Source organism: Conger conger, chromosome 12, assembly GCF_963514075.1.
Source record: "Conger conger chromosome 12, fConCon1.1, whole genome shotgun sequence".
NCBI lineage: Eukaryota > Metazoa > Chordata > Actinopteri > Anguilliformes > Congridae > Conger > Conger conger.
In genome coordinates, this window is record NC_083771.1 from 28,243,088 (window position 1) to 28,315,176 (window position 72,089).

Consider the following 72,089-nt stretch of genomic DNA (forward strand, 5'->3'; position numbering starts at 1 on the left):
GCCATTCCTGTCACCTCCACTGTCAGTTTTGGAGAGCACAGACATGCCCATCCCAACAGCATCATCTCATCACACTGCAGTCTTCCAGTCCGGGTCACACAGAGACGACTCAGAGGAACATTCTCATATGAATGATCTCTGCTAGGGCTTGACTTAATTATTCTCATGTATTTATAATTACCGGCTACAATACATTTAAAAAATCTATTTTTTTAAATCAACATGGTTCATTGGCTCTGAAACAATACAACAACAAAAAAATCCCACTGATGTCCAATGAATCACATTTCCTCTCCTGTCAGGCCCCCTGCTCTTCTTGCACTCTCCTGTCAGTCTTCTTCAATATTGCAACACTAGATGATGCGTTCAGGAGAGATTTTCAATTTATTTCCAATCAAGCTTTATCCAACATTCACTCGACAGTCCCGGCAATTAAAGAGCAAGAGCGCTGCAAATGGCCCCAGCTCACGTTCCACTCTCCCCCGCCCTGCGTTTACAGACATGATTTCATTTAAAGGAAGAGCGCGCTGATGAGTTTAGGGTCATTCGAAATCACATTTCATTAGCGGTTTCTGCATCCCATTAGCTGCGCGGAGACGATATGAAACTCCCCGCTTTTTCTAAACCTCGATTTACTATTTATAACGCGTAAAAGCGCTCAGACCGCGGCTCTGAGAATGTTAATTTGAGGCTAAGGCAAAGGTTCTGCCAAATTACGGCTGTTACGTGTGCTAGCGATGAGTTGCTATTTGCAGGTCTATGCACTCCACTGATAAACATTCAGAGGAATACTAGCCCTAAATTGTGTGTGTTTATGGATTACACGTACAATAGGAAAACTACTTTGGCAACGTACTGTGACCAACTGTGAGATTAAGTGAATGTAACCTGTATTTAATGAATCTGTGCTGCAAACAGACCATGGTTATGTTAATGTTTCTAAATTAAGTCAGAGGAAATTTCTCTGTGCAATTCCTGTAACACCGTGTGTCTGCACAACTATCGATTTATATGGGTATCTATTGAAGTAATTCAGGGCAGGTACCTTGCAAAAGGACTCAACAGCATTATTCTGCTCAGGGATTAAACCAGTAATTTACAGAACCACAAGAGCAGGACTCTAAACATTACAACACACTGCAGATAGTGTAGCGTAGCCGTTAGTGACCAACAGCATGTGATGGTTCCATGGTTCCACCCAGTATAGGGGAAGATGGGTTATGAAGCCTCACTCCCACCAATCACACATGGATAGTGTTGTAAAACAACTGTGCTATGTTACTAACGACCCTCTGGTTCTGTCGTCAATGGGAATCAAACCTGCAGCCCCAGAGAGACCATGCATGTAGCATATGATTTCACACTGCCCATAATAAATATATTTAGTGTTTCCTGTTTGTGTGTTGGCACTGCCACCTCACAGCAAGGAGGTCCTGGGTTCGAATCCCCGTCGGCCGGGGCCTCTCTCTGCGGAGTTTGCATGTTCTCCCCGTGTCTGCGTGGGTTTCCTCCGGGTACTCCGGTTTCCTCCCACAGTCCAAAGACATGCAGGTTAGGCTGATTTGAGAGTCTAAATTGCCCGTAGGTATGAGTGTGTGACTGAATGGTGTGTGTGCCCTGCGATGGACTGGCGACCTGTCCAGGGTGTATTCCTGCTACGGTTTATTGAGTTGGGAGATGAACTAGAAAACAGGCATGCACTCACCAACACCATCCCTTGGATAACACTGAATTAGATCACTAATCACAATCACTTCGCAAACTTGCCCAGTGTAACTTACGAAAAGTGGAGAATACCAAACTCTTGAGAGATTTCACCATTAATAAGGCATTCATGCATTAATGTATTCATGCATTCATATTATCTATTTTAAAAGTAGCTTTAAAAAAATAATAGAGGTGTGAATTTATCAAAGTCCGTCCTAAATAATTTATATGGAGATGACAATTCCAATTTCATATTTCTTTTGTTTTTGGGAACTAGTTTAATCTTGATCTCTACCGGGGACTGGAAAACAAAGAAAAATCAGATTTAGCTAATTTTCTGCATCATTGCTAGTTCTCTCTGACCTTTAAAACTGTTGGACTGAACAGGTAACATTTAATCAGGTTCTTGTTAAGGAGGTACGGAGTATGCTTGTGTATCTGCTAGTATCTTGCAGACTGTGATACTGATCAATTAATTATTTTTTATGCTCTCCCAACTCAGCAAGAAAACATCAAAAGGTAAGCACTCTTACTGGGCAAAAGATACATTTCAAAGCAGAAAATATACCCTGTGCACAGTTAAATGTTCCCAAAGTGAGTTTATTAACTGCACCGTAAAGACAGTCTTTCAACCAGGCAGTGCCAACTCATGAGATTTAACCGTAATCTTTATTTTTATGAAATAAAGGACACCCTTGTGTCTCTCCGATTGCTTGTATTGTTCTGTGGATGCGCAGTAGTGATGGGTGAAAGGATAGCGTCATGGCGCTGCGTCCCCACGCATGCTCGCGGGTTATGGCTGCGTTGCGTGTCAGCGTGAGCTGGGAGAGCATCCAGCCAGTCCTGCGGGGGGCTGATCTGCGGTCAAACTTCGCAGCTTGTGAGGAATAGTCTGTGAATTCTTTAAGCTGTGTGCCCACTTCATTTGTCTGACTTCAAAGCGCGAGATTTTAACGGTCCGCTCTGGGCCAATGAGGCCGGAAATGATAGGAAATAAACCTTTCTTTTTTTCCCTTTTACGTACAATTAATTTATACGCGATTGGGGACCCGTGAACCGATTCGCCACGGGCACGTAAAAACTGTAGAATTCAAACGTCTCACAAATAAAAAAAGAAAAATTGAAACTTTTATGTTGTGGCCCAGGGATGGTTGCACGACTGCATAGAGTATGTTCTGCCGGCAGCCGGCTGTGACTCTGAGTCTGATCTCAGTAACTATTTTACAGTCACTGTTTTATCATTACCATAATTAATGCCCGAGATCCAAGGGAACACTGGTATTGTTTTGTCTTGAAAGCAGTAATAATGTCGAAGGCAGAAAGCTGTCTGACCTGCAGGCTATACTGCAGCAGACATACGGAAATACGGACTGCTCGGTCTGGTGTGAGAGCTGTTTCAAATCACAGTGTCCTGTTGCGTTTTATTAATATTCATTAAGGTACATTTCATGAAATACACTACTGTTTCATAAAGCTCTTTGGAGCAGCGCTGTGTGATTTGTGTATTGTCTGTGAACCGCAGCACACCTGCTGTGGGCACGGCGAATGTAGCGCTAAACGGGGGAGCCTGGGAGAGAAAGGACATGTGCGACAGCAGGCGTAGCGTGACAGCAGCACCTGCCGAGCCATGAAAAACAACACGCCCGCAATACGGGCGTCTATTTATACTGCCTGACTGGAGGAACAATCAGTGCACAATGTTCAGCATTAAACAGACAGAGTTTATCTGAGTCCAATAGGGGGGACTTCGTCCTCACTAAAAAATATTACCCTGCTGTAACATTGAGCTGGTCAAACTGATCATAAGCTGGTCTAGCTGAGTATGAGCTGGTCAAACAGCTAGTGCTGGCAGCTTGTTTGAGTTGGTAGCTGGTCAACCAGTATAGATTGAGCTGGTCAAACCATGTCAAGCTGTAAACTGGATTGAAGTGGTCAACCAGCTAAGCTGAGCCAGGTCAAGCTGAGAGCTGGTCTGAACTGGCCAACTGGCTACCAGCTGTTTCAAAACCTGGGGCAGCCTGTAGCCTAGAGGCTAAGGTATAGGAATGTGAGCTGGAAGGTTGGTGGTTCAAGCCCTTGAGCAAGGGCCCACATTGCAGAAGGGGGGCTCATACCCTGCTTAGTCTAATCAAAAGTATGACCCTTGACTAAAAGCATCAACTAAATAATACATTATTATAGCCTGAGCTATTTTTGCCAGCAGGGTATGTCAGATTTGATTTGTACACTGTACATTTGTTAATGGAGGAGTGCAGACAGGCTAGGATTAAGCTGGTTTGGCACTGTTACAGTTGCAGGCCCTGCCTTTCAGTGCTGTTCACTCTTGCCTTTGGAGAGCTACAGGTTTTGTTGGTATTTGTTGTTGTTCATCAAATTTAATTGATCCATTAAAACTGGAGGTTCTACAGTTAACTCACCTCACATGGTTGTTGGGGTCTTAATTGACTGGTTTAAAATGCAAACAGAACCCAAAATACCCTACAGCTTTCTAAGGGCAGAAGCCAACATTTTACTCTCTTAAGCTCTTTTCTGTTAAACAAGTCCCTCGAAGGCTTATGTTTGTTTCAAAAAGTAATTGACCAGTTGGGTGAACCGTGCATTTAAATAATTTTATATTTAACTGGCAGTAGAACTGGTACTACTGCACATTGATTTCTCAGACCGGTACATACTTCTGTCTACTCAGATTTCAGCTCAGTTCAAACACCTGTTGACCATTCATCTCAATGTGCAGCTGTTATTGCTAAGGGCAACATGCAGTAGCACTGACATAGTAGCTAACCAGCTATCAAGCAAAGTTAATTTGTCACTTTGTGTTTGTGACATTTATGACAGTCCTAAACAAGTAACATAAAATGGCAGTCCAACCAGGCAAACGGGCAGAAAAAAGGCTAAACTACTCAGTTTTGTATGCTGAGGCTATAATGTTGAGTCCTGCTGTATGTAGCAAATATGCAATAAATATAGCCCATAAGTTTGAAAGTTTGGGACATGTCGAGAGAATGGAAACATGAATAATGAATCGCTAACATGAGCATTGGCACCTTCTCTGTAGGTTTTCGATGCCTATGGCCCAGGGCTATAGAAAAGAAGAAGAAGAAGAAAAAGATGATGATGATGATGAGGAGGAAGATGAAGATGAAGAGGATATAAGATGTATATACTGGACATATTTTACTGTTATTATATTAATCAGTTGAGCTTTTATCCGATACCAACAGGACAGAAAATGGATGTTAATGGAGGTTGATGAGAGAGAGCTAACGCCTTCGGCCATTCGTAGGGGCCCTGGAGAGGAATGGAGGAATGCTTTTAAGGGAAGAGGGGTCAAACGGATGGGTAAAGTGTGCTGGGGGGCTCTCTCCTTAATGCCCTGAGGCACGTTGGCCATTAGCGTCTCCCCACTGGAGGCTTCCTGTCACAAGGCTAACAGGGCCATTTCCTGGGGAGATTTTTAATTCAGTAGACGGTGTTTCATGGAAGAGACATGCACCCTCAACCCCAACAGTACTCCTAAAGAGAGATTGCCAACAGACCCAAAGTGCCTACAAAAGCCCTGCTAATGTTTGACAGATAGCGTTAAGTTAGCCTGTGGCTGCTTTCAGCCACCTTTGGGAGAGTCACATGTTATATTAATGGTGGTGAATGCCCACACACATACTCACACAGAGACATATACATGAAAATGCAAACACTAAAAAAGGCAAAACAGCTGTCAAGTTGTGTTCTTCCAGCCACAGCAGAAAATAACACGTCTAAGCTTTAATGGAACTGTTTAATGAGTGGATCATGGTTTCTTTTAACTGTAGCTTTTTTAAACAGAAGCAGTTGCCTCAGAGAGATTATGAGGGTGTTTCCCAAGAGTAGGGCAACCCTAGCATTAAGTGCGAAGGAAGGAGAGAAAATGAGCCATTATACTGCATATTTACATGAAAACAACTGTCAAGACTTGCTCACCAGCACAGAAGAAAACCACGGCTATATTAGGACCTGTGCTTAATTTCCAGGGCAGTACTAAATCTCTATCTATCTGCACAATTACCAGTTATGGGCCTCGTACATATTTGGAACAGTTTTGAAAGAGTAGTTTTGTTATGAATATTGGTGAAAATGGATGCTTCTTTCAGTAATTGTCAGTCATCTGTAGGGATTTGATTGGTGTCTAAAGGGTCAATTTTTAAAAATAATTAATTGACCCTCATCTGACAGTTACATGCTGTCGTGCAGGGCTAGCAGTTGTAGTCAGTACATGTACAACCAGTCTGATAACCTGGATGAGACTGCTGAGACCGACTAATTAATGCAGTTTAAAGTCTTACATTTTGTAACTCAAGAGCTTAAGGGTTAAGGAGTAAGATATTAGATGAATAATCAGAGTGCTATTAGACTCTAGTAGGGTGCAAGCACAAAGGTCCATTATGTCTTTTTGACATATGAGAGATTAAACTGACAAAAAATAAAAAATACTTTAACATGTGACAACGCAGTGCTACTACATTGGACGTGGTCGTTCTAAGCCTACGACAATACCTGCAGTCAGAACCCTACAGATTGAACCCAGGAACAGTTCTGTGTAAGAGTGTGTAACATAAAACTGTGTTTGGCATCTGAACTATCCAGAAGTCCAGACTAACAAGAATGCTCACAAACAGTATGCTCACTCCCTAATTATTTTTAACTGAGAGGAATTTGTCAGTGATTATTTTGGAAAAGGTAACATAGTGATGAATCCTTTCAGCAGAAAAAAAAGGACATTTTTTTAAAATAGAAAAACCCATTACTTCCTCTTCATTTATCCTGACATAAATGATCACTTCCCTGCAAATCCATTAACTCTCATTAATGGCCTATGGGTCAAGAACCCAGACATGAGACCGAGAAACCCAGTGTGGGGGTTCACTGTAAAAGCCCTTTATATAATGGTGTTCAGGCTTAAAGGCAGCCATTTTAGGGCAGGAGCAATACAGAAGCTGCCGTGAAGCTAGAAGCAGTAGAACGAACCGGCATTGAGGGAAATGTATTTACTGACTTTCACTGATGTATTCCCTTTACTTTTCAATTAACTCACTGTGTTTCAGATGCTGAGAAAATGGAGTCAGATACAAGTTGTGGAGCACAGAGACACAGTTCAGCACTCAGGATGCCAGCCCCCGGGCCCAACTGTGACAAAGAGGAACCTCCTCAAGAATTCAAAATTCAGTGGCCTGGTCCAAATGATTAAGAGACAAATGCAACAAAGTGTTTTAGGGGGTGCATCTTTTTAAATGAGTGATGCACATGACATGGGCAGTGCAAGTTCAGTCAGGAAACTCTTGCTGCAGCCAACCAGTGTCCATCCATACTCAACCAATCACATATACAGTACTGGGGAAAAGTCCTACATTTTTTTTTCTGCATTGCTGCATCAGTAAAAAAAAAGCTAATTTGTGATTTCCAAGTATTAATTCCCCCCCCCCCCCCTAATTGTTTATGTTACTATGTATTTAATTAAATAAAGATATTGAGCAATAGACCACTTTTCTGACAAAAACTTGATTGTTGCTGTTATTAAAATTCTGTAACATTTAGTCTTTTGAGAGAAAATGAATGCATGCATTTCAAATTGGTTCTTTTCTATTAACACATTATTTGAATGTTCTTGAACTGAGCTTATCACAGACGCACATCACTACTGACTTTTTTAAACCCATTCAGGTGCTGCTCATTACCCACGCTGCACTCTGCATGGTCACGTGCTGCAGCTCACAGAACTGCACTCACCCTCCACCACCATAGCTACCACCTGCAGTTTGGATCTGCTTGTAGGTACTGGAGGGTTGTGGTATTTCTCTCATATAGTAGGAAATATGCGTTGTAGTCCCTGTTTGATAGGTGGTACCTAAAGCATCCATCCACCGCCAAGCCACAGATAATTACTTTGTATATTCATTAATATGGCGGCATGGCCGCCTCACAGCAAGGAGGTCCTGGGTTCGAATCCCGGTCGGCCGGGGCCTCTCTGTGTGGAGTTTGTATGTTCTCCCCGTGTTCGTGTGGGTTTCCTCTGTGTACTCCGGTTTCCTCCCACAGTCCAAAGACATGCAGGTTAGGCTGATTGGAGAGTCTGAATTGCCCGTGGGTATGAGTGTGTGAGTGAATGGTGTGTGTGTGCCCTGCGATGGACTGGTGACCTGTCCAGGGTGTATTCCTGCCTTTCACCCAATGTATGCTGGGATAGGCTCCAGCGACCCTGTTTAAGATAAGCAGGTTCAGATAATGGATGGATGGATGGCATATTCGTTGACATATTTAATATAAATCCATGAGTTGTCCTGACTGAAATTGTTTAAATGTTCTGCTTTTTTAATAACATGGCTACTAAAAATGTAATTTTTTCCATCTTTTCTTCCATCTTCCCTGTAATGGACTTTTAATAATTGATTCATTACATTTTTATATGTAATATGTTCATCCTTACTACATTTGTGTGAAATACTGCATACTTAACTGTAGTACACTTTTCTTTTCAGATGATTAATAAGCATAACCTGAGCACCCCCCATGAAAATCTGCACATCGCACCCGCCCCTATCTAATTATTTATGCCTAATGTTTTTCGTACCTGGATAAGCCAACAGACAAGAGTTAAAACAGATATAAAGGTCCCTCTGTCTCTTTAATTAAGATAGCTCAGCAGTGGCTAATTACCGTATTAATTACAGCATTAATTAAATGCCATAATTGCCTCTCAAAGTAATGACTCCTGTGATCTCGCAGAGGCAAAGGGTTAACTTACTATGGAACCAGGCATCCATTATTTACACTCAGTAATGAATAATACATTTTTGGAGTAGGCTAATAAATTTGTCGATGCAAATCAGGCACTGATTTAAATATGCACCTCTGATGAATATTGAGTGTGCCATGTAGATGGAGATCTGTATAATTTTACACCTCCATCTAAGAAAACAACATGTGCCCTCACACGCATCCAGGGAAAAGAAACAGTGATAGAAAGGCATATGTCACTGTGGCATATGGATATGCTGTAGGAATGTGAATACTTTTTGAAGAAATATTTTATCTGTGTTTAATGCTACAGTGTCTCTGTCTTCAGAGGTTTCTTCAGAAACCCAGTGTCTCTGTAGCTCAGAGAGGTCTGCTGCTCTTGCTTCGTCTATTGTCACACGATTTCAACAGCGAATAGTTTTACCCATTTATGCAATCACAATACAGCTTAAATCTACAAACAGGATCCAGAACTACTCCAGAATCTTTCTGAACAGAGCCACGTACACACAACACTAATTACTTTTAACACCAAAAATGCTTAGCTTATGTTTATGAGTCATAGTTAAAGATTAATGTTGAAAGGAAAATACAGGCCACGGTCATGTTTGAGAATGAAAATTCTATTAACATGCAGTGTGTGTGCTGACCATTGTACAGTGCTGGGAATGAAACCGTCCCTGTTTTTACTGAGCTGCCCACCTGGCCTGGACTCTCCCTTATAAAATTGTACATCACAGTACGACTACCTGGTTAAATGAAAGCAAAATGAAATAATGAAGAGACTACTTGTAGTTATGCATTTATTTATATATCAAATCTAAGGAAATCTAGACCTGCGTATTGTTACGAACCTGATAAATAAGTCATATTTCTTTTAAAAACGAAAAATGAAATGAAGATTGGTCTCATATCTTTGCTGACACTAGATGTCTGAATCAAAAAAGGATTCAGCCTGACCATGACTAAGCAGGGCAAGCTAAAACCCAGACACAATAAATTTCCTCCCGTGCAATGTCAACAGCACAAACAGACTGTCCGTGTTAAATGTAAATGATTTCACCCAGAGAAATCTTTCTTGGTGCATGAGTAATGCTAGCCATCGAGAGGGAGTCTTCCTCGACATTAATTACCCAGAATGATGAGGGAGCGGACAGGGAGGCAGACTCATTATCTGAGAACATATTCACAACTTCGCAATCTGTGGGGCGAGATGGACTCGGGGTAAATTAATTGCCCCTCTCACACCCCTCCCTCGCTCCTTCTTCGTCTTTTTGCATGAGCCCCTTGTAATTCTCCTGTTATTAATGGGGATTTGGTATCACTCAGTGCCTGCCATCTTGCTTAGTTTCTTTCTCCTTTTGTTGAGGAAATGGTGGTTGGCACTTAAGAAAGATCAGGCTTGTAATGTACACTCCATCACCAGGCATCACCCTACGAGACCATGTTCAATACAATCTTCCCTGCAGAAAAAAAACAGCTCAAGCTAGGTTTTGAAACAGCTGGTAGCTGGTTGACCAGTGCAGTCCAGCACCACACTCAACATGATTTGATCAGCTCAAGCTATGCTTTGAAACAGCTGGTCATTTCAAGCAGGTCAAGCATTTTACAGTAGGTTTCTTTATAGTCCATTCTGGTCCATGATAAGGTTCCTGACCCGTATCTGCATGATTTTATGCATTTCCCTGCTGTCACACGATTGGCGGATCAGATAATCTGATTAATAAGGCTGTCGTGAGCCACGGACCCCTTGCCGAGCTCAGACCTCACGTTCCCACGAGCAGTACCTCACAATGAGGTGTCTCGGGGACGAACTCAAGTACTCCGAACGTCCTGGAGCCCTGGTAAGTTCTACTGAACTTCCAGCCCAGTCTCGAAGTGAAGGGTGTGATGCAAATCTGGTAATCGATGTCCTGTATTCAATGTATTCCTCTAAAGACTCTTTATCACATATGATTATAGTAAGATATACTTTATTATAATCAATCAAAAGAATAGAGTTATACAGATTACAGTGTACATATCATCTTTTGCAGTTTGCTAATCACATGCAAGTTACATATACCCCTCTTAGCTCTTTCTAAATTACCTTTCCACCACGATGTTTAAAAATCAAGGTACACCCTTCCTATATCCATCCTCCTCTTTGGCCTTTACCTTATCTTATGGCTCCCCCTTCACGGAGATAAAAGCTACTGAACTTCCATTAATACAATGGGTACGAACACCCCTAAAGTCTACTACTTATTTATATCGTATATAGTATCTTTCTAAAAAATAAAAGACATAAAAATAAAAGGAAACTTATAATGTATTACTTCTATGTATTACTTTTCCTACTTCTACAAGTAATATAGATTACAATTACCACTCATGCCACAAAATGAGCCGCCTTGGAAAAACGGTCCACCACCACTAGAATGACCGTTTTACCGTCCGATGGTGGCAACCCCGTGATAAAGTCTAGTGCGATGTGACTCCATGGGCGCTTCGGGATGGGTAACGGACGTAGCCACCCTGATGGTGGTCGATGGGAGCCCCTTGCTGCGTGCGCAAACTGGACACGCGGCTACGAATTCACGGACATCCTTTTCCCGGGCCACCAGAACCGTCGAGACACCAAATCTTTGGTGCGGTGAACCCCGGGATGTCCCGCCAGCCGTGAGGCGTGTCCCCATTGTAGTACTTGGGAACGGACCCCCGCAGGCACAAAAAGGCTACTAGGTGGACCCCCCCCTGGACCCGGATCTTGGCGCAGTGCTCTCCGCACTGCCGACTCCACCTTCCAAACCACAGGCGCCACAATTTGAGCCCCGGACAGAATGGGTTCAGGCTCGTGCTCCCTATCCGCCTTGTCAAAAACCCGTGAGAGGGCATCTGGCTTGGTGTTCTTGGACCCGGGGCGGTACGTCACAGTAAAAGAAAAACGCGCAAAAAACAGCGCCCAGCGGGCCTGGCGCGAGTTGCGAGTCTTAGCCGATTGAATATACTCCAAGTTTTTATGGTCCGTCCACACTGTGAACGGATGCTCCGCCCCCTCCAGCCAATGCCGCCACTCCTCCAAAGCTAGTTTGACCGGTAGCAGCTCCCTGTCTCCCACATCGTAGTTTCTCTCGGGTTGGGACAGCGACCGCGAGAAAAACGCACATGGGTGCACCTTTTGGTCTTGGGGGGACCGTTGAGACAAAATAGCCCCTACCCCCAGCTCAGAGGCGTCAACCTCTACAATGAATGGTAGGGAGGGATTCGGAGTTATTAAAATAGGTTCCGAACAGAACCTATTCTTTAACTCAATGAACGCAGCTTCCGCACGAGCTGTCCATAAAAAACGCGTCGGGACCTTCTTTGTGAGCGCGGTAATGGGTGCGACTACGGTGCTAAAATTCCGGATAAAACGACGGTAAAAATTGGCGAAGCCTAGGAACCTCTGCACCTGCTTAACCGATTGCGGGGTAGGCCAATTCTTTACCGCAGAGATTTTATTCTGGTCCATCTCTGTTTTCCCCGCAGATACAATGAACCCCAGGAAAGATACCGAATTAGCGTGAAACACGCACTTTTCAGCCTTCACAAAAAGGCGAGCCTCCAAAAGACGCGACAACACTAGTCTCACGTGGCGAATATGCTCAGAGATAGTGGCGGAGAAGATCAGGATATCATCCAGATAGACGAATACAAACCTCTCCAGCATTTCTCTGAGCACATCATTTACTAACGCCTGAAACACTGCGGGGGCGTTGGTAAGACCGAATGGCATGACGCGATACTCATAATGGCCAGAGTGTGTGTTAAACGCGGTCTTCCATTCATCGCCCTCTCGTATGCGTACCAAATTGTACGCGTTACGGAGATCAAATTTTGTGAACACCGATGCCGCCTGCAGGCGCTCAAACACAGAGTTCATCAGCGGTAAGGGATATCTATTCTTGACTGTGATCGCGTTTAGCCCCCGGTAATCAATACACGGCCTAAGACTGCCATCCTTCTTTTTAACAAAAAAAAATCCCGCTCCCGCTGGTGACGACGATGGTCTGATAAAACCATTCGCTAAGGCTTCGCGAATGTATTCTTTCATTGCCTTGCTCTCAGGCACTGACAAAGAATAGAGTGCGCCCCGGGGTGGGACTGTCCCTGGGTGTAACTCGATCACACAGTCGTATGACCGATGCGGTGGTAGTGTGGTCGCGCGCTGCTTGCTGAATACTTCTGCCAGCTCGCCATATACCCTCGGAACGTTGGTTGGTAGCGGAAATTCGATAGCCCCAACCATACGTTCCTCACCCCCACTACCTGAGGTCTGAAACAAGCTCTCAGTGTCCCAATCAGAGCCCTCACTGCCCTCCCCGTCGTCAGTAAGACGATTCCAATCACACATGGAGTCCCACTCCAGACTCCCCTCCTGCTCCTCCTCCCCCTCAGGTACCCTGACACTAGGATTATGGGGCTCCCTAGCCTCCTCCTCGTCCAATTCGGACCCTATGTCAGTCTCAATAGGAGGGGTCGAGGAGTTATACACATGATTGGAGTGCTCATCACACTGCGGACCCCACCGGGACACCGGGTTGCTCCCGTTACCCCAGTTTATTTGTGGCTGATGCTTTACCAACCAGACATGTCCTAAAATAATCGGATAAACCGGAGATTCCACCAAATAAAAATATATACGTTCCCCGTGCCCCCCAAACGGGATACGCATACCCACTCGCTCCGTTTTGTGACGAACCACCTCCCCAATGGGCGGCCGTCCAGCGCCGTAATGGATTGGGGCTGCGGTATAGACCGAACCGGCAGATTATTTTGCCTAGCCCACTGACGGTCAATAAAGTTGTCCACTGCCCCAGAGTCGATAAAAGCTTCTGTCCTCACTACGGCCCCCTTCCACGTCAGTTCGACGGGAAGCACTGTGCGAAAGCTAATACCTGCACCTGGTCCCACTAGTGACTCTCGCTCCACTAGTGGGACTGCTCTTTTGCTTTCCGGTTAGGACAGTTCTTTATTAAGTGCCCTGGCCGTTTACAAAAGAAGCACGACCATTCTCTCCCAGGCCGCCTCCTAGGACGCGCCAGCGTGGTGCTGTCAAGCTGCATGGGTTCCTCCAATTTGTGTACCCCCTGTCTCTGCTCCGCCTCTGTAAACTGGCTCAGGGAGGGCGGAACCGGCCAATTGAAACTGCCCATTCTGCCGGCTCTCTCTCGCTCACGTTCCCGAACCCGGTTATCAATACGAATCGCTGTCGATATTAGTGAGCCTAAATTCCCCGGTGGCTCCACTGTGGCCAGCGCGTCCCTGACCGAGTCTGACAGTGCACATGTAAAGAGTGTCATTAGCGGTTCGTCCGCCCACCCCGTCTCCGCTGCCAGAGCCTGGAACGCCACTGAAAACTCTGCCACACTCTGAGTTCCCTGCCTCATCCACGTTAATCGGGCCGCCGCCTCTTTACCCGTGACATTGTGGTCGAATACTCTTGTCATCTCCTGCATTAGGAGCTGGGAGCTGCTCATTAGGGGGGATTGTGCCCGAATCAGCGGATCTGCCCAGGCCAGAGCGGTCCCGGTCAACAGGGATAAAATAAACGCTACTTGGGAATCCTCGGTTGAGAATCGTGAGGGTTGGGCTTTAAAAAAAATTAAGCACTGGGAAAGAAACCCCCTACATCTACCCGCCTCTCCCCCGTACCGCAACGGCAACTGTAACTTAGGTTCCCGTTTTAGTGGTGAACTGGGCTGGGATGCGGATCCCGTAGATGGGGAGGAAGTGAGTGGCTGAGGGTTGTAGGGATGTGGTGCCTGAGCTTGTGGGGAATGGAACTCGCTTGCCAGTAATCGAAAACTATCGGCAAGCTCCATCAACACCTCTTGCTGCCTGCCCAGCCTAGACAGGATCTCGTCCTGCCTCTGAAAAACCATGGTCTGCTGCTCGGTGGTAGCTGTCTGCTGGGTGTGCAATTCCTGCAGCGCCTGCCCCTGCCTAGCTAGCATAGCCTGCTGAGCGGCTACCACCGCTTCTAGTGGGGAGTCTCCCATCTCCCTTCCCGTACTGGTCGCTGGTCTCTCCATGGTGGCTTTTGTGTTCTGTAGCGTTGGAAGCTAAGCGGAGAGCCAGGGGCGACCAAAGGTAGAACCTTTTTTAACCGACACGCAAACGTGTCAGTCACTAAATCCCAGGGAGAACCGAAATAGGGATACCCAGCTAGGAACAGGACTTCTCCCAGAACAACGGGAGGAAAGGAAATTAAACAAACCAAACTAATAATTCCCCTGGCGTAAACGAGGAACAGGTGGAAACAATATCCTCGGCCAACTAGTGGCACCAGTGAGAATTACCTCCCACCATGACAAGGGGGGGAGGCTTCAGGTTCTTGCGTGGGTCCAGCAGGAAGGTGTTCTGTAGCGTGGAGGAACCCCGCGTCCCGTCTGTTGGCCTCCAGGTGCAGTTCACGGCTCCAAGCATGTTGTAAAAGCCCTTTAACTCTTTCACCAGCTTTTCTGTATGATGAGGGATACGCGTGAACACCTCTTCGACATCAGTCCTGCTGTCACAACTCTTGGGCTGAGTCCGCACCGCGTACGTCACTCCTCTCTCCATATCCATATCCTGGAGTGGCGCGCAGAGGGAGCGCGCCACTCCAGCTTGACTACAGCTGTCTTGTGTTGCTCTCTCTTCACCAGCTCGTAGATATCTTCTGAAGCCAAATTCTGGGATCCTGCTCTAAGGTCTAAAAGCTTATCCCTTATATATCTTTTTTGCATACAAAAGTGTACCTTTTTTGATAAGAAATGCCCCCATTATGTCAAGCGGGAAGACATTTATCTTTTATATAACCTGTTTTTTAATGATCATATTAATTATTTCTGTTTTTCCAATTGTCATTTTCTCATACCTCAAAAGAAATGTCCCCAATATTTTATTTCATGGGCCCCTCTGGTTTGGGAATTTCCACCATCTTAATATACGAGTGGAAAAACACTAGCCCTTATGTTGTTTTTAATGAACCTATTCATCACTGGTGTCTGTGTCAGTTTCATAATCTCTCCTTGACTTCCTCCAAACTTTGATCTCATGCAAGCCAGACTTTAAAGCCTGCCACCATCTCAACACCCTCTTCAGGTGCCCCTTTTTGTGGCGCCTTAAGGGATCTACAAAGGACATCCAGCCAATAGCTGAGTGTAAATCATCCGCCATTAATCATTAATTTTCTTTCGGTATTGACATCCCTTCCGTTTTCCTTATTTTTGTTTTTCTTTAGCCAGGCATTGTGCCCCTCCCCTGTAGGGTTGGGGTATTCTCAGTCAGAACTTTAACCTTGCTCCTTAAAACCCTAAATCTAAGTCCCCCGACTTCAGACTCCTCTACTGACAAGTATGGCTGCTCATTCTCTGAATCACATATTTTTCTTCTTACGGGCGTTCTTACTACCACCTCGATGGCATGTGCGAGGGGTTAACAATGCATTCCTTTCTAACCCATCCCCCGTCAATCTCTCATCAGGGGGGCCTAGGGCCGGGTCCTCGACAGGCGTACAGGTGTTCCTAATAAAGTGCTCAATGAGTGTATATTTCTTAAAAGTTCTCATTTGAAAGGTGAGGTTCCAAAACAAATTTATTTGCCTAAAGTTTCATAATGTATCCAGAAAAGAAAAGAAAAGAAAACCAAATTCATTATCATAAAATGTCGTTATCTTACCCAAAGCAAACAGAATCCATTATCTTAAAGTTCCATTATGTTGGCCGAAGTAAGACAGTAAAATGTTCCTTTTTATTGCGGAATATGCATTTGCTCAATAAAGTCAGCAGTTGGAGTATGGGCTAAAACTCAATTAGGCAACTAATTAGGCAACTCACATCTCACACGGCTACTTCTGAGCAGGTGTTTGTCTGCATGTGTGTACATTCCCGAATTTCTGTGTAACAAAGGCTCATATAATCTGCAGGTATTCAGCAGAGAGGATAAGCATTACTGGTAGAAACTGTTTTATCTCCTCCCCTACACCCTGTCTTTAATTACATTTCACAGATTGTACTGCTACAATAGCTGCTTGTAACCTTTGAAGAACTCACTTTTTAATAAATGCAGAGCACACATTTCCCTATCTATTCTTTCAATGCTCCCGTTAATTTGCCGAACATAATAAAACAAAGGCTGCCAGCAATGCGCAGCTTTGCTGAAAGGGCATTGCACTTGCATGTGTGAACATGTACTACATGCGTGCGTGTTTTGTGCGTGTGTTTGAGCGTAGGTGTATGTGTGGATTTTCCTTTCCTGGTCATATTTACCATTCGAATATGGTAATATGTCATATTTACACTCAGACAGTCATATTTATTTGAGTGTAGAAAGTTTTTCAAGCCAGTTCACTCAAAAACCTTGTCACCTGGGAGCTACTTTGGGAAGATATAGCAATAGCACCGATATCTACAGAGGGGGCTAGACCATGTAATGCTATGAAAGTATTCACAATTATTCTAAACTGATTTCTGAACGCAACAGGCAGCCAGCATGAGGAGGTAAGGTGTATGACAAGAGGAAAAAGTAGAAAACAGACAGGTGGGATGGGGAAAATAAGGAGAAGGAGTGAAAGACACTGAGAAGAAGTGAAGCCTCCTCCAGGAGCAGAAGGAGGTAGTAGTTCATCAAAGATGGAGGGTTTTTAGAACCCTGTTTAAAATGTCGCTCACACTACTCAGCATCATAAGAACCTTTTGATGTTTACTAATCAGTGGCTGGCTATTGTGGCTTTTGGGAGGAGAGAGGAAATCAGAGAAAGCAAGGGAGAGTTGTTCATTTTTGGCGGGATTAATCTGCTTCGGCATCAACTGGACGGTGTGTATTCATACTAGGGAAGCAAGCGAATTGAGAGAGGGAAATTCAGTAGAGTTGTTTTGGGTACTTTGGTGTCAACTAATGACTGCTGCAACAATGTCTGAGATTCATTTAATTTAATTGAGGGAGAAAGAGATATTGTGAGAGAGAATGGGTGCATGAAAGAGAAAGAATAATAGAGGGAGAGAGAGAGAGAAAGAAACAGAGAGAGCCGAGGGTGTGCAGGGAAAAGTCTCACCTAGGATGCCTTTAATTGCAGTCTGAAATGATGTAAATCCGTGAGCCAGGCTGAGCGTTAGAGCTCTGCACCCTCTCCGTAAACCCTGCTAATGTCTGACAAAAAAACAGCAGGCTGACATTTGAAAAAAAAGGTTCTGCAAATGAGAATTCATTTTTGTTGCAAACTTTTATTTCTCCTACGTGAGAAAGGGTAACTAGAAAATCATAGTTTTCCGTTCCACAGCCGGGTTCGGCACAGGAGAGGCACGGGCAGAAATAGAGAATGAGCAATTAAGAAAAGCTCGGTTTCTATATTAATATGTGTACGGCACCTAAAAGGTAGAAATCTCTTGGAATATGTTAGGGCAGGGATCATGAAAGTACTGAAATTACTGATTAGATTTCTGCATGTATTCTTATGTATCAGGAAGGAATACAGGTGAGTAATTTTACACATCAATCTCTGTCATCACCTATGATCATCATTTTCCCTAATAATAGGGAAATTAGAATAGTTATATTTTCACTTACACTGATCTGAATAGGGCGGCACGGATGGTGCAGTGGGTAGCACTGCCGCCTCACAACAAGGAGGTCCTGGCTTCGAATCCCCGTCGGCCGGGGCCTCTCTGTGTGGAGTTTGCATGTTCTCCCCGTGTCTGCGTGGGTTTCCTCCGGGTACTCTGGTTTCCTCCCACAGTCCAAAGACATGCAGGTTAGGCTGATTGGAGAGTCTAAATTGCCCATAGGTATGAGTGTGTGAGTGAATGGTGTCTGTGCCCTGCGATGGACTGGCGACCTGTCCAGGGTGTAGTCCTGCCTTTCGCCCAATGTATGCTGGGATAGGCTCCAGCCCCCCTGCGACCCTGTTCAGGATAAGCGGGTTAAGATAATGGATGGGTGGATGGATGATCTGAATAGTAGGGCAAAAAGTGTTTTGTTGCTGTAAGATATTGGACTGAACTCATGCTCTGTAGAAAGAAATGCTTTAATTATTGGGTAAAGATGTTTACACGGTACTATTAAGGAGATTGACATCTACCCAAAGTCCAGGGGTCAGAACTTGTCCTGCCATGCGTTTCCTCCACCCAGCTGATTTAACTAGTTCTACCTCCTGGCTGAAGAATTGTGCTACTAAGAAAATCCAGATGATTGGAACAAAATACTTTTCCTGTCAATTCAATGTTACTTGTACAGTGCTTTTTACAGAAGACTATCACAAAGATGCTTTACAGAGTAACAGACGGGCAAGAAGGAAAGGGGCAAGCACCATGTCACAACCCCAAAAATAGCAAATAAAAAAATAAAATCTGTACAGAGGGGAGAAAACTCCTATTAAATATTTTGTACATGTGAACTTATGTGCCATGGTTTGAACAGTAGTGTGTGAATTATTTGCATACAGTGTGTATTTTGTTTTTAAGAGTGAGACTGGGCCGAGCCTGGCTCCCATTACATTACATTACAAGGCATTTAGCAGATGCTCTTATCCAGAACGATGTACAACGAAGTGCAGATCAAACACAGGAACAAGTGTGAAGAGGACCCGAGAGGACAGTACGGTTCCAAGTCCTAGCGTGACAATACAGATATAATCGGAACCCTTCAAGAATACACCAACTTGGCATACCACGGTTGGTAGCTGGAATACCCTGAGTAAAGCAATACAATAGCTAATAAAAAACACAACAATATCCATATATAGCTATATAAGCGCCATTATAGTCTATGGCATATACAAGGCTAATCGTGGTGGTGAGGGCCAACCACCCCTGGGATAAGCTCCAACACTGCCCTCTGGAGGTGCTGCACATTAAATGCAAAAACTGCCTGGAAGGATTTGGGTGGAACTGAATTGAATGTCATGGTCCTGCAGGAACACATGTCATGCAAGTGTTGCAAGGACTTTGGGGAAAACAATTAAAAGCAGTGTAGTAATCATCTCTCGAACCTCAGACTGAAGAGAAAACAATTAAACAAATGTAATTAACCCAGAAATTGCCACAGAAACATACTGTATGCATAAGCTCCGTGATTCACAAACTGATTGAGATGATTTAAGGCTTGGGTCTGGGCATCGTGCTATCTATTTGTGGAGGCAGCTGTTTGTGGATACAAAAGGTGCATACCTTTTATATCTCATTAAACGGAGCTGTATATATATATATATATATATATATATGAATATATACTGTACAGAAGAACATGCCAAAAAGTAGATTTGATCGTTGATAAACTTATTCTAGGAATACAGCAGACCTCTTCCAAATACTGTGAGAATCGAAGATTATGTATTTCTCATTTTGTGTATTTTAATCTATATGGAACATATAGAGGTGTAAATTTCACGGCTTAATTGTTTTCGTGAAGCCGTTTAAAAATAAATGTGTGCATGCGAGCTGAAACTCTGGCAGGCTGAACAGTCATCTCCCACAGTCACCGTTATCGTGCTGTATGTCGGAAAACAACGGTATGAGTAGGAGGCGTGCGGGCGTGACCGACGCGGCTTCAGGGAAGTTCGGCGGCATTCGCGCCTCTGAAGTGAGAACGTGGGGAGACGCTTTCAGGGTTTAACACTTCCCATTTTGAGGGGTTAGCAAACGGGTTTTTATTTTAAAACAAAGTGACTTTTGTTTCTATACTGGGTGAAGTCGGGAGATGTAAGCTGTAAGCCGCCTTACGTGTGGAGAGCGTCCCGAGTTGTTCGAAGTGTCGTTATTGGAGCGCGTCGTTATTTTTAAACGTCTCCACCACCACCCCTCTTCCCCTTTGTCTGCTGAAGGCTCCAGGTGTGTGCGATGGTGTCATGATTCATCACGACCATGGAAGGGCCTGGTGTAAGTGGTTGCACCGACATTAATAGGGTCATTAATCAGCAGCACTTGTAAATGACGTGACCTAACCCGCCCCCCGACCGCCTGCACTGGCAAAATGTCACCCTGCCACACAGCTGTCTTTCCTGACCTGCTTCATGTTTCCGGTGAGCGGGTAAGTGCCCATCCTTGTTAGCAGGTGGTAAATATCTGGCTACAGAGTCGCACAGCAGCAGCAGGAGAGGTCATTTCGGATTGAGGTTTTTGAATATAAAAAAGGGATTAGCCAAGAGAGCTGAAGTCTTGTTCTGGAGTTCTTTCGACAGATCACAGGGAGTTATGCGGAATAGCTTGACCGGCTTTTTCATAGAGGCATAGGCCCTGGTGGTGTTCAGCTTCAGGGTGGCCTGTAGCGTAGTGGTTAAGGTATATGACTGGGACAGGGTTGGTGGTCCGCTAGGTTAGTGTAATTCCCCCCCGAATTATCTCACAGTTGGTCAACAACCCTGTCTAGGTCCTAATCCTGTCAAAGATACTTTGATCAGTACCTCTGTGTCATATCCTCTACCCCCTCCCTTAGCCCCTTTCCCCACACCTTGTTTCTCCCCCCACCAGATCACCCCCTCCCTCCTCCCCACTTCCTGTAATGTGTTTTAATTCATGGAAATGGCCATTTGGTCCATTGTTTCCATTGAGGGACAGGGTATAAGTGTTGACATTCTCCCTCAGTTGTTGGTTTTTTATTCATGTGTAGTTAGGGAACAGACCCACTAGTTCCTCTTCTATATTAAACTACCCATTTGAAACAAAGACGTACCTGCATTTATTGTTCTACTGACAGCTTACATGGGCTGAATGGCCTGTTCTTGTCATTATGTATTTATTCTTATGGACTCCTTACAACATAGCTGGTGCTGTGTGGAGGTGCTAATAGCTTTCCCACCCCACCACAAAACGGGAAGTAGATAGCACTGTTGCCTCACAGCAAGACTGTCCTGGGTTCAAAGCCCAGCTGGGGCCTATCTGTGTGGAGTTTGCCTGGCATGGGTTTCCTCTGGGTATTGCAGTTTTCTCCCACAGTCCAAATACATGCAGGTTAGGCTAACTGGCCATAGGTTTGAATGTGCGAGTGAATGCTGCGTGTGTCCTGTGATGGACTGGTGACCTGTCCTGGGTTTATTCCTGCCTCTCACCCAAAGCACGCTGGGATAGGCTGCAGCCCCCCAACCACCTGGATTAACTGTTAGACGGACACAGAAAGTGTGTTTGCACGCATGAGAGAGTGAATGATGAAGTGAATACAGGAGGGAAAGGTGTGCGTCTTATTTAGAAATCCTACCCAGACCAATACAAGAAGTATGAGGAGGATAAGACTGGCCCAGGTGTGGGAGATTATTACAGAGGAAGAAGGAAAAGCCTGTCAGAATGGAAGAGAATTACCCACGGGGGGTCCCACTGCGACACGGGCACGCCACTTTCACTCGCTCCTAGCTCGGCCGCTAAAGTTGTTAACCGACATGGCGTATGACGCTGGCGAGAAGCCCGTCTGATGTCACGGCTGGAGAGATTAGCTCATCATCACGAGGGGATTTTCCCTTCCTGAAACACATTCTTTGATGGCTGGTTCAGTTGAAGAGAATGAATGTTTTCTGTATCCCTTTTTCCCGTTTTCTTCTCTTCTAAACAGTCAGTGTTATCTCTCTCATGCTTTTCAAAGATTTGAAGACTTTACTTTGTTTTTCGCACTGAAGCGATTGTTTTTCTGCTGCAAATAACAGCCTCAGAGGACAAATACAGAGGCATCCTCACCTAAGAGCTGCATGCAGCACCACCTTACATTTTTAAGTGCATAATTGTCCTAAACCTGACGCCGTGTATGTTGGTTTTTGTTACAGCCACAGAACAGGATGGAGGATCTGATTCTCACTTTGTACAGCAGCTGATCACTTAACACAGTGCTGGGCCTTCTATGAGGCAAGATTTGCTGTTGCTGGCTTTGACAGGTCAGTATTTTAATGATAAATACTGAAATGTAGCCCACAGCTTTCAAAGTGTTTCACAAACAGTTGGTGCTTTGGGGGAATTGTCATTATTATATTTATTTATTGTATTGCAAACAAAGCAGAATGGTTGTATATTTATGGTTGTATACCCTTAATCTGATGATAATTAAGATTATTTGATGGTCATGGTCCATTAATATACCCGGTGTACTTTTTGTACCAGGTTATGTGTAATTTGTAAAAAGCGATTCAAAAGCTATTCAAATTACACCAAATACTGTCTGTCCTTTTGTGTTTTTGGACCAAGAGCCGTCTGTGCTGTGAGAGGCTCTAAATTCAGTTTTACTTCAACTTATGTAAATCCATTACTCATACAAGATGATATGTGCTCCTGTCCAAGGTCTTTGACCTCAATTACGTATGTCAAATGAGGTTCACACCTAAAGCACTGGCACCAGCTCTAGCTTTATTTGTTGTGCCGATGCTGCCCCCTGATGGTGGAAAACAACAATTAATCGACAGAGCGATGTAGGGATGGACTGCAATACAACTTCAATAAGGCAATAGGCATTCCATAAAATTAGGCAAAAACAAATGAGAATATACCAATTTGAAAAGAAAAAGTAATGTTTGAAAAGAAATGTTTCTGAAAAATGTAAAAATTTTAAATTCAGTGTTCTTTTTCATTGATGTGGAATTCTGGCTGTCTCTGGGAGCGTCCGAAAGACTCAGTTAAAGGTTTAACAAAGCTGGAGAGAAAACAGAGAGAGGCGGAAGAGGGAGGAAAAGTGGAAGTGAAGAAGCAAGAGGAAAAATCCATGAAGAATCCACACCATTCAATACTTTCTTGTGTGATTAGTGCTGCTTGACAGATACTGTTTTCCATTGAGCTGAAATACAAGGTTTCCATTTTTCATAAATACCTGTTTCAACTTATCAAGATCTTGAGTGAAGACCAAACTTAGTCCATTACTTGACTAAGTTATCGTGGTGGTGGCCAAGAATACCAGCTTGAAGAGTCAATATCAGACTCACCATTCATCCCGTGCCAGCTGAGTCAGCGCACAGATGTGGCGCTCAGTACTTATCAGGATTACTGATGATACTCCCTGGGTTTAAGAGCTTGCTGCTCTTTGCTTGCCGCACAGAAGCTAATCGCTTGCTAATGTAATTTAGGAGAAATTAGGATGTCCAAACGGAGCGCCAGATGGTGGCATTTCACGGGCGAGTGACCAGAGGGGAAGCAGAGCATTCTGGGACAGGGTGGAGCGTGGGAGGAGGGCACCTGACATACCTTCTGTTCCCGTCCAAATGCTCGAAAATAGCATACTCCTTTCACTTCTTCATTATTTCACTGCTCTGGCGTAACGACTGATTAACAAGGCGACTGCATTCCTACCACATGCTTATGTTTCTAAAGGCCAATTTATTGTTCAGCGACAGAGTGTCGCTCGGCTGAAATTACAGGAAGTTCATGAATGTTCATGAATGACGTAGACTGTGGTCGTTGTCCTTAGCCAAATGTTTAAATGCACTCCAGTCACCCAGAGTTTTAACCAAATATTGCAGCGACCAGCGACATCCATTGCACATCGTCGGCTACAGTGATGCTCTGATGCAGGACTATCAATGGACTAACAAGGAAGATGGGGCGGGCTACAGGGGGCTACAGGGGGCTACAGGGGCGGCCTGTAGCGTAGTGGTTAAGGTGAAAGACTGGGACACACAAGGTCGGTGGTTCTAATCCCGGTGTAGCCACAATAAGATCTGCACAGCCGTTGGGCCCCTAACCCTGCATTGCTCCAGGCGAGGATTGTCTCCTGCTTAGTCTAATCAACAGTACGTCGCTCTGGATAAGAGCATCTGCCAAATGCCAATAATGTAATGTAATGTAATGAGAATCCCTATCCATATCATATAGGCCTCGGGTGAATACTCCGAAGTAGCAGTCAACCAATCAGTCAATCAATCAATCCATTGATCTTTATTTTTCCCAAGGGGCAATTTGGTTGCAGACAAATTAAAAACAGACACTCAAAGATAAAGAGCATAATACCCACATACAGCAAGGAATACAATTACTTTAAAGTACTTAACAAACAATACAGCCCCAAAGGACACTGAATATTTAAAATCCTTTTTCTCAAGCAGGATGTTATTCACCCTGATAATGCTGGGCCGGCAGCACCAATCACAGGTCATGGCTGCCTGTCCTCTGTGGCTAGAGTGATGTCAGGATATTGCACGGCTGTTATAAAACCGAGATTAAAAACTCTTAATCTGGGGATAGGCTTGGTGAGTCACAGGGTGTGCTGTGTTTGACTTTTACTCGTAATTTCATTGATCAGTTAACGGCGGTAAACCAATAACGGAGAGGATATTGACATTTTAATGACCTTTAAACCAGGAGTCTTCAACCATTTTTGATTGAGGGACCCTGACATTTGAGATGGGTATCATTGTTCTAACAACAGACACTCCTCATGAAGTCGATTTGGTATGACTGGTAGTGTGAGGTTTTAGATCTCCTTAGCATTTCGTGGCTACTGTCTATGTGGTCAAGAGTTTCCAGGCAGCCTCTAGTCTCCGACTCAGCTGGGATGAGTGACAGAGATGGATACATGTTCTGCCAACAGCAATAGTCCAGCCTGAACTTATGTTTGTACTGAATGACTGGTTGCTTTCCAGCCAGTATATCAGATGTCCCCCAAAATCTTTCATTCCAGGTACCCCTAAATCAACTATACCAGCACAAAAATGTAAAGACGTGAAAACAGAATTTTATTCTGAAGCTATTGACTCAAGCACTTAACCACCCAAAGCACTGTGACACTGGCATCTTCTTATGTACACTGTACACTCAGTGAGCACTTTATTAGGTATTTATTTAACTTATTTTTTAGACTTCTGTTGCTGTAGCCTATCCACTTAGAGGTTTGATACAATGCGTGTTCTGCATACCACTTTCGTAATGCATGGTTATTTCACCTACCTGTCAGCTTTTACCAGTTTGGCCATTCTCCTCTGATCTCCATTCTCAACACGTTTTGATGTTTTTAGTTTTTTGCACCATTCTCTGCAAACTCTAGAGACTGTCTCAGCAGTTTCTGAGATACTGACACAACCCGGTCCGGCACTAACAAACATTCCACAGTCAAAGTTACTTAGATCACATTTATTTATCATTCTGACAGTTAGTCTGAAAAACAGCTGAACCTCTTGACCACTTCTGCATGCTTTGGTGCATTGCTTTAGTTGCTGCCACATGAATGGCTGATTAAAAGGCTGGTGTACAGGTCTAACTAATAAAGTGGTCACTGAGTGTATATTTGTATGACAAAAAAAAAATGGTATTTGTTATAGCACTTTTATATGTTCTATAGAGTACCGTATGTCATGAAATTGTTACAAAATTCTGTTTATGATTTAATTCAGGGGAAAATATTACAGGATGAGCTCACATACTGTACATACTGGTGGGCTTCAGCATCACTCCTGAGGAATGTTGTTGCAAAATAACAGGAGTGACTGGCGATGAAATGAAATGTTATGAAAACAAACCGTTCTCATTTCCTCATCTCCTCCCCTGCTCCCCTTTCATGAGTTCAAAGGGAATCAGAGAATAAAACACTGTGTGTGGATGCCCTCCCCATCTTATATTACCTACACACCTACAGTATGGAGGTATTGAACTCTAGTGGGTACAGTACCTTCAAAAATTGCATTTCAGAGACATTTAATCCATTTCTTCCTCTTTGAACGAGCAGTCTTTATAAGAACACAAAGGGAGGATTATACAAAAGGGAAAGAAGGCCCTCTAATTATGCTTCCTAATATGCTGTACAAAAAGTCACTAGTCGTGCCTAAGATACTCTATAATTTCTCACTTTATCAACTCAAGTTCTTTGAATGCAATATTTTATTGGCAGCATAATTATTGTTGAGAAATGTGTATGTTTGCATGTATTAGTGCATTTGCACATACATGTATGGGTGAACATATATTTGTACACACAGCATGTGTGTATGTGTCTGTATCTGCAAATGAATGTGCCTGGGTGTACTAAGAAGAGAGGAGGCAACGCAGTATTCAGGTTCTTAATGTAGACACAAGTGCAAAAATCAGCACAGGGTTAGGTTTCCTCTTCTTTCTGTATTGATAGATAAGCATTTGCCTTATATTTAATTGGAGGCTATATAATAATAATAATAATGCATTCGTTTTTTCGTCTAACCTCAATATTGCGACGTCCTTTTGTTTGCCTGTTCAAAGCACCTGACCGAACATCGAGGCTGACGTCGGGCCCCACCACGAAGCAACAGTAATGCTGTAGTAATTCCGCTAATGCACCATAGAGGTCACTCTCTTTCAGCAAGCGGCCAGCATTGCTCCGATGTCCAAATGTCAGCTATTCGGAATCGCGTTAATTGTCAACCAGCTAGCAACCCAAATGGTCTGTGAAGAGAGACAAACATAGGAATTGATTAATCCCAGAAGGGATGTGGAGCCTGCGGCTTTGACTGGGGCAAAAGCGGGGAGAAGACGAGACGAGAGGGATCCGTTAAATAAACCGAGCTGTATTTTCTCGTGAAATTACATTTTTGACTTCACTGGGTAAGAACCTGATGCTGAGTTAGCTGGCTGGCTAGCGCACTGCTTTTCCCCGCTGCTACCTCCCTGCTTGTCCTGTTCTCCTGTAGCGTGACTTGACTTCCCCTACAGGCCGCCGTCCTTGTTGCTTCTGTCCGCTACGGCCTCTAAGCGAGTCCGAGGCCTCCACTGTCGCGGCTACTCTGGTCATGAAAAGCTGCTTTTGTCTGAGAAGGAAGGACGAAGTGCTTCGAGCAACAGTTAAGTGGTTGGGATATAAGGAACATGCAGTTAATTAAATATCAAATGAGATGACTGGATTTTAACATGCGTATTTTAGAATGTTTGGGGGAGCCTGTAGTTTTGACATTTTATTTTGTATTGTATTCTTGTCTAAAAGCTAACGTTGTAGAAATGCTGAATGCCAGTCAAGTAATTTATCCGTAGCTGCAGATTAGCTATCCAATTAGCTACTGGCTCGTCTTCTAACTAGATCCTTAACATTTTATAGGGTAGCGTGCTAATGATAGACTGGTTTGATTGTCAGTGAACAATTAGCTTGGCTTGCTAGATAAGGAAATTAGGGAATGTTTGTAATTACGGCTACGATCAACAACAGCTGTGATGTGCACTAACAATTAGCTAAGCTTTCTCTAACGAGGGCGTCTACTATGTTGGCGTTAGCCGTTTAAAGTTCGTTGGACAGTTGGGTCCCGCATGTTTATTTTGTAATTGTCTCTGGTGTTTTCATTGTTTTCATACTACTGCGAAATACCTGTTCGGGAAGTAGGTAATCAATTGTTAGCTAGTAATTTGCAACGCGCACATGCAGTTAATGTAGCTAGCTATCTGTTTAGTAGCTAGCCAACAGACTTGCTATCTTGCTGCTGACTGCGTCGGGGTTAGTTGATGGATGTGTTGCTAGTTGTTTTCTTAAGGCTTTGTTCCTAGCTCCGTACCCCCACAAAGTGAATTTATGGCTGTAGCTAGGTAGCTAACCAGGTAGTTAAAAATACTATTGAATGTAACGTAGCTAGGTAGCTACTTTCTTCCTTTACAAGAAGCAATTCTGTTAATTAGCTGGGTATAGCTAGATAAGACTATGGAGGTAGATAATTCATTAAGTGCAGCCGGCTAGATATAGCAGTAACCAGTATTTACAGGTTCTGGTCTCCGCAAACATAATGCATCACAGCTGCGGTTCGTGGCGCTGGAAGTGTAACGTTGGCTATGTTTTGTCAACAAGTTCTACCTGTCATGGAATGTGTTGTCAGCATGGGAGTGTTAGGTTCAGTCACAGCCCTGGTGTTTTCAAGAGTCAGCTTGGGAGTGGTTATTTTGGTCTCGTAATTGTTTGCATTCACTCCCAGGGATTATATACCAGTCCCAATGTCAACTCTTTCTTGGGTAACCAGCAGATGCGATTGTTTTGGTTTATTGAAGGATGGCGCCTGTTTAAAAGTGATGGGCATTTCACGTTGGAGAGGCTGTTGGCTGTGCCGCATTTTGGGGCTACAGGAAATGAAAAGGGCAAGCTTGTGTAACAGTCTTAAGTTCACTAAGCACAGAGTTTACAGTTGCCTTGGACACGGGGTGGACCTTTTTTCAGGATTTACAGGATTCCAGGATGCGTTTCTGAATGGAAGCTGGCCTGCATGCCGTCATCGCTGCATTCCGAATTTCCACATAAAAGCCTGCTTTCAGTAGACGGGCTTCACTTAGGAGATATCAGAGAGCATTAGTGCGCAAAGCGAGCACCAGAAAGGGAGAATTGTCTCTCCGCAAGCGAGTTGACATACCCTGTTTATTTAATAAGCTTCGGTAGTTCCCTGAAAAGTGAGAAGAAAGCCGCCGAAACGAATCCGTCACATTCAATCCGCATAATTGTAATGGATACACTAACGGTTTAGCGTGAAGGACATCGGCAAGCGTTTTTTTTTTAGCGTTTCACAGACATTTCAACGCTGCAGCGAAACTGCCGAAAAGCTCTTCCAGAGAGAGCCAGCTTACAGTGGAATAGAAGGCAAAAACAGGTCTGTAGTTTGCATCTGGTTAATAGATGAAAATCCTAGGCTGTATAACCCGTAAAACTCGCAGGCGCATGTGTTTCTGGAGTGCTCTAGAGTTTAGCCCTAAGCTGAATTTCTCCTTGCCAGATTCATGCCGGTCCTCAAAAGGCATATGTTGTTTAACTGTCTCATCAAAATTGTTTACCTATGTGGTCTGTCTCCCTTGAATAATTTTCAGCAGTCTTGGCTGTAAGGTACTGCAGATGTACTTTGGTGTAGGAATATTGAAAGTGGTTGTATGCATTTGCCTAGCGGAAAAATGCCTTCAAGATAACCATGAGATGGTCTCCTCAGGGGAAGTACTTTTCTACAAAGGAATATGTGTTACCCTTGGAAAAAAAGGGTTTAAAAATGGGTGTGACAAGACGCAAAATAACGGCGTAATTAAATTTTTGGTGCTGGTGATCATAGCTATCGTCTTGCAAGAGGAAATAAACTGCACACTTAAGCTCCATAATTTTGATGTTGAAATGTTGCTCATGAAATTATTGAACTTAAGTGTGCGCTCTTCATTTCTTCTTTCAACAATGGGTGCGAAGAAAGGGCTGTGCGACGCTCACTGGGAGAAAAGGGACAGGTGGAATGGATAGGGGCAGTGTCCCTTTACCTTGCCCGGTTGCATTCTGGGCAGTCAGTCAGTAAATCAGAAGGGAGTACTGAAATTCACACCCTCCTGAGGTCACTGCAGCTTTAGCTCTTAGCTGATTATGTGCATTAGTCATTCAGAAGGTTTTATTTGAAATGCACTGTGGCTAGTGTAAAATTCTCCTGGTTTGTTCACACTAATGTAACATGTCTGGAGATACCATTTGGATCCATTTGGCAAGAGTGTGTTAAGGGGGGCGGGGAGTAAGGCTTCAGCAAACCCCTGAATGGGTGGAGCTCCATAGGCACGAGCAAATCAGCTCTGTGCTATTCACAATCGAACGTGATTGGATTAAGCCAGCGAGCTGCTGATAATAGTCTGATGGCTTCATTCGTTTTGTGCGTGACAGAGCCTTGTCGCTGGCAGAGCGGGGTGGGGGGACTTTGACCCCCCTCCTTTAGAAGGTTCTTCTCTGTTTTCCGAGACTGTTGAAGGCCAGCTTCCTGGGGTGAGGCCCGAACGACGTTCCCTGACACTCAGGAAACAGAAGTTGTGCCTGCGGTGCACAGCAGGCCGTGAGGGCTCTTTCCAAATGGTGAGCCACTCCTACAGTGAGTCCTCCTGCTTTAAGACCACGGCAAGCAACTCCTACAGTGAGTCCTCCTGCTTTAAGACCACGGCAAGCAACTCCTATAGTGAATCCTCCTGCTTTAAGATCACGGCAAGCAACTCCTATAGTGAGTCCTCCTGCTTTAAGACTACGGCAAGCAACTCCTACAGAGTCCTCCTGCTTTAAGACTACGGCAAGCAACTCCTACAGAGTCCTCCTGCTTTAAGATCACGGCAAGCAACTCCTATAGTGAGTCCTCCTGCTTTAAGACTACGGCAAGCAACTCCTACAGAGTCCTCCTGCTTTAAGACTACGGCAAGCAACTCCTACAGAGTCCTCCTGCTTTAAGACTACGGCAAGCAACTCCTACAGAGTCCTCCTGCTTTAAGATCACGGCAAGCAACTCCTACAGAGTCCTCCTGCTTTAAGACCACAGCAAGCTACTCCTATAGTGAGTCCTCCTGCTTTAAGACCATGGCAAGCAACTCCTATAGTGAGTCCTCCTCCTTTAAGACCATGGCAAGCTGGCCAGCATCTGTCTTTATGGTCTTTCTTTAATGGAACAGTCATGCAAGTCGTTCACAAATGGAGAATTTCCTGGTTGTAAATGGGTCATAAATCACTGATACTGTTAAATATAGCAGTAAATTCCAGACTAAATAAATATAAGTAACCAAAGGGAAAATCTTATTTTTAGTGAAAAAAAACCCTGTATTGGCAGTAGCCACATATTCCTGATTTCTGTTGTTTTGTACGCCATAGACAAGCTCTAAAAAGTATACCATTAATGAGATTGTCCGTACTGCTGTTTTTCTTTTGACTGGTAAAGCAGTCTCTGCACCGACGCAGTTTTCCCACGCATGTCTGCCCCCCTGTCCCTGGTCTCTCTGAGCGCGTCTAGCTCCGGTTCTGACCAGATGGGCTCAGGAGGAGCAGTGCTCTTGGCTTCCTGCCTCCCTGCCTCTTTAGAAAAGGCTCCTTGCGGGAGGAATTTTAATCCGCCGCTGGCCCCAAGCTGCCTCGTTAGCCAGCAGCGCGCGCGTGAAGCGCATCGCAAAAAACACCTGTGTGTGTGTGTGTGTGTGTGTGTGTGTGTGTGTGTGTGTGTGTGTGTGTGTGTGTGTGTGTGTGTGTGATTCCACAGGCACATGTTAAAGCTAAGCGTGTCGCGTGCGTGCACACCTGCGTTTATTCGCGCATTGGGTCTGTGCGCATTGGGTCAGGCCTTGTTCACTGTGCAGGTTCTGCTAAAGTTGCTCTGTCAACAGCAGCTGACGGCTTCTCCTGAACACACCTGCGTCTCCCTCTTTTTCCACACTGGTTCTCCTGCCAGCCGTGTTGAAGGCTGTTCTCAAGCCCGTGTTGCTTACGTGTTCCCGGTGCGCACCAGTTTCTGGGTTAGAGTAGTTTTCATAACATAGATGCGTAAGAAATAAGACCTCTAACTCTAGTCCCACCGGGCATTGTACTGCAGTCGCAGAGGGCAGTATGCAGGTTCAACTCCAGTCCCTGTGGGCCACTGTGCCTACAGGTTTTTGTGGTTTCTCATTGGGGCCAGGCTAGCTATCAGCTGCAAAATCTATAGGCTCTCTCACCAACAAGTGGCTTAAATAAAGCACTTGAGTGCCGGAATGAGCCGGGAACGACACGGGGCAGCCGGTTGCCCATGGAGACAGGGGCGGCAGCGAATGGCCCGGCCGGGAGGTCTCCATCGCCATGGCAGCCGTCGGTGTGCGGCCTGCCTTTTGTTTGAAGTGGGTCTGCTCTCCCCTCCCTAATGCTCTACCGTCTCACCATTCACCCCGCGGAAATCCCAGAGATCCCCTTTAAAGAAGGGACAAAGCTTCCATCTGAGGGAACGGATCCCTAGGCTTTTAAAAACTGTTTTATTAACTGACACTTTGCTCCTTTTTACACCCCCCCCCCCTTTACTGCACAGTTTGGAATCTGTTCCTGTGTGCTGTTGTAGTCCTGGGACTGTTGCATTGCTCTGACATTTGTGAGCGCCCAGGCTCGTCAATAAGCTGTGCGGCCCTGTCACAATCAATAGAGATGTTCTAGGCTAGGCCAGAAGCTTTGAGTTCCCGTCTCTTACTGTACCTTAGAAGTTATTTGTTGATAACAGGGATTTTAGGTGCTCCCGTCACTGTCCGCACCAATGCAATGGTCTCACCACGGTATTAGCACAGTGAACCGAACCAGACCAACACAGTGTTAGCACAGTGAACAGCACCAGACCACCACAGTGTTGGCACAGTCAACAGCACCAGACCACCACAGCGTTAGCACAGTGAACAGCACCAGACCAACACAGTGTTAGCACAGTGAACAGCACCAGACCACCACAGCATTAGCACAGTGAACAGCACCAGACCACCACAGCATTAGCACAGTGAACAACACCAGCCCAACACAGCATTAGCCCCTTTGATAAGGTCTGGTGCTGGTGCAGGTCAGAGCAGGCCATATCTCCACATCGTTGCAGTCGCTCTGGCGTCTGCCCTCTGAGATAAGGGCTCTTTGAGGCTGTGCCCAGCCCCACTCTGTCTTAGAGAGCCTATCCCACAGTCACTGCCATGCCCAGCCCCGCTCTGTCCTAGAGAGCCTGTCCCACAGTCACCACCAGGTCCACATCCACCACCCTGACCTCAGGCCAAAGCCATCAACCCTTCAGCACCGTGCTGGATTTGGAGAAGAGTCATGATTTATTTTTGCAGTGTTCAGAAGCCACTAAAAGGCAATGTCTCTTTCCATATTTTAATACACTGAGTACTATCTCTGGTAGTAACTGGCATTATATTTGGAAAAAGACGTTGCTGTTGAGCTCTTGGAATGTAGATTTTCGGTGAATTCATTACCAGAAAAATTAAGTTCAAAGGGGTCCATTGTATCATGGCTAACTGGGGGAGGGTTTGGTGGGGTTTGTTTTTAGACAGCTCTCCTCCATGGCAACCAAGCTTTAATATTTCAGTTCCCAGGAAGTCTGTCCGTCAGGAATTCCATGTTCTTTGAAAGCAAGTGCTTTTTAATGGCAAAATTCTCAGGGAAGTGAAGCATGTTCATTAGTGACCGGAATATAGGTCCACTACCATAGACACGGTTTATTTTTCTTCGTCTCATCATTGAAACATATTGTCAGCCCGACATTCTGAGGATTTTGCTCCGATAGTGAAAATGTCTGGCACTGTGTAATCCCCCTCCTGTGTTGTGTCTGTGTGTCAGAGCCGTGTGTCGGTGTGAGGGTGCTGCATGCTGCTGTGGAGGGTGATAGTTTAGCGCAGTGTTTCCCAACTCCAGTCCTCGGGACCCACTTGCCAGAAGGTTTTTGTTGTAACCAGTAACTCACACACCTGATTTAATGATTGAACCAATCAAACCACAAAAATGCCCTTGATTAGTTTAATCAGGTGTGTGAGCGACTGGTTACAACAAAAACCTTCTGGCAAGTGGGTCCCGAGGACTGGAGTTGGGAAACACTGGTTTAGCGGTTTCTGAGACTTTGCTGTGTTCAGCGAATTATCTCGATCACTGGGCCTTTTTTTAAAATGAGCATTCACAGCGTGCTCTTTGAAACCGAGCTGGAAACTTTTTAACTCGCTCTGAGCTGAGCTGCAACTTCAACAGTTGGGAATATTTTTATTCAAGTGCATTAAAAATAATGAAGGATAGGTTGTTTTTGTAGCCCCCTCCCCCCCAAACTTCCAGGCAGTCTGTGTGAGCCCTATAACTTTTCAAAGACAACTTTTGAAATGTTTTATATTGACACGGTGTGATTTTCTTCAGTATAAAAGCATTTGTAAAAGTGTCAATGTATTTCTCTTTAAGATGCCTTTGGGAGAATGAAGGAAAACGCCTTGTTATTGAGCTTGTTTTTTGCCTGAGTAAAAAAAGCGACTGCTAAGGACTGCTTTTATATGCAGTAATTAGCCAATCGGCTGCTCTGTTATGTTGGCTGCTGCTTTAGTGCTTACGCTGTTCAGTGTTTTTAAGAGTTTAGCAGCTTCTTTCATCGACTGGTCACCCATGATTGCTGCCACTGTCATTAACCATCTGAATATTTTATGCGTCTGCAGCCTCAGTCCTAAGAGCTGCGGAGTTCTGCTGGCTTACCTTGAAATTTGCAGCCAATTTAGACCCCAGAAACCATCAGGGTAATTCACAAAGTAGGATTACTGAGTTAGCAGGATAACCATTCCAGATTTGGTAGGGTTCCCTGTTTTACCCAGTTCAGTTCTGCATGCTAACGCAGTAATACTACTTTGTGAAAAAGGCCTTGCTGAGGTGTAATTGCTTGCACCAAATTTGTCAATTAGGTGCTGAGAGTAACTGCTGAAACCAGCACGCCCTGCGGCTCTCCAGGACCACTATTGCAGGTCTATGCTCTGCAAGTGCTGCCGTCCTGCAGGTTGATGTTGGAATACGGGAGGGTGCAGGCAGGGGGCGCTGAACTTGTCGCCCGTGTGTTGCAGAACTCTCCCGTCATGCCAGAGGTACGGGACCTGTCGGACGCCCTGCCGGACCTGCCCATGGACCCCATCACCGGGGTCGGCGTGGTGGCCTCGCGGAACCGGGCGCCCACCGGCTACGACGTGGTGAGTCCTCCCAACGGTCACATCAGAACGCCCCTCCCAAACGGTCTCACTACAGAAGGAACTAAAGCCTGTTGACTTCAAATGGTAGCTTATGCCTGTGTTCTTAAATGGTGCTGCGCTTTTCCTACACCATTAAAGGATGGAGATGTTTTTGTATGACAGAAAACTTATGAACTTGTTATTAACAATACCACAATATCACAACCAACAACTTCAGTATTTTACATTTGCTTTGCTTTCATATAACTCGGTTGGTCGGCTGAGTATTGTAGCAGTACTGACCTTGGGAGACAAGATAGAATCGCTACACAATTGCACTGACGTAAGGGGGCCTGAGGTCGAATAGGCATTGCAATTTTACCATGATGCTGGGGTTAGCGCCCTTCCTCTTTCTAAAAGTGGCGCAGGGCTGTTAATGACCACACTGAGTCAGGGCCTGGGTTTAACCTCTGGTCTGGAGGGCAAGGCGTCCTCATAGAGAATTTGTTTTTATATCGACAAGGGCGGCCAGTGATGGAGTGGCATCCATTTTGAATTGGCCATTTATTTTGACTTTATTTCCAATTCCACTCCGTTTACTGGGGTAACACAGAAAGGGAAGGGAAACTGTGTGGCTCTTCCTGTCGGAAGCAGAGAAGTGAAATTGCGACACCTGAGACCGGCACAGAAGCGCGTGGCTATTCTTAGGTTCCCCCGTCATCCGCAGCATTGTCTCGAACGGCTGAACCGCGAAGCGGCCGGGGCGGTGTTTGTTGGTGCTGGTTTTTGGAGGTCACAGTGCTTCTTTGATTTACTTTTATTTAGGAAAGGCCGTGGAAAGATGGATGCACCAATTTAGCCTTGAGGATTGCGGGGTTCCATCTGCAGATTCTACAGTTATGTTTCTTGTCAATTACTTGGCTTTATCGCATAGCACTTCCTAGGAACAGGAATTGCACCCAGATACATTTTTGCATTTTTAAGTCCACATACATAAAGAATGGTACAGTAAATGCACCATTTATTTGCGACAAAAGGATGTCTGCAGATCCCTGTAGTTGTCGGGTCATGAAGTATTGCCTTTGCAGGCAGTTGGTTTCTTACTGAGGTATGGCTGTGATTGGTTCAGGCAAATTACTCTCAGAGGATGTTATTATATCATTGACCCAAGTTAGTTTGGTTGTTAGTTGGCTGACAGTTAGATAATTGTACTGTCTGTCTCAGTTACATTTAGCTTGGTGCTTAGTTGCTGTTTTGGCTGTGCTTGCAATCCTTTCTCCCCTTCCACTTTCATTCCTGTCAGCATAGCAAAAGTGCTGTCTCTCACTCGCGCACACACACACACACATACACACACACACACACACACACACACACACACGTTCTCTCTCACTCAGACGCACACTTCACACAGAGAGGAGAAGAGGCTCTGCAGTGGTGCTGAAGGGCCCATCAGAGGCCTGGGGGGGGGCTCAGGGTGACAAAGCCCCCTCTGTAGTATGGGTGGAGGGAGGGGGAGAGCATGAAAGAAAAGAGAAGGCGGGGACCTGGGGAGAGAAAAAGGGAACTGATTCTGATTATAAATCTATTCATGTCCCTGTTCATGTTTTAGATGAAGTATTGCACTGTACTCTACATTTCTATTCCTGCCAAGAATTCAAGAATAAATAAAAAATTCACTTGTAAAAGTGAATTAAGAGAGAGGGAGAGAGAGGGAGAGAGAGGGAGAGAGAGGGAGAGAGAGGGAGAGAGAGGGGGAAGGACAGAGAGAGAGGGCCATGGCCGTTTCCTCCTCAGAGAGAGCTGTGCATTGTTCCCCAGTGTTACCCACGAGAGCTGACCAGGGATTACACATCATCTTCCACTTTCTTCTCCAGCTAATCTTACAATCTGATCCAGTCCCCTCTCTCTCGCTCCATCTCTTTCTCTCTCTCTCTGGCGATGGCTCCTTTGTTGTGGTCTTGACTTCATTTTCCCCTTGAGGGAAGGCTGCCCTTTGAAGTGAGAGGAATTAATGGATTTGGAGAAGAATCGTTCCTTTATCCCCGTCTGATTTTTGTATTGTATTAGAATGGCCTCATGCTGAATATTCTGTGCTTATTGAGCAGAGTATGTATGTATATTGTATTAGTTGGCTCTGTATGGTAGTCACAGTTTCCTCTGTGTAGGGATGTTAAGCAGACTGGCAAAAAGGCAATCCCCTTTCAGGAAAATGTTAGAATATTCACAGTTATCGTATCGATTTTTAGGGACTTGGGACCAAACCCTGTTTGGCTTTGCGCTCAGACATTTGACACTCATTTTGTTCATCCCAATTATCCTACTAAATATGTATAGGACAGTGCTGGCATTTCACCTGCTTTTTGGTTTCTTGCAACATTAGATTTATCATTCTGGATGTTTTCAGCCAGTATATATTCAGATTCCCCTCCTACAGCGTGGTCTGCCTTTCTAAGGACAGCGCTGTAAAAGGCCAGTTAAAAGAAGACAAGAAAGGAAAAAGGGTGCTAACTGTGTCACCACTCTCGTTTTAATGGTGCTCGCTTTAAATATTCACATTGGATTTTTATTCTCATTCATGTGCCTTGTATTTCCATCTTTCACAGGTTGCCCAGACAACGGATGGCCTGGATGCGGACCTGTGGAAGGACGGTCTGTTCAAGTCCAAGGTGACACGCTACCTCTGCTTCACCAGAGTCTTCTCCAAGGAGAACGTGAGTTCTAACGCTACTGCTCCAACCGTATCCTATCCACTGTGTTTTTACCCAACCTTCAACCAAGTAGGTCTACCGAGTGCTCCTCTCTTCAGCACTGATGGCCAATGAAGTCAAAGTAGGAAGGCAGTGTGACGCCAATCGGATGTGTTGAAAGTGCCCTCCCCTGTTAGTCACCCCTGCTCGGCTAACGAGTGCTCACGGAGGGTACACACCAGAGTCAAATGGTATTTGGAGTACTTATATTATGAAGAAAGCACTTAGGAACTTGACAAAGGTCATGCAGGTCTCTGAGAATTTTCACAAAATTTTTTATTGAACAAAATGTCATATGTTACACTCACAAACACAGACTGGGCCCTGGAGAGTAGCTCAGTCAGTAAAGACTCTTACACAAACACAGACTGGACCCTGTCAAGTGGCTTAGTCTCACCATAGAGGCCAGTTTTCCCTTGTTTCCCTCTTTATCACGGCTTGGCAGGCAGCTGGACACCTCTCTGTCATCAAACGATGATTTGGAGGTGGGGGTCTTGTAAATTTCCAGCTGTGTAAATGTTGCGCTCAGAAGTGACTCTTCAAACAGCAGGTCCAGCTGGCCTTGGCAGGCGGTGCTGTGGCTGAGGTCCTCCCAGCTCCAGCTGCAGTGGAGGACCACAGGAAGCTGCCCCGCCCTTCTGATCCTGGTGTAGCTGCATTGCCTTAGATGTTTCCAGCAAAGCGGCCTTGGGTTGATTGGGGCTGGTTGTGGGAGTTTTGGTTGGGCGTGTGGGTGGGGTCGTGAGTGCTGACATCGTGCCCTGCTCTTCCTCAGAAACCTTCCCTCATCGCTGCCCCTCCTCTTACTTCACTCTATATTTTGGTGATGAACCCTAATTCATGTTGGAAAAAAAGTAATATTGAGTCCTTGTATTTGAGGGAACTTGGCCTTGAAAGTCCCTGAGAATTTGGTGTGCGAACTCCTGAATGTGTGCAATACAGTTACGTCACCCGGTTCTGCACTGTACTAACCAAAAACCATTTCCCTTCTATATCTGTCTGTGAAACGCTCTACTGTGGTTAGTTACACTGGCTGCACCAAAACCCAGTTCCCATCTGTACGAGTGTGGGAAGCCCTGGTCTGTGGTTGTTCACCCTGGTTGCTCAAAGCTGTGTGTGTCTGTCTGTGAAACGGTCTCTCTTGCATATTCCCGCTCGCTGTTAAAGAGAAGTTTCTCCGTGCAGAAACATACGGCCCTGTTTGGCCTCTCCAGCTCCTCTGTGTGCTGAAAGAACAGGAAACAATGAAAGAACAGAAAACAAAATGAACCCCTCAGGGTTCGTCTCCTGGGTGGAGACCGAATGTTGCGGACAATACGGGCTTTAAGCAGTACGGTGTGGAGTCAGTGCCAGGATGGGCCCGTTGAGAACAGCCTGGCTACATTCGCATCCCATTTCCATTCAGGCGCTCCGCAGACTGCTTTATCCTGAAGGACCCGTTCAGCGATCTGGCGTTTATGCAGCTGCGTGTTTACTGCAGCAAATGTGGGTCATCAGACTGAGTGCGTATCAGTGATCAGTCTGCCTTTCAGTGCAGGGTGGATAAGGTTTCTCCCATATCACACTGCCGTGTGTGTAAGCACCAGACGGGCAGACTGCAGGACGGCTCAGCTGGGTCCTAGGTACAGGAGAAGTGATGAATTACTGGCCCATCGGGGTGAGAGGGGTCACTCCCAACCCACCCCAGTGTTGTTCCTGAGAGTTGCCTCTGAGGAGCGGGAGTCGGGGGTTCCTGTTTTACACGCATTCAGCCCGAGCCGTTGCACCTCCCAGCTGGATTTAGAGGCAAACGTGACATGGCCATGTCCTCGATGGGGTCCGATTCCTCAGCCAGCTCGCTCTACTCCAGTCATGATTATTAGTTGCGGAAAGCGGTTTGGCAGAATTGCCCCCTAAATCATGTGGATTTAGTGTAGCGGTGTGCCCTGTGCACTGCTGTCCAGATCAGAGTTGGAAGCCCTTAATGCTGGAGAAAAGCGGTGCTGGATAGTTTGTTTGACACAGTCTGCTGCAGTGTGTGGTGGCCCATGGTCTGGGGTCCATTTCTCACTTCCCTCAAGTGTTTTTTCTCATGGTTTAAAAATGAGGAAGCTGCAGAGGAGAGCATTTGTTCATAGACCGCTGTGTGTGACAGATTAACGGACTGCGGATGTGTGTCTGTGTTCTCCGCAGAGCCACTTGGGAAACGTTCTGGTGGACATGAAGCTGATTGACATGAAGGACACCCTACCAGTGGGCTTCATCCCCATCCAGGAAACTGTAGACACGCGTAAGCAAGCCCCGCCCCCTCCTCAAGTGCTGTTCTATACCCTGCTCACATCTATTCCATACCCTGCTCACATCTATTCTGTACTCTGATCACATTCTAAACCCCTCCCCCCTGCTCACATCTATTCTGTACCCTGATCACATTCTAAACCCCTCCCCCCTGCTCACATCTATTCTGTACCCTGATCACATTGTAAACCCCTCCCCCCTGCTCACATCTTTTCTGTATCCTGATCACATTCTAAACCCCTCCCCCCTACTCACACCTGTCCTGTACCCTGATCGCATTATAACCTCCTCCGCCCTGCTCACATCTATTCTATACCCTGCCCACCTTCTAAACCCCTCCCCCCTCCTCACATCTATTCTAAGTGCAGTCTCCCCTGCTTGTCTTCACTGAACCCTCTCTAACCCCCCGCATCTTCTCGACACCCCCAGCCTATCCCTGTGCGTGAGGTGTGCAGTGGACCCTCTTTCTGTGGATTGCGCTCACATCTCTGGCTCTTCGTTTTACAGCCTGTGGAAAATTGCTCGGAGACTAGGACGATATTCCCGTGCGTGGCTGCTGTTCGCGGGACGTTTTCCTTCACTTGCGCTGGTTTGGAGCCATTTAACACCGCACACCGCTTCCCCCAGCGCTCCGTTCTGCTGCCTGCTAAACGCCTTCGGAGCGTGCGACTTTCCGCGTTATGATCGGAACGGCGGCCCTGCTGATGTTGGCTAGGGCTCCGTCTGGGAAAGCGAGTTCAGCTGGACTGGGGCTCTCGGTCGGGGAGAGCGAGTTCAGCCGCACTCTAATTCAGAATGAAGTAAAGAGAAAACCGGAAAGAGGCATTTCTAAAGCACTTTCCCAATTGTTCCCATGAGCACAAGCAATTTTTTTTCCTCCCTCTTCGTTTCTCAGTCAAATGTTGTCAATCTTTTACCCTGCTGCATTACCGCTTTCCTTCACAGATGTTCTTATCCACAGCCACTTGCGCAACTCACATTTCACATGTGCGCTTGAGCATTTAGCCGAGGCTTTTATCTGTGCCAGTTAATACAGCTATTATTTTACTTCATCTGTGACCGTTCTACAGCTGCATATTTACTGAGGCAGTTCGGGTTAAGCAGCTTTTCTTAAGGCAACAGCCCCGCCGAGGAATCGACCTGCAACCGCTGATTTACGCGCAGGCCCCGTTCTCAGACCACTGTGCTTCTCTGCCTCCCTTTCAGACATTATACGCTTATACCGCTATATGCGTAATGAAGCAGTTGTGCTTGAGTGCATTCACTGCTATGTGCATACCCAGCTGCGGTAATGCTTGAGATGTGAACCTGCAGCCCCTGGGACTAGCCGGACGTCTCTTCCTCAGGACGTCCCTCTCTGAGGCCCAGGTGTGGTGTTCCCACCGCGGGGCTCCATGGTAACCCTTCTGACCCGTGGCAGGGTGCCGCTAGCGCGCGGTTTAGCGGTATGCTTACTGCGCTGTACCGTTTCTGCAGCACAGCACGACGGGGTGGTGATCTGTTTTCATCTGTTCCGTCCAGAGATTCGTATGGATTTGTAGCAACAAAGTATAATCGACAAGCTTTGTGTAAGCATTAATAAGGCGCAACACTGTATCTTGATTAACAGGTTTCAGTGTGCTAAGCTGTCTCGATCCAAGGTCTAGGGACAAAGTCCCCTCATAAAATAGCATGAAACTCAATAATGCAAATAAACCAACTTTATGTAGTGACTAATGTAGATGGAAATCTGCGATCTGATCAAGGCAGCATGGAGAATGAGGAAAAAGGGGAATTTGTAGGTGCAGCCAAAAAAAAAATTTTTTTTTAAGGGGGAGTATATGCGTTTAGAATTTTGTGAAAGGCTTTTCTTTGTTTATGGGTATGCGACGTTAAACTTCATCATCATCCTGCTCTCTTGCGATATGTGTCGACAGCTTCCTGGCGTTGAAACGTTGCTGGGAGAGGCATTTATAGAAAAGCTGCAATGCTTTTGCGATTGCTCTTGGCTATTAGGGCACCACTGCATAGCTTTTGCGATTGCTGTTGGCTATTAGGGCACCACTGCATAGCTTTTGCGATTGCTGTTGGCTATTAGGGCACCACTGCATAGCTTTTGCGATTGGCATTTGCTGTGGACTCTTAGGGTCTTTCCAAAAAAACAAGCCTCTGGTGCACTTTGTTCCAAAACGTTGTCATGGTTACTACCATGATAGTTGCTTGCTCACACGAGCAGCCAATTAAACGAGAGCAAAGGTAAACTCGCAGGAGGAGAATCTGCTCGGGTAGGTGCTACCACTCGCACTGGTAACACCGATTAAATTGTTTACTGGTGGTGCGGTGAAGTACAAGGGTCACATTCCTGAGCTCTGCACTCTCTTGAGTACAAGGTCCATGAACCTGTTGATTTCTCGTTGTGGCCTTGTCATTCTGGCCCCATTGAAAAGTGATGTCACCTCTGTAAGTTCCCGCTGGCCAAGTTCTTTGATATTTAATATTTGAAGTCTATCGGTGTATGCAGAACTGGATTCAATGACAAGAATTTCATAGTGGACCTTTTATTTTGGGGAAGAACTGCGAGTACTCCGTCCTGGATTGCATGACCTGGTTAGTTCAGGTTAGGTCTGTTTGTTTGGCTTACTGAAATGCAGCAGTTTCAGTCGGAGCTTGCTGCAGTTAAAGCCATGGAGGATACATAGTTAAACCCAGGCTGGTTTCCATTGTGGTGGTGTCATGTGTGTGAGGCGCTGGTGTGAAACGATGGCTCATCCCTCCTCCACAGAGGAGCCGGCCTTCAGGAAGAGGAGGCTCTGCATCAAGTTCATCCCGCGGGACTCCACCGAGGCGGCCATCTGCGACGTCCGAATCATGGGCCGGGCCAAGCAGGCTCCCCCACAGTACACCTTCATCGGGTGAGTGGGAGGGACTGCGTGTGCGCACACTCTTTTGCGTGTGTGTGCGTGTGTGTGCGTGTGTGCGCGTGTGTGTGCGTGTGTGCGCGTGTGTGCGCGTGTGTGTGTGTGCGTGCGTGCGTGTGTGTGTTTGCGCTCGCTTCCCTATTCAGCCCAGCGTCTATGCAGCATGACCAGCATCTAGTCCGGAGTGTTCACCTAACGTCACTGTAGCGTTCACCTACGCCTGTAGCGTAGTGGTTAAAGTACATGACTGGGACCTGCGAGGTCGGCGGTTCGATCCCCGGTGTAGCCACAATAAGATCCGCACTGCCGTTGGGCCCTTGAGCAAGGCCCTTAACCCTGCTTTGCTCCAGATTGTCTCCTGCTTCGCCTAATCAACTGTACGTCGCTCTGGATAAGAGCGTCTGCCAAATGCCATTAATGTAATGTAATGTCTACTGAAGTGATCTTTTCGAAAACCTGCGAAAAGCTCTCTAGAACACAAATAGTCAGATTTATGGCGTTCTGTGGTGCTCTGCATTGAAGGGGAACATTTTCTGGAAACGGTATGTGCTGTTGAAGCATGTTTACTATGAAATAAATGTAAATGTCATCCACCTTTAGAGTCAGGAATGCGTTTGAACCCCAGTCCACAGAACCCTGGGAGGAGAGGGTGTGCACTTCCATGCGTTTCTGTGGTCTGGACTTCAGCATTAATCAGGCTGAGCATTTTTTAATATTACGGCTTCATTCCTGTGTAAGCCCTCTGGGACGGCGCAGGTTTTCATGGTTAGCTGCCCGAGACGTTATTTCAGCTGGTTCTGTGGTTTCGCTGCAACCCTGGCTGTGGAGGGCTGAAAGCGCTGCGGCTCAGGCGATATGCCGCCATTTCCCTCCTCGTTACGCGCTGGAGAGCTAGCGCCGATCGGCTCACCTCTCACCGATGACCACTGGTAACCTGCAGAGAGCTATAACCATGGTGTGCCCCGAGGGACTAAATCCCCTGTGGGGTGTGTCCAGGTGTGGCTCGCTGCTCTGGGTTCTGTCATGATGACACCACCGAGGCACCAACTAGGGCCACGTCTGTGACTGAGCAGTGTTATGATGTGTGTTTTGGTCTGTGACTGAGCAGTGTTATGATGTGTGTTTTGGTCTGTGACTGAGCAGTGTTATGATGTGTGTTTTGGTCTGTGACTGAGCAGTGTTATGATGTGTGTTTTGGTCTGTGACTGAGCAGTGTTATGATGTGTGTTTTGGTCTGTGACTGAGCAGTGTTATGATGTGTGTTTTGGTCTGTGACTGAGCAGTGTTATGATGTGTGTTTTGGTCTGTGACTGAGCAGTGTTATGATGTGTGTTTTGGTCTGTGACTGAGCAGTGTTATGGTGTGTGTTTTGGTCTGTGACTGAGCAGTGTTATGATGTGTGTTTTGGTCTGTGACTGAGCAGTGTTAGGAGGTTATGATGTGTGTTTTGGTCTGTGACTGAGCAGTGTTAGGAGGTTATGATGTGTGTTTTGGTCTGTGACTGAGCAGTGTTAGGAGGTTATGATGTGTGTTCTGGTCTGTGACTGAGCTGTGGTCGGAGGTTAAGATGTGTGTTTTGGTCTGTGACTGAGCAGTGTTATGATGTGGATAACGTGTGTTTTGGTCTCTCTGCAGAGAGCTGAACAACATGGGGATCTGGTACCGGATGGGGAAGGTTCCACGGGCACTGGAGACCTCCCAGAACCACAACCACACACCGCCCACCCAGACTGTCACCACCACAGTGACCCCTGCCCCAATCCTGCCCAGGTATGCCCCAACACTAGCCCAAGTACACCCCAGTGTCACCCCAACACCAGCCCCCTGCCCCACACTTTCCTTCACGTGACCCATGAATTTTTCATCACAAGGCTTTTTCTACATTATTTATGTGTTTACTGGGGGGTTGTTTGGCTTTCATGGACTCTAATGCATTGTTCGTACCTTCAGTGTCCAAAAACAATGTCCTGCACTGTTCAGGTCAGGGAGGAGTCTGACCTGAACAGTGCTGCCGGCTCTACAGCCCGGAACCTTCCTTCCTCCGGGCAGCAGCAGCAGGCTTTAATTGGTCGGCTTGGCTGGGATCCAGCCGGTCTCCCCTCAGGGGTTTTTAGGAGTGCCTGGTCAGCCGGTCTCCGCCCTCCGATACGGTAGATATGCTGCCGGTCTCCGTGGCAGCCTGCCAATCCGGCCTCCCCCTACAGAGCCCCCTACAGTTTGGTTTCAGTAGTGCCCAGGCTGCCCTGCTGTAGGACGGAGTCATGTCCTCTGTGCACTTCAATGGCCTGATTCAGCCCCACCCCCTGCAATAGTAGAGAGGCCGTGTAGCGGAGTGGTTAGAGACCTGGCATGTGACTCCAAGGTCATCTGTTCAATTCCCAGATGAAGCCATTGTACCCTTGAGAAAAGTGCTTCACCTGAATTTCAATATCCAGCAAGAACAAATGGATTTTATGTTAAAAAAAAAAGAAAGAATATAAACTAATTCGCTCTGGATCAGAGCAAATGCACTTCACGTTCTGCTCCACAGGTTTATCACTTGAAACATATCGGCTGTAAACACAGTTTACATCCTGTACTACAGAGACTGGAGGAAAAGTGTGAAAAGGAGAGGAGCGGGCTAACCCGTCGTCAGGGAAAGCTGTGCAAGCAGGAGCATGGATACCGTTTCCATGGCGCTGTCGTGGGGGAGGGGTATCGGGGGAAGTCCACCGGAAGGAGCCTCAGCTGTGTCCTGTCTCTCCTTCCTGGCTTTATCCGTCCCTCACACGGCTGTAGGCTCCTGTCTCTTCCCCTTTCCAGCGCCTCAATTTATAACACCGGCTACGCTCCCCTCCACAGAGCCCAGTCTGTACTGCTCTGCGCATTTTCCACCACGCGGGCTCTGCTGAAAATATTCATCACAACCCTTTACATAACAATGTGGCAGTTGCTTATTGAAACGGTGTTTCTCATTGACTAAAGAAGTTGGGGCTTTACGTGAGTGACATCAAAATGTATCCCAATCTATTTCACAGTTGTCTGGCTAACTTTGTGATCCTGCTTTGTGGTCTAATCTCCGTTAACTGGACATTTCCAGCTTGTTAGTCACCGCTCATTGTTTCCTTGATGGTGGAAAGAAGTCATAAGTTGTGTGGAACTTTTTGTGCATACTTGTCTGAGGTGGTACGCGTCACCTGACGAGCATCTGTCACAGCTTTGAAACAAAAAAAAGTTGTCCAGTGCTTCAAATTGGTGGTTTGTCAAGTTTGGCAAGTTTTGCATCCGTTGCCATGCCGATTCTGCTCTACCAGGTCCTATTTCTCCTGCCACTACTGATGGTGACATGCGCCCTGTGTGTGTGTCTGGTGTCATCACACCCCCATCCACTCTTCCGCCAATCTGAAATACGCTTTTATGTCATTTATTGCATTTTCAAGCAGATTTAAATTCAGATTTCTAAATTTTTTCCTTAAATGGCTGTAAATTGTGCGTTCAGGCGGCCTGCTGGAGATTGTGCAGCGCAGGAAGAGCCCTGCTTAAGCTCTGAGACGGTAGTCAAAGCTGGAATGTTTTGGGTTTTTTTCTTTTATTTTTATCAATCCATCTGTTAAGAGTGGAAGTCCCCCCTGTCAATCCCCAGGGCTGATCTCATCCTAACCAGACTGCAAAACAAAACCCCCAAAGAAATTCTGGGCCCTGGCCCAAACGGTTGCTGTGGTGACAGCGAAACCGGGTGTGGTGCTTGCCAGGTGTGGGCCCCTCCCCGCTGAGTCATCGGCAGCGACACGGCTTGGCTACCTCATCATATAGTGCAGTCCATAAGTATTTGGACAGTGACACAGTTTTTGTTTGTTGAATAACTGTGTGCCTTCACAGTTAACGCCTCACTGGGACTGTAGAAGTTTCCAGAATGATTGCCCTTGGAAAGCAGCTTTAAGTGGCTTTTGCCCTCCCAGTGTTTTCTTGCACAGAGTCGGTCTGGTTTTTTATCTTGTTGCATTCCTGTCTGTTTGCACTCGATGTCGCCCTCTAGGGGTCAGCGATTGAACAGCCAATTTTTTTGACCTCTGCAGGCTCAGGCGGAAGTATTCAATACAGCCACTTAATATGAAGGTTTAAAAGTCAAAGCATGCTTAAGAATTGCTTAATGTGTATGTGTGTCTACATGTGTGTGTATGTGTGTGTTTTGCTGGAAGTCTCTGGTGGCAGTGTGTGCAGTTGGGATACAGCAGCTGAAAGATATGATGAGGTCAGGGCAGTGGATTAGAGAGAGACACTAATCCTGTAATGACACCCCTAAACAAAGTGGGGCCAAATCCGCACCTCCCTGGGGGAGCTGATCCCAAAAACCAGCACACTGGGAGTGTATAAAACCGCCTTCTCCTCCAGGAGGGTCGGAATTAACGGGGGAGGCTTGCTCTCTTTCCACCAGCTGTCCCCTGCTCACGACACATTCTCTGTTCAGTTATTTTTCATTTTCTCAGCTGCACTCTTCATAACTTCACACAGTATGCCTTCCACAGAGATGCAGAGCAGCCAATATCCCATTAACGTGCGCTTGTTTACAGGAGGCTTTTTACACCACGTTGACCTGGGGTGCTAAATGGTTTATTTTCCAATGAAAAGCTCAGCACAGTTCAGTTTAGAGATCGATTTAAAAGCGCAGTGAGAACGCCAATGCAGTTTCCATGCACGTGCCCGTTGCTGTGTCTGAGTGACCCAGTCGTTTCTCCCTGCATCCTACAGGCACATATCCATGACCCTCCCTGCCAGCTTCAGTCGGAAGAACGCCACCAGACCAGACTACGAGCACCAGAACTCCAACCTCTATGCCATTTCAGGTGAGTCCGCCTCTTTTTCTCATCAGGGGAACTCCGCTCTGAACTCCGCTCCCTGCGTTTAGTGAGCAGGCTTTACATTAGTGGGTCTGAAGTCGTTTTTCCCAGAGGAAGAGAAGGGGACACCCTGCGATGGAAGCTCACTTTTAATCTCCAGAAGGGAGCAAGATTACTTCTGGGTTTTCCTCAGTCAGTTCAACCTTCTGTTGCTTTTATGTTTTATTGTAGGTGCAGATAAAACCTCGCCATATTGATATCTATTGAATCATGTGCAAATCGCACAGAAAGGGCCTGGTCTCTTGATTAGAGCTTTGTACACCTATTTCACTTAGGAATGGTACAGAAGAGCGTGTGCGTGGGGTAGAGAACGCGGGCGGGTTCTGTCCCTTCCACACACAGCCCAGGGTCACAGAAGAAGCCCACACACTACCCTCTGACCCATTTCCCCATCTGTTCTCATATTCTTTCATGATGCAATGTCGGATTTCATCATGTAGGGCAAAACACAGGCTTTACCCAGTCGTTCTCGACTGTTTCTCTTCTCTCTTCCAACGCTTGGGAGCTTTCGCCGCACGTTAATGTAACCGTTTAGTATACGTCTGATGAGGGCATTCAAAATGTACTCGTATCCCAAAATGCGTGCTAAGGACTGAACGCTTAACTGCTTCACTGCCATTGGTGTAATACAAAAAGATAAAGACTACTGCCTTTGGCCTCATTAGCCAAAAACGTTTTAAATAAGATTATCATTCCTTAGTTATTTCTGCATCTGTAAAAACAAGGAATTTTACAGACAAGAAATGCATTTAAGAAATTCGATTGGCGTGAGAGACATTTTTTAAAGTAATTACGCCGACATGCTATCCACAATTGGTGACGATTTAGCCTGTATAATAAAAGACAGATAATACGGCTGATGTGGTGTGAGATGAGTCGTATGAATAATACATTGGGAAGAACAATAAGAGGCAGATAACAGGAGGTAGGAGGGGTGCGCTTTTGAACACTCAGTAAAATTAGCATTGGTTAATCTCCTCGTGTCAGATTTATCAAACGTTCCTCTGTGTGCTGAGTCTGTGGGGAAATGACAGGCCAGTGCTATTCAGCTTTCCACATTTATTAACTTGCATAATTTTGGCGTTTTAATAAATTGGTATGACTAATCTCTTCTATTGTGTAGAGTGGGTTTTATTGTTTCAGATGGCACTGGCTGATTGCAAAATTGCCCTTCCTCCCCCTCCTCTAATGTATGCCTGCCCCCTCCTTCCACACTGCCACCCTGTTTTCCATAGAATAGCACAGACTTAATGTTCTCTCTATATCTGAGTGTGTGCTACTGCATATTGGCAACCTTGACTTTCTGGATTGACTTTTTTTCCCATAGTCTTTCTGAAATGATACCCGTAGTACACATGTGGAATATATGGCGTGCTAAAGACATGTAGGCCGCAGGGCTCGCTCACAGTCTTGCATCTGCCCTGGTTAAATAAAGATTAAAGCTGTGAGAACAGAAAAGAGATGAAAACTGTGATTGTTTCTGTGCTGGTTTTTATTGGGCTGGAGCGCCTCTCAAACGGACGTCATTCAGTTTGATTATAGTCCTGCCTCATTTTTGGGAGAGCTCCAATCACAGCCACGCTTGCCCAAACGTCCCGTTAGTACTGTCCCGTTTCAGCAAGGGCCCTGGCCTGTTACGCTAGTTATTCATTATTTATTTTTCATTTATTTTTGTCTCTTAAAATACATTACAGGCAACTGGATCTGGAGGAAAGTGTAATTATGTTTTTTCAGCATTAGACCGTAGACAATCTTCAGGTGTGTGATACTGGCTTTTCCCTCAGGCTGTTCTGAACAGGAAGAGTGGCTTTTTTAATCTGTAATCTGTGTTTTCCCAACGGTCTGGTTTGGTGGGAAAACGTTTGGAATAATGTTTGTCCCGTCATGGTTGTGGCTGCTCTGTGTGAATCAGCTTATCATGTAACAGTGCAAACTTGAATGCACATAGTTACTGACGAGTGCTGTGACTTGAGAAGTTACAAGGGCAACCAGGTCAAGAGGCCGGTTCAATAAATACAGGAAATTTAATGGTGCACAATAAAAATGAAACGATACCAGCAGTTAAAATGTGTGTCTGTTTTTCTGTTCTATCTCTCAGCGATGGATGGAGTGCCCTTCATGATCTCAGAGAAGTTTGCCTGTGCCTCCAGCGATGTGAGTACCGGTCATTTGGTCATTTAACGGGAGCCCTGTCAAAACAAATTCCTGATGGACTGGGCTGGGACTGCTTAAGCCTGTTTCGAATGCGCCTTTACACTTTGGCCCCCAACACTGGTTAATGCACAGCGCTCCACCTTAAACGGTGCTGTCCCCCGGTGTGACGCGTGCGGTGGAGAATGGGTAGAGGAAAGCCTGTAGTTCTCCACCCCTGCAGTTGGGTCTTGTGTACAGTGATTGTGGGTTCAGTGACACTGACACTCTGTCCTGTTTGGTTTCAGCTGCAGCAGGCGGATCTAATGGGCATCACCATCAAAACCCTGGCGGAGATCGAGAAGGAGGTGAGGGCTCGCTACACCACACACACACACACACACACACACACACACACACACACACACACACACACACACACACACACACACACACACATAGACAGACACACAGAAGTTTTAAAGGCACATTCTCGTGAGGTCTGTAGCTCAGCTGTTGTCAGGCTTTTGTCCTTTTGAACAAACACACCTGTGTTTCTCCATGGGTGGAGTATGTAGCATTACTTCCTGTATAATCTTACCTAGCTTTGGAGGTAGGTTCTCCATTCTGATTGGGTGTTACCCTGAGATTCAGGTAAAGGACTGGGTGATCATTTGATCTCACAGCGTCCCCTAGTGCTTGGGTTTGGTTTTGCAGGCCAATGGGAAATATTTTTGTGCTGTTTGTGTGTGCCTGTAATTGTGCTGTTTTCCCCTTCTTTTGATTGGTGTATGGGGCAGACGTTTTAATTGCATGTTGCCTATTGTGGGTCCTCTGACACTGGGAGTCAGGAACTGGTGTTCAGTTTTAAATGTTCTGTACAGTATTGCTGTTAAACAAGCTTCAGTAAGTATCCTGCTAAAATGTAAAATATACACTTTTCGAGATGGAGGTTTGATAAATAATTGTTGGGGCGTTGAAGCTTATGGATTGAAACACCAGCAGGGCTGTTTACTTTGGCGAAATGGCTTCCCTTAAACCAGGGGAAATCCTGACACAGCGTGGGAGTTCAGACATTCAGCTCTTTGTGTACAGTGACATACAGGCAGGCTGAATTGAGCCATCCGAAACCGGTCCTTTTTGTTAGGACTGGAGAACTTGCTTCTTTGTTTTCTTGTGTTGACATGGTTCCACAAGGGGGCAGTGTTCCCTCGCTACTGTGGAAAGATGGGCTCGCCTAACACATGACTCGTGGTCATACGACTCGTACCATTACAAAATTATACTGTGGTTCATGAACAGGGGAGAATAATTAACATAGGGAATATAGAAAAATTGTATTGAAGTGCTAAACCAAGTTATGGTAAATAACTTGAGGGGGAAATAATTCAAACCGTAATGAGCCTTTGTAATAAAGCTGTGTCATTCAGGAAAGGAAGAAAAAAAAACTCCTGAGCAATGATGCATCCCAGTGTATTCCGGTATACAGAGGACATTTTAGCAACAGACTTCCTCTAAGTTGTTGTGTGCGTAATGATTTATCTTACACTTACTTGCTCCCCGTTCCCTCTCCTTGCTGCACATCGCACATAGCGTCTCCTTGCACTCAACCCCTCTTGCTGTTCTGTCTTGCCCTCTTCCTTTTAAAATACCCCCATTCCTTTTCCACCTGCTCTCTCTCGTTCTCTCCCCCACTCTCTGCACTCCTCTCTCTTTTTGCCTCTCTCTCTCTCTCTGTATCTCTCCTCAACCTGTCAAATTCAAATGTGCTTCATTTCAATGTCAAGTAAACAACAAACCCTCACATCAGGAAAGTAGGGGAAGAGTAGCCTAACTTCTCTCTCTCTCCCTCTCTCCCCCTCTCTCCCTCTCCCTCCCTCCCTCCCTCTCTCTCAGTATGAGTACAGTTTCCGTCAGAGTACAGTGCGGCGGCCCGCCTGCCTCCCCAGCCCCTCGAGGACCCCGCTCAGCTCCGAGGCCTGAGGGAGGGAAGGAACGAGGGATGAAGGAGGAAAGAGAGATGGACCGAAGAATGCAAATTTCCTGACACTTTGAATGCAGGAAACGGAGAGAGAAAAACCAGCACAAGTAGAACACTTTTCTCAGTTTTTTAACCCCCAATCCCATACCACTGCCCTGCGAAACCTCTACATAGATTCATGAGCCTTTTCAATTAGAAATGCACATAATGAACAGAGAGCGTCTGTGTGTGGATTTCCTTCATTCTCCTCCCTTTTGGGAGTGCAGTTGTCCTCTCACACTCACTCACAGCTGTGAGGGTGACTCCCCTGCTCTAGTGGAGACAGCGCCCCCTGCTGGCACGTGAGTGTGCTGCTCTGTGCTCCCAATCCTGTCAGCTGCTACATGGGAGGAGAACCAATGGGAAGACTGTGTATAATGGCAGCCATTTTATTTTTAACATTTTTATTTTGTAATTGATGTTCACATTGTGGAAGACCACTATGAAAGACTGCAAGGGACCCCGAAACTGCACAGTACAAGATGAGCGATCAAGCCTTTTTTTTTTTTTTTTTTGGCCTTCTATCTGACCTCCTTCACCTGGAAACGCCACTGCTGCGCAGGTACCCTGTGTGGGCTTGCTGAATTTCCCAGCATCCCTTGTTGCTGCCTGAAGTGTTTTTGAGCTCTGAGAACATCTCCCCCGATCTTTGAAATAGGTGACGTCACCCCCCCCCCCCCCCAAAGGTTGTAAGGGACCAGTAGAACCAGACTGATTTCAAGTGATGTTTATAAATGGTCCCGGTATTGAAGAAGGTGTAGTGGGAAGAGTTGGTTTCTCGCCACAGTGGGGGCTGTGTGCCTCAGAGACGGACAAAAGCTATAAACTGATGGAGAGGGAGCACCTGCAGACTGTCTGCTCTCGGCCCTGTGTAGCCCCAGAAGATGTTTAGCCTCTGAACCAACTGCTTTTAAACCCCTGTGTTAGAGTGACTGCACTCATGATGCTGAAGTGCATTACAGCTGTGAGATTATTTTTATCCTCAATCATTCCTGCTTGTGTTGTATGTTGTTCTGTGAGTGCACTATTGTCTTACAGTTTTGGGATTCCCCCACACCCGTCTCTGCCTGGCCCGTAGACTCCTGGCTGGACCCGCGCTCCGCGCTAGCTGTTAAATACAGAGCTACTGGGCCCCGGGTCTACAGCGCTCTGCCACAACCCGACTGCTCTGTTAAACATGAGTGGAACCTTTCTGTAAAATAAATTGCTTCCATCAATTGTTGTAAATGGGGGGGGGAATTGTTTTTATTGCTGTGTAACTTTTAGATTTACGGTAATTTTACAGCAAAATCTAAATCTGTTTTTAAGAGTTTTTAGTCGTGGTTAGCTTTGTGCTCCTGTGATGCACAGGTTTGTGGACAGAACCTTTCTTCACGGTTTTGAGTTATTTGGACAAACTTCGAACAAATATCATGTACACATTTCTGCACTGACAGCCAGTTTCCTCCCCTGTATTTTTCACATCGATGTATTTCTATCTGAAAACGGAGCTGCGTTGCCTCTTCTCTGAGTCCAATACACAAGCTCTGCTGGACGAAGCCTGCACTGTGCCTTGCCAAGGCTGACGTGAAGCTTGTTCTCCATTTTGTTTTATTGTTTTTACTGTGATCTTTGGGGCCAGAGCAAACGGAATGCCTTGATCAGAAAGTGTTATCAAGCATCTTTTTAATGTTGGAAATTAAAAGGAAAAGTTTCGCATTTCCATAAGTTTGAAAAATGGCAAATGATTATAGCTGGTGTGTACATGTAAATAACGTCAGAGTGTTGTTTGTTCCTTTTCCTCATGGGTAATACTAACTGTGTTTTGTTGTTTTCATTGTGGGAAAAGAGAACGGGGCACAGGACACCTTTCAAATGAAAACCAGTTCATTGTGTGAAAGGAAAAGAAATCTTAACTGTGTATGGTGTGTTGATACTGCCACTTGTTTATGTAAAAATCACTGTGTTGATTTGTGACCAGTAAAGCATTATTTTAACGACCGTTAAAATACACTTGGGCTCAGTATTCATTCATGAAATTAGTGATTTTGTGTGTCTGTGCGTGTTTGTTTATTTCTGCTTTCGTGATCTGGTCTCCTACTCTCAAAATGTTCTTCACATGTTGGTGCAGAATCTCAGTGGTTCCTCCCTGTGGTACTGTGTCCAATTAGACTCTGGATGTAAATATTAATGGTGGTGGTCATGTTTGTAGAGCCTAAATACATGCTGAATCAGAGAGCAGACCCTTTCAGTCCCTGCCACGTTCTTCAGTCCAGTGCCTTTCCAAATATTAAAGAAAGATCATTTCAGTGGTCTCTATATACTGTAGGTAGGATGTGTGTTGCACCACACATGTGACCCACCTGCGGTTATGCTGTCCTAGTTCCTGTCCTTGTGGTGCGGGTCCTGTCGCACCATTAACATGCAGCCTCTAATGATGGTAAGACCTTTTGGTTCTTATGTGGGTGTCTCACCATCAACCAGTGTTTTAACTGAGTGCAAAAAAAAGACTGCATAAAAACAATATCCTGTTTTTATTGAAAATGATTACAAAAGGTCATAATTAAGTGAATCTTATTGCTCTGCTGACTTCTTGTTTGGGCACTGCAAAACATGGACCTTGTCCTATTTCTTATTTACTCCAGAGATGTTCAAGTTTGCGTTCTTCTCTTCCTCTTTATTTCAGTTAGGCTTAGTACAGCGGCGTTACTGTGACATGTTCACGTATTTGTGAACATGTCACGACATTGTAAGCTAGCCATGTAAACGAATGGAACTTCTTAGTTCTGATTTGGCACTACTGCGCGAATATGCCCTTCTCTCAACACTATTTTACTAATCCTGGTGTCAGCAGACTTCACACCCTTGTGCTAGTTATGGATGCCATTTGTCATGCTCTTTTCGCAATTGGACAACACTGTTCTCAAAATCTTCGGGTCCATTTAGTTATTGCTAATTCCGATATCTGGTTTGCTATGTCGCTAACTTGAGGTAATGTAGCCTATATCAAACTCGATATATAAAACTGTCCAGGGACTATAGAATACTGTCCATTGGCAGGTGATGTCGGTGTGTTTGTAACGGCGATATTTTAACGATGGGAATAAGCGTCCACCCCCCTCCACATTCACTCGCTGTCTTTTAAAAGCTGTTCCGTTGTTTTGTCAGATGTGCTTTTTGGTTCAATTAATCGCTGTTCTTTCCTGTGGTAAAGCCCTACTGTCAGATGTAGGTGAATTCTCTTGGTAAAACCACAGCGACAATTTGTTTCGTGCAGCCGAATGTTTTTTCCCCCCGAGGTACCACATAGCCTACTGTATATTCAAGACGTTTCTTGGTGTCACTGGCAGTAAAAGTAAACTTGTGGGACTGGCCACTTGAAGACAGGGTAATTCGGCTTTCTTTATTGTAGCCGTACGACCGAATATTTGATAATTGTTTTATGAGCTTATTTTACAGAGCGTTTCCCTTCACAAAGTAAGCCAATTATGTTTATATAATATGCTTTGTCATTTTATTATTCCGCTTCAATTCTTTTTTTGTGGTTGTCCTAATTTGATTACATGTTTTAAGTAGCCTGCAGTGACTTTTCTCCTTATTAGACCACTGTACCACCCTGGTAGTTTTAAATTGGATCGTAGCGCGAAGAGCCGACGATACCTCAAAACCATTTAAGCGCGCTGCTCCAGTCGGAGAGCTTTGCACACCTGATCAGAGTTGACGTGGTACGAACAGATTGGAGGTACTTGACAGAAACCACAATTAATTTTTGGCAGGAATCATGGGTTTACTGAATCGGAAATCTTCGTTTAAGAAAGAAATAATGCGGCGCGGTTAATATGGAGCAGGGAACCGCGTGTCTTGGCACTATTTATCACCAGAGTTTGTCCTGGTTTGTCTGGCCTGTTACCTTTGTATCCCTGCGTTCTCAAACAAGCTACATGCATTTCTGACGCTGTAAACTGTTTATATCCATATTAAACTCCAAAACATCACTGTAGAACATATTTTCGTGTTTTGTTTAGGATTTTTTATATGCGACAAGCATATACAGTTAAATGCAAGTAGACACAGTGATATAATTATTTTATTGCTCTGCCTCTGTACTCCAAATACATTGAATCTGAAATAAAACGATGAATATGAGCTTTAATTAGAGGGTATTTACATATGTATCCGGTGATCCGTGTAGGAATTGCATCCCTTTTCATACCGTTTTCCTGAGAGTTGTCCCTGCTGTCGGTGCACTTGTTGAAAGTTGGTGGCTGAACATCACACACACATCAGCAGCCATTGACAGTGAAGCAGCCTTCTTTTCCCCCTTTTTTTTGATGGTGTGAAACTGTTTCCCAGTTGAGCTCAACAAGTGTGAAACTGCCTCAGCTGTGTACGTCTGTAGGATGAGCCCACTGCTATCCGTGGTCCTGAAGCCCTTCCAGGTATAGGGCGATAGCAGGACCACAATCTTAGGTCGTTTTCACATCAACATTTGCTGGAGTCTGAACTAGACTGTATTTTTATTTTGCAAACATCTGTGCGTTTGGTTTAACACTATATGTATACCAGCCTTATTTTCAGTGATACATTTTAGATCCTGCCCATTGTACATGTCCATAAAACTGGTTTGGACTGCGTGTCATTTATGAAATGATAATCTCATAGTTGAAAACGTTTTTATATGCATCACTGATTTTGAAACTCTCTTGTAAGCTATGCAATACTTATTTTTTATTAAAACCTGGGTAGTTCACTCTGCATAGGTTTTACACAGGCCTTCTGCCTAATTTAAAATTAAAACTGCTATTTACTCTAAAGAGTTACTTGAAGATAGCCTTCCCTTCCTTTAACTCTTCAGGTGTATTTCAATATGGAATCAAGATGACATTAAGAGGTTTGTGCTAACAAATTGTACTTCTTCACCATAACTGACATTAGACAATAGCTACCAAATTTACTTAGGCAGTTTGAATAGCCTTGTAAATCAACAAAAATAAAACTTGCAGAAGCTCTAGAACATAAGATCACTTTCCCAAAACTGCTCATGTATGAAAACGCACATTTGTGGGAGGGTTTGGGACATAGCTTTAAGTATGTTTAGATGGGTCATTGATTAGTCCTGTCAGTACAGGGTGAACAGGGCACATGCAGTACTCACACAACTAGTCCCAGGATGTCACAGTATCTGTCCACAAGTTGCAAACACCAATATGATACAACAATACAATAAAGTCGGTTTCTCTGTCCTCTGTTTCTCAATCAATTGTAGACCAGCACAGCACTTTGCTGTGTACCTGCAGGAAATCACTACAACTGCTACACCGCAAATGGAGAGCGAGATGCTCTTTTTTCTGAAACCACCAAGAACATGAAAGTAGCTGTGGTTCGCACCCCCTCCCAAAAACGCGCACAGACGCACGCACACACACACTGTCGCAAGTGCACTGATCTAATGCAATAAAAGTGTAACGTAATGTCTTCCATTTGCAACACGGAAAAGACGTAACTGTATGCGTAAAGGAAAATGCAATAAAAGAGATGAATTGACTTGTGAAAGAACAGAAGGTCACTTTGTGAGTGAGTTTGTCTTTTACTGTGGTAATGCGCGCTCTCTGTGGAGTGGCTTCCTGCTCCGCAAGGCCGTTAAAACACAGGCGGGAACACGGTCGCTTGTGTTCCACGTGGGGGGGTGTTACACAGTAAAAATTGTCTGTCTGAGGGAGTAATTCATTATACTTTGACACCACCACCTCCTGACAACATGCAAAAATAGTGTCAGCCTGCTTACTGCTTGGATGGACAGAAAGTGCATTTGTTCCTCGGGTTTGCAGTGAATCCAGGAGACTGAGGTTGCCTGCATCTCGACTGTCCCTGCTGTTTCTTTCAGGTGGAAAGTCACTTGAGAGAGAGAGGTAGGCAAATGGTGGAAACAAAATGGCTGCCTGTCTCAGGCAGTTGGACCAAACTCACCTTTGAAATGTTGAGTGTTATATTAGAGGAGAAGAGATGTAACTGCTCTCCTGTTTGTTTCTCTGTGGACTTGCCCCCCATTCTGCCCTGCCTCTCCAGCTGGGAATGCCCAGCTGTAGGGCCGGTCTCCCCCTTGCAGCTTGGGGTACTCTGTCAGTGCAGGGGTAACTGACTGGCTAGTGTGCAGCAATGCTCATTGAGCACCTATGCAGGCTTAAACTTCTCCCCACACCATTCCCTCCACGGGGGATTCTATAGGCTGTCAAACCTGTGCAGAAGATTTGGCCCCCTTTCAGGGTGATCCAGGAACTTTTTTAAAAGGTCTCAAAAAAATTAAAGTAGACCAGGTGAAGCTGATTCCAGAGCTTAATAAATACTCAAACCTCTCTATCCTTACAGTGAACAACCATGGTCTCCTCAAAGCAGCGAATTTGAAAATAACTGATTTACAAAGTAAGGGAAAGCTATATGCAAGAAGATATCTAAATGCTTCCAGCATGCCATAATGTTTTTTATTTTATTTTTTTTAACTGTTATATTCAGCAAAATAAATGGCAATTGTGCATTGAAATTTGCAGATGTGTTGTAATGTATGTTTGTGCTCTGCAGAGTTAACCTCGGTGTTACTTTTGCTTAGAAAATCAACAAAACATGACATTTTACCAGGCGTGAGCAACTATTTGCATACCACTGTATTTTGTAATTTACTGCAAACCTAAAAACAAAAATATGGGTTTCCATTACTTTCTGTGATTCTGTGTTCTGGTCAATGAAAGTAAATTGTTTTAAACCATTTTATATTTTCACCATGGCTTTCCTCACTGTTTTTTTTAATTGACTGACAACCTTCTTCACGCTTTACATTCTGAGGCAGCTTGGAGTTTAACAAGGAAATAGGCTACTAATAACCCTTTAGCAGGAAATAAAAAGCAAACTTCAGTTAAAAGAAAAACATTTCAGAAGATTTGTTCTTTAGGCTTACCACCCTTACAAGACCAACAGTGAAGCAACACTGTGTTTGCACCTGCCACCCATCTAGTACCCATAAAATGTGGGATTTTCCTTTTTAAAATTGAACTTCATAGCAAAACAATGAAGAAAACATACAATTAATGAGACCACAAGAAAAAAGACTGTACTTGTTAAAGTAATACACTCTTTTTAAGCCATTCTACTGTTGTGTTTTAGCCTAGCCTTTTAGACTAGGTCTTCTAAACCAGTATGTAAACAGTATGGTCTTCTAAAAAATGGCTAATAGATATTATTATTATTATTATTATTATTATTATTATTATTATTATTATTATTATTGTTGTATAAACTATTAATTCATGACAACTGTAATACCAATTCTTCCGTTATTATTTTTGATTTACCTTTAAAAAATAGACAAGTAATTCGCTCAAACATGTATAAGGAAAATACAGACCTAACTAACAATAAAGCATATATGATCATTTAAAAGGAAAGACCACAACTTGGCACGATTATTGCAAATATAGGTGACATTCGGCGATTTCTCTGACTAGAATTAATGTATTATCAAATCAAAATAAATCATATGATTTTGACTCTACGAATTTGTGACTATTTAAAACGCGAAAATCATCTTTATTTAAACCCACCCGCCCACGATTCACAGATTATGAAATGAACAAATGAAAAGAGGATGCTTGCCTCCGAGAGAACGAATTGTTGCTAAAGGGGCTTATTGAAAAGTATTGCGTCCCGCAACGTACAGCACATTAATTAAGTAGCCTGGCAATTCTTACTTTGAGACTTTAACCCTCTTGCTATACACACAACTGAACTGAATTGAGTGGAAATCAATTGAATACCGCGTTTGTAGGCTGAAACAATCGTTTAAAAGTTTGGAGAGGCGAAGTTACATCCCACTCATCGTACTTTGCATAGTTGTCACTGAAAAGACTTGCCTTTGCTTTGTTTGATGTCAATGTAAATTAGGTACTCTGTCACAGAATTTCTGTGTAACTAAAGAAAAAGTATTATAACTCTATTGTAATTACAATAGTAGTTGCTAATTGACATTAAAATAACCAAAACGTGAATCAAAATGTATTAGATGTGGGTAAAATTTACATGAGCCAAATAAGAACAACAAAAAAATAATAGCGAGATGGTTGAGTAGCTATACGTTTAAACTCATTCTGTAGAATTTTGGTCAAGGGAAGAAGACGGCCACGTCAGGTATATTTAATTTTATAATTCCGTAACGTTTTACTCTGTGAACTATAAAATAATACAGTTATTGACATGACCTTTATTTTCCAACACGTGTAAAGTAGTGTGATGTATTAATGATTCATTGGAATCAACCAAAAAACAGGTTTCTCAGTTACTGGCACCCCTGAATTAATACTGGCGCCCCTGGCAAAGATGACAGGTATGAGTTTTTTCCTATAATTTGTGATAAGTTTAGAGAACACATTTGGAGGGATGCTATTTTCTAAACTGTTTCTGGATTTTGACGTATCTTTGGAGTAATTGTCCTCCTGGAACTCTGTTGAATCCATTATGCCATCAATTTTACATGGTGCCCCAGCCTGGACCATGCCAGCAAAATATCTCAAAAATATCAATGACCCACCTCCATATTTGACTTGCTTCTCCTTGTATGCATTCCTCTTTAGTCTCCAAATATGTTGGTGGTGTTTATGGCCGAAATGTTCAATTTTGGTCTCTGACCATCGCACTCTCTTCCAGTCATAATTCCAATGATGTTTGACAAACTCAACATGATTGGTTTTGTTTATTGTGCTCAGTATGTGCCACCCTTCCGAAGAGATGCCATTTTATGGTTCTTTTTGTGATTTGGTGATCACAAGATTAAACTAATCTCTGCAATCTCTTTATGGCCTCTCTCACCATCTTCCTCTCCATCTGACGGGACAATGTGCACTTGCATCCTCTTCCTGGCAAGTTTGCAACCATTACATAAGTTTTATATGTTTTTATTATTTCCCTTACAGTGTTAAATAGTATGTTTATCCATTTATGTTTTTTTTGTTTGTTTTTTTTGTGCCCATTGCCAGACTTATTATGATGAATTACCATCTGTCTATTCTGAATTGACAGTTATTTCGCTTTTCCCATGCTGATGGTTGACAAACGGATTTTGAATGCTTGTTACTTAATTTTTATACTCTATAGTGAAACAGGAAGTGATTTAATTACACTACATAATTCCTTTAGACTGAGATTAACTAAATTAGTACAATTTTATTTATAATATATGTTATTCAGATAAAATGAGATTACTTAATAAAAAGGCTGTAATTCAGTAATGTAGCATGGACCTAAAGCATTGAAAATATTGCTTTAATAGAGGCCTGTGTATTTCTGATGAGGGCCATTCAATGAAAATATCAAAGTGAAATGATTGCTAAAATTAAATCTTGGGAACATAAAGATCAAAGCATTCCTAAAATCAGGTTATACCTGCAGCAGGGTATGTTGTGTTAAGCATTGACTGGAATGAACCCTGCAATTACTGCTGTCAGTTCATTAGAGATCAATGTTTTCTTTCATGAAGAGACTCTAAATTGTTTTAAATAGCCCTATGTAATTGACATAGTTATACACATTACACATATTAACAACTAATGAAAAGCACTACTAATAGCAAACTAGGTTGCTGCTGCTGCTGCTGCTGCTGCTGCTGCTGCTACTACTAGCCTACTACTACTACTAACAAGGACAAGAACAACTTATAGGCTACCTAGAATTGGGTTATTCAGGTATTAAGCTTAGTCTTACAAGCATGTGGCCTGGGTGAAACATGATGGTGATTCAGGTATTAAGCTTAGTCTTACATGCATGTGGCCTAGGTGAAACATGATTGTGATTCAGGTATTAAGCTTAGTCTTGCATGCATATGGGTGAAACATGATGGTGATTCAGTATGTTGTGTTCAGCATTGGCCGGCATGAACCCTGCAATTACTGCTGTCAGTTCATTAGAGATCAATGTTTTCTTTTATGAAGCGGCTCTAAATTGTTTAAAATAGCCCTATGTAATTTATAGTTTTACATGATGGTGATTCAGGTATTAAGCTTTGTCTTACATGCATGTGACCTAGGTGAACCATGATGGTGAATATTCTACATCCAATACTACAAATGTAGGTATAGGCTCCAATCCACATTGACAGTGGCATGAACCAACGAAAAAAGTCTAAGATGGCCGTGGTAAATGTATGCAGTGTTTCCTGGAATACTTCGAATTTTTCAGACATGGTAATGCAACATCCATGCATTTCGTGACGCAAGTCAACTCTTTGAGAGCGGTAAAGTTGTTTTTATGTTAGATATTCGATTTTCGGACTTCAATAGCTCAACAAAACAGGCCGTAGTGCTCAAAATAACTGTTGGGCTGCATGCACAACGGATGTGAAATGGCCTTTGGACTTTCAGTGATGCTGCTCGTACCACACACCTGTCGCGCAGATTCGGTAGGCCTTTGTTTTATTTCTTCTTTGCCTCCATGAATATTGTTTATTGCTTAACTTTTAAGTTACGTTTAATTAATTTCGGGTTATTGTGTTCTTGTCCTCAACTGACAAATATTGTACGGAATTCCAAGAGGCAATTATCAGCAGCAGTGGGTGCGTGGGTGACCTGAAGTTTTCCATTACTTTATGTTTTGCGGCCTTTGACTTTTATACTAACGATTAACATGTGACGTATTTAATTAAGTCGCGACGCGTTTTATGGCGTGGGGTGCCGGCTCTGCTTTTATGAAACACTTCGAAAGTCAATGACGTTTCAGCTTAAATTTCCAACACAAACAACCGTTGGTAAAAGACCCACCATCAACGTGGTTTAAATAAATGCTAAAGGATTCCAAATGTACAGCAAATTGATAAGCATACCCATAAACGGTGTAACGCAGGCCTGTGATGGCGTTGCATTGCCAAGTCAGCATATCACGCGGAGACCGACACCCAGTGGCCACTTTATTAGGCACACCTGCTTCTTACCACAAATAGCCTGGTCCTCAAAATAGTGAAGCATGCAGCAGCAACATAATATTTCAATCACACAGACATGGTGAAATGGTTTAGTTGTTCGACCAAATAATACGGGGCAGACTGCGTGGTATGATAGTTGGTGTAAGACGTGGTGGCTCCGGCATCTCAGAAACGGCTGCCCTGCTGGGATTTTCATGCATTACAGTTCCTGGAGTTTATGAGGATGGTGCGATAAACAAAAACATACAGTGAGTGGTGGTTCTGCAGGCAAAGGTCAGAATTGCTGAAATAACAGCTTTGTGCAGGTGGTGTGGTGTGCAGGACAACATGCACAATGTGTCAAACCTCGAGGTGGATGTGCATGGGCTACAGCAACAGCAGACCATAGCAGGCTCCACTCCTCTCTGCTAAGAACAGGAAAATGAGGCTACAGTGGGTACATGATCATCAGTACTTGACAATTGAACACTGGAAAAACATCACCTGGTCTGATGAATCTGGACTTCTGCTGTGACATGCAGTTAGTTGGGTTGTATAAATGGCATGAATCCATAAATGCATAAAGCCTCCTGTGAATGGTTCATGCTGGTAGCAGTGGGGTAATGGTATGGGAAATATTTTCTTGGCACACATTACACCCGTTAATACTGCCACTTGAACACCATTTTATTGCTGACCATCTGCAGGCCTTTATGGCCACAGTCTAGCCTGTTTTACTTCCAGCAGGATAATGCACCATGTCACAAAGCATGCATCATCTGGTCCCATGAACATGACAGTGACTTCAGTTTACTCCAGTGGTTTGCCTAGTCCCCAGATCTCAATCCAATAGAGGTGGATTGAGTTGGAAAGGTAGGTTCTGTCCATTATCTGAACCCGCTTATCCTGAACAGGGTTGCAGCGGGGCTGGAGCCTATCCCAGCATACATTGGGCGAAAGACAGGAATACACCCTGGACAGGTTGCCAATCCATCGCAGGGCACACACACCATTCACTCACACACTCATACCGACGGGCAATTTAGACTCTACAAACAGCCTAACCTGCTTGTCTTTGGACTGTGGGAGGAAACCGGAGTACCCGGGGGAATCCTACGCGAACACGGGGAGAACTCCACACAGAGAGGCCCCGGCCGACCAGGAATCGAACCCAGGACCTCCTTGCTGTGAATGCTACCCACTGCACCATCCGTGCCGCCTCTGCGTCAAACCAAGTGGAAAGGAATGTTCCAGTAGATTGTTGAAACCATGCCGCATGTATAGTTAACAAAATAAAAAGCCCTCTTGCACTTCAGTGTTTGTACACAAGAGGGCAACACGACCACAAACAAGGCCTGTTCCTGCCAGCAATGCTGGGACATATCCCTGGCATAGCATGCTGTCACCCAGTTGCAGCACAAAGGAACTAAAACGAGCAGGATTATGATGAGGTAACAAGAAACATGCTGTGCTACAGACGTACGGTCGAAGGCTATGTTATACGTATGTATCCGTATTTGCCATTCTCAATGTTGTGCTAGTGTAGGCCAATCCACTTTCATTGCATGTATGTGCGTACAATTGTGATAACATTTCATATTAGTGCGTTGTGTTTGTAAAATAACTGTAGTCTATAAATCTTTTTGTGTTGCATGGGAAATTTGTTTCGATGTGTCATTTATAAGCTATTTAAAATAACGTGGGTGTTGATCTTCCCAATGATAGGTATGTGTTCATTCTGAGGGCACTTTAATAACGATTCTTCTTCTTCTTCTTCTTCTTCTTCTTCTTCTTATTATTATTATTATTATTATTATTATTATTATTATTATTATAATAATAATAATAATAATAATAATAATAATAATAATAATACAAATAATAATAACGTAGCCCTACATTAATGTAGTAATAGAAGCAGAAGCGGTGCTGTTGTAATTATATGCATCTATTATGACAATTGCATTGATAAATTCCATATTATAAAAGTGATATATTTTGGATTTCCGTGTTCTTATAGGTCTAAATTAATTTGTTTCATATACCTCAAATTTCAACTCGTGTTTATTGTGGCGTTATAAGTGAATATATTCTTATTTGCGCGTGGAACTGTGCTACTTCAATAAAATAATATAATGGTATTAGAATAAACATTTTATCCGTTGTCACGGTGCCGACGTATCCCACTGCAATTAAGCATACGCCGCGAATAACATTTGTCAAGCAGCCGATGTCAAATATCATTTTAAAATGTTTTTAATTGTATTTGTGGAGGCTATTATACCAACGAATTTCAAAGATGGCCTGTTATTTTCCTTTGTCAGTCGTTTATGTAGAAAATGTTTGTTTTTAAACACTCGGCAATAATGAACAAAGTGTGTTCTCTTCATAAGTAGCTACCCTATACTGAAAGTATAAAATGTAAATGAAAATGTATTGCAATTTTAGCCTGCATCGTGACCCAGTGAGGAGACTTCCTTGCTATGCCGACTTAAGCATTTTAAATAATTTATTAGACTAACAGTTATCTTGACTTCTGTGATGACAGGTTGAATGCATGTGTGGTTTATTTGGCATTACGTTTTATCACTTGGATTTTCGGTGCGCCAAAAAAGACTCGCTGGGGTTATACAGCTCCGAATGTCAGAAGCAAATACACAGTAGGGAAAAACACCATGCTTGTCGGTATTTATTCGATACGGTCCGTTTCTGTTTGTATCACAGGCAAAAACGAATGACGGCGTCCCAATCCAGATCGCAGTAATTTCACTGCCTGTACAGAGCAATGGGCGTTGGAGTGTACAGGGCCTCTGTGACCGTAGGTTTAGCAATTGTAGAAAGGTCCTCATGGCGACGGATTTATATGCATCGCTTGTCAACCATATAGCTTTCACTGTTGTCACTTCTTTGCGTGACCAGGGGAATTATAGCTCCTCCAATATACCTGTCCGCCCCTCCCCACCTAATTTTATTATTTAATTTTGAATGGTGATTGTCTCGCATATTCTATTTTCCTTTTAATTTACAAACATGCGAGATTATCCTATCACACAGGTCTATTTATTTTCTGCATTAAGTAAAAAGTGGGATCTTAAGGTCTCTTGTTCATAAATTATCGTCACTAAAAACCAAATGCACGCGTGGTAAATTAATGACGGTCCCACAGATGAAAGCAACGATCCCTTTCACACACGGTGGATTTAGAAGCTTGATACATTAGTAATTAGTATAGTTTAAAAACATATTCGTGGTTCTTTTTAATTACTATTATTTTCAGCCTACTCTTCAGTTATAAATGAGAGCGCCTTTGAAGTAACGGCGCATATGAATTATTTAAAATATGAACATGAACGTTGATGATGTTGCGATTTATTTTAGGAATAGCATATTTCGAAATAAACCACTTCGTTAAATATCATGTTAAAATAATTATGTGTGGAATTATGTCTAGACAAGTAATGTGTGTGTGTCTGTGTGGATGAGTGTCAATGCCATCATTATTCAGTACTTTGTGTCTATATTGTTCATGACCATTGATGTTGTTTGGTATGTGGACATGAATAAAGCTATTAATATGTGTTTGTGTCTTTACATGGTCCCCTTGAAAATATAGGCTGCTATAGCTATTGTTATTTATAGGCCAAATGTTAAAATAATGTTCAAATAATAATAATAATTTTAAAGCTCTGGTGGCAAACGTGGTCGAAGAAAACCTTAGCCTATCTGTGTGCGCTGCGCTCGTGGTTATCTCTACCAATCGCCAGGTGCAGCGGGGGAGGCCCCCAGTCTGAGGCCATTGTAACAGGCACAATGCCACGAGCCATGGCAAACGCGCTTCAGCGATCCACGCGTGATTTCAAAGCGCTTCCTTGAAAAATACTGCACATTATTATTTAAAACAGGCATTACATTCATACAGTTGCCTCCGCAGTTCTGATTGATATCATTACTTATCATTGTGAATAAATGGCGACAAGTTCGGTTAGATTCATGCTAATCCAAATATTTGTATTTCTATTATTATTATTATTATTATTATTATTATTATTATTATTATTATTATTATTAGGCTATTACTACTGTTATTATTGTGAAATTATGACTACAGTAGAATTTAGCCTATTATTGTATTTGTTTTGGAGCAATATGGCTAAGCAGAAAAAAACCTATGCGCTTGTTCATTTTGCAGATGCTGAAAACAAAAAAGACCAGTTGGTTATCAGTTAGGCTACTTACCGTCCGTTTATGTACGGCAGGTTAAAGCAATTATTTTTTAATTAACTTCTCTGAACTGACGCATGTGTCTATGGTACTGGCGTTGCAGTTCAGAGGCGGAACGCTTCGTTCCACCGTATAGAGTGCACGAGCACTGCGCACCAATAGCATCCAAACGTCACTAAATAACCTTAAAAAGTGACGCTCACGGAGGAGGGGAGGGCGTTTCCATTCGCCACAATCTCGGCTCCGGACTCAAGCAGCGGGAATCTGTATGGCACATTAACTTCAGAGCTCACTTTGGAAACGTCTCGACTCGTCTTTCGTGGATTTACTGCGGACGCATGCCGCTGTTCGCGTTTTCGTCTGTCCTTTCCCAGCGAGGGTTGTAGGCTACTCCAGAAACGGAACTCAGCGCCTCGCGACGGCATGCTCTTCTTTTTTCCCAGCTCGAGGAAACATTGAAAGCAATCAAAACAAACTTGGCAGGTGACAATGTCAACCAAACAGTAAACCAAAAAACCCCCCAAAAAACAAAAACGGACGTTCTCTCAACTTCAGCACTCTGTGATTTAAGTTTAAGTAACGCACATTGGGTCTGTGGCGGACATTTTTAAATGTGATATTTTTGTATTTTGCATGCCTTCATACCGTATAGGCTACTTTCAGATATTGTCGTGGCCCATAAGCATCCGTTCAAGCTACAGATAAGCTTGTGACTGCACATTTTTTGGACATTGCAACAGGTCCGGAATCAGTGGTGGGACGCATCACAACGAGGGGATATTCCGATTGTTCTAAGATGTTGGACGGTATTAAAATTGAAGATCTCAGGTCGGGACCGGCTGCAATGGGAGCTATGCTTGGTAAGTGTTTGACACGAGTGTTGAGTTGACTGCACACAGCAAGTTTTATTTATAGAGAACGTAATACAATAACCATACCAGTGAAGATGACAATGCATTGGCTGACACAATTAATAGGTAGGCTAATTGGTATGCAAAATTAATATAATTATGTACAGTCAGGATTTTGTATTTAATTTCTTAAGCTTGATATTTACATTTTGGCTATACCTTCTGACTGCTCGAAACAATATGTATGGCCCAAGTGACAGATATAATTGTTTGATTTGCATTTTATAAACCACATTATACTGAAATTATCATCTTATTTTCTCGACCAAACACGATATAGCTTAAGCTATTTGACTCAATGCGCACATGACCGAACACAGATGGAATTGGCACAATTTAAGGCAAAGATAAACTCAGGCTGTGACGGATCGAATGCAATTAATTTCGTGGCTCCTGGCGCGAATGCAACACATTTTATTAAAAGCAGTAAATATTAATATTAATGTTACTCGCCTGTCGTCCCTGTTGCCTTTTTCCACCTTAAAATTGTGGGTCGTTTTTGTGTGCGTTATGTGATTATGTCTTTTTGAGATAATGCCATCTGTTATAGGCCCACTACAGTTTACTCCCTACGTTTTAAACTAGTGACAGCGCTTTAATTCGTTACATTGTAAGAGTTTTAAAATTTCGTATACTGTCAGGGACGGAGTGTCGTCACCAGGCGGTTTGCGAGGGATGCCAGCGGCCCATATCCGACAGATTTCTGATGCGAGTCAACGAATCTTCGTGGCACGAGGAGTGTTTGCAGTGCGCGGCGTGTCAACAGCCGCTCACCACCAGCTGCTACTTCCGAGACAGGAAGCTGTACTGCAAACTCGACTACCAACAGTAAGAGCACGGGTTTATTTCACTTCTTATTTTTCTTTTTTATTAATTTTGTTTTTGTGATTGTTTTTGTGATTTGTCATTTTACCTTCGACCACCATGTGAAGCCGTTACCTTCCCCACGCTTCTCACAAAATACAAGATCAATGTATTTTAGGAAAAAAGCACCACATTTAATATTTTTGGACATATTTAGTATATGCATCGCCGTTTGCTTATGTTTGACATTTATTGCGCTTCTACCTTAATCTCAGTTAGTTTTCTTTCATGTTTTAGATATTATACTGCAGTATTTCATACTTAGAGCTATTTTTATAAGTCACATAGCCTTCGCCACACGGGTCGTCTTACCACTATGAATTTCAGAATTTGTTAAGCATTTTGTGGGGAAATATGGAAATTGAAATTATATGAAATTATAACACAAATGCACGATATATATTTTAAAATCAGGTATTTCTGTTGTTAAACCACCAGGAATGATCAGAAACACAATGCCTCATTTCTGCAGGTTTCCCTGTTAGCTATTCATTTTAAACTCGACTTCACCGACCTCCAATAGGCAGCCAAAAAACCTTCATTTGTCGTATATATCTGACCTCTGCATGCTGCCATGTCATTCTTTGGTCTTCAGTCGTATTTGATCATTATAGCCTACATAGCTATTATTAAATGGGACCGAATACTGAATGTAGATACTACATTCTACAAAGTAGATAATTTTGGCCGTCGAGCTAAATTATAGATTATCCGAATTCATTGTTTGAATTGAAGTAGGCCTAATCCTCTGTCCAAATGCAGTACAAAAATAGAGTCATCTGGCAAAAGTCATACAGTGTAACGTGTTTGCAATGTTATTTTGCATCGTTTGCTCACCGTGTCCGGGTATGATTTGCACTGTGTGCGCGTAGGCGTGTAATTAATGGAGCAGTTTTTTTTATGCCTGCGTGCGTGGACGTAGGCTACAAAAGTAGAGAACCACCGCACGTGATTCTGAAACGCCACAAGACACTTAGCAACTGTATTTCTAAAGTGCAATTTTCTCTGACGGCTTGCGTATTCTTCCGATTTAAAACAATAAAATAAATTCAGAACATGTAGGCTGCTGCAAAGTAATGTTAAAGACATGTTATCTACTGTATTGTTTAATACCAATAACATACACACAATATTGATGTATTCATAAAACTATTTACATTGGAAATCTGGGCTCCAATAATGGACAATGTTTGCGGTTATGTTGTGCGTAAAAAAAACTCAATTTGCTTCTAGTTCTCAACCGACTCTACTTACGGTCGGAATTAAGATAACGAATAAAATTGGTTCAAACCCCCAACTGATGAAACCATAATCGTTACTGGTACATGAAAATAGAAGCATTTTTTGCTGTTCCTTATATGTATTTTTTTTTGCTGATACGAGGTTAATGTAGCTCATCGAAGACATCCTATTTGTCAGTGTAATCTAGATCTATTATTTTATTTACTTTCTTGGTGTTGGCTGTACACGGATGTCGTGAGTGACAGGGAAAATGTTGCAAAATATTGATGCAATTTTCTTCATAAATTACATTTTCAAGGTGTTTACATGATGATGATTATGTTTATTATTATTATTATTATTATTATTATTATTATTATTATTATTATTATTATTATTATGTAATGGGAGGGCTATTAATATCAGACATGAGTATTTGTCAATGGGGAAAGTTACATTTAATGACCAGTTCAAATGACCATTAAAGCACATGGCTTTGGCTGCTGTAAGATAATAAAGTATTAAGTATTATACATGTCCTGACATGTATAATGTGCATTGCTGTTACATGTATAAAGGCATACATACACTTGAGTGCAGGTTTTGTGTTATTGGTTATTTTGGCTCAGGCAGCCTGGGTGATTTGCAGACTGGGATGTCCCGTATCGCCCTCACTGCAAGGACACCGCTCATGGCTGTCACTACATTTTAGCAGCCTTTTGTGGTGGGAGTTTAAACATCGCCGCCTCAGTCACCGGGACATTGTCCCTCCCTGCCAGAAATCCAGCGGCAGACAATGAGAAACATCTATGCTTTTGCATCAAGTGCTTGTCCCTTTGACGCTGCGCTAGCTTTCACTCAGACTGACTGCAGACAGCGGAGGACGGCTCTGAGAGTTCCATCGCTGCCGCTGAAAATTCCAAATTCCATCGCCCCGGAGACGGCCGTGTGGGCTGACACAGGGGCAAACACTGCCGGGAACAGGCCTGTGAGAGGGCTTCTCCATATTCTTTTTTTCTGTGACTTGCGGTTATATATTGTTATCTGGACTACAGGAGCTTACTGTGTGTGTGTGTGTGAGAGAGAGAGAGAGAGAGAGAGAGAGAGAGAAAGAGATTCTGTCAAGGTATCACAGGGTGATAATATCCAAACATCACTTTTATCTCTTTTTCAGTACTAGCTACGGGAAATAGCATTGTTATTTTTACTGTGAATGAGCGGCAGGAACAGTACTCTCATATGAATGTTGACCTGCTGCATTTCTAACATTGCTGTGGCCGTAAATATATACATTCAGTGTGCGCTTTATTAGGTATTTATTCAACTTATTTTTAGACTTATTAAGTCTTCTGCTGCTGTAGCCTATCCACTTACAGGTTTGAAACATTGTGTGTTCAGAGATGCTCTTCTGCGTACCACTGTTGTAATGTGTGGTTATTTGCTTTGCTGGCCATTCTTCTCTGACCTCTCTCATTAACAATGCGTTAATATTTGATTTAGCTCCTTTCCCTGCAAACTAGAGAGTGTTGTGTGTGAAAATCCCAGGAGATGAGCAGTTACAGAAATACTCAAACCTGCAAAATCACTGAGATAATTTTTTTGCCCCTATTCTGATGGTATTTGAACATTAACTGTAGCTCCTGACCCATATCTGCATGATTTTATGCATTGCACTATAGGTAGGCACAGGTGTTCCTAATATAGTGCTCAGTCAGTGCACATGGACACTGCTGTAGGAGTAGATCATTTTATATATCTGAATCTGAAAAGGTCTATTCTTATTAATGTTTTTAGGTCATTTTTTACATTGAACTGAGTTTCTCCTTATCACCCTGTAATTTACTAATGTATTGTTCATGCACTATGCAGTCAAAAACATTTTAAAGCATTTTATTTGTAATATTATTTAAATATTTTTTCCTTTTTTTCTTAGGTGGCATATTTTGTGCTTTTACAAAACAAAATAATATTAAAAGATTAAACAAATACATAGGCAACCAAAATGCCTTGATCTCTACATTTCTTAATTAACATAATTATGGTTCTGCAAATAAGTGCTCAGTATATCTTATGAGACAAGGTAACATTCATTTTATATAACTCCGGTGAAGGAAAATGTAAGTTCTTGCTGTCCATAAAAAAGTATGTTCACCTAACGGATGTCTGTGGGAGAAGGAATACATATAATACACGGGACTGTTTCATTTTTGTGTTTTACATATTACAGTAACATCAAAATCGCCTTTTAC

The 72,089-nt window shown here is 44.0% G+C and overlaps 2 protein-coding genes across 2 annotated transcripts in view; both read left to right on the forward strand.

Moving 5' to 3' along the window:
* Positions 1 to 27,797: 27,797 nt before the first annotated feature.
* On the forward strand, positions 27,798 to 53,700 carry mvb12ba (multivesicular body subunit 12Ba). Its single transcript, XM_061215812.1, is given in 11 exon segments — positions 27,798 to 27,822; positions 34,656 to 34,778; positions 37,364 to 37,471; positions 39,680 to 39,776; positions 42,546 to 42,675; positions 44,317 to 44,451; positions 47,410 to 47,504; positions 49,657 to 49,712; positions 49,997 to 50,056; positions 51,585 to 51,600; positions 51,603 to 53,700. Coding segments are annotated over 10 exon segments (900 nt in total). The 5' UTR covers positions 27,798 to 27,822; positions 34,656 to 34,667; the 3' UTR covers positions 51,695 to 53,700.
* A 13,907-nt stretch (positions 53,701 to 67,607) lies between these two features.
* LOC133142441 (LIM/homeobox protein LMX-1.2-like) overlaps positions 67,608 to 72,089 on the forward strand; it is a 65,492-nt gene continuing 61,010 nt past the window's right edge. Inside the window, exons 1-2 of the mRNA XM_061263661.1 lie at positions 67,608 to 67,704; positions 68,397 to 68,583. Coding sequence (XP_061119645.1) covers positions 67,641 to 67,704; positions 68,397 to 68,583 — 251 coding nt within the window. The 5' untranslated portion in view covers positions 67,608 to 67,640. The remainder of the gene's footprint in view (positions 67,705 to 68,396; positions 68,584 to 72,089) is intronic.